The sequence below is a fragment of the Lepeophtheirus salmonis genome, chromosome 5, assembly GCF_016086655.4.
Source record: "Lepeophtheirus salmonis chromosome 5, UVic_Lsal_1.4, whole genome shotgun sequence".
NCBI lineage: Eukaryota > Metazoa > Arthropoda > Copepoda > Siphonostomatoida > Caligidae > Lepeophtheirus > Lepeophtheirus salmonis.
In genome coordinates, this window is record NC_052135.2 from 41,350,514 (window position 1) to 41,422,602 (window position 72,089).

General features: G+C 28.5%; 1 protein-coding gene and 1 long non-coding RNA gene across 2 annotated transcripts; both read left to right on the forward strand.

Annotated features, from left to right (window-relative positions):
- The first annotated feature begins 8,399 nt into the window (after positions 1 to 8,399).
- Positions 8,400 to 11,337, forward strand: LOC121118090 (uncharacterized). Its single transcript, XM_040712633.2, has 2 exons — positions 8,400 to 9,396; positions 9,722 to 11,337. Exons 1-2 carry the CDS (start codon positions 8,595 to 8,597, stop codon positions 10,225 to 10,227), a joined length of 1,308 nt encoding a protein of 435 aa, XP_040568567.1. The 5' UTR covers positions 8,400 to 8,594; the 3' UTR covers positions 10,228 to 11,337.
- Positions 11,338 to 14,232: 2,895 nt separating this feature from the next.
- LOC139905581 (uncharacterized) lies at positions 14,233 to 49,837 on the forward strand. The gene is made up of 2 exons (XR_011780457.1): positions 14,233 to 16,367; positions 49,606 to 49,837. It is a non-coding gene; the product is annotated as an uncharacterized lncRNA (long non-coding RNA).
- Positions 49,838 to 72,089: the final 22,252 nt, after the last annotated feature.

Sequence of the window (72,089 nt, forward strand, 5' to 3'; positions counted from 1 at the left end):
TGACAAAATTTTAGCATATTTTTCAATCAGGCACCTTTGGAAGGCACTGGAAGGTCATAAGTGAAAAAATGATATTTTTTCGTTTAATGATGAGTTGATTATATATTTTCCTGGAGCTTTTAATTCAAAACTATCAAACTGATGAAATAGAGGACTCCAAAACTCATGGATCAAATAATATATATAGGACGTTAAAGGATTAAGAGTTACAAATAATAACCTATGATTGAAATTTCGTTAGATATTCTGAGACTTCCGTTTTTATTTGTAAAATAACTGTGCAACAAAACCCATGAGCTCAACAACTAGTTGTGGTCTATCCTTGACGCCAAGAAGGCGGCTCACTTATAATGTCAATGGAAGCTGAAAATTGAGTGCATGTAGTGTAGACTAGACTCTTACTGATATTTAAAAGATTTAGACTTAAATTAGAAACACACATGTTTATTTCCTCAAAACTATTATTTAAATTATATCCTTTTACATGATTGATTTTTAAATATTTCCTGTGTCATAATCATGAGGGGGGCACGAACCCCAATAGTTTTTCTGATAGCAGTTTCCATAGTCATTCACAAATAACCCCCCTTCCCTTTCCTCTAATACTAAAACTGTAATAACGGCACTGATTGTCAATAAATGGATCATATCTGAGTCACATATGAGTCACACTTAAATTCATTAAATTTCTCACAGTTCTTTTCAAGCAGAAATAGGTTCTGCAAAATATCCATACAATCTGTTGTCTATATTCAATTCGAATGGTTTCAGGGTTACATATTTAAACAAATCAAAATTTTATTATTATAAATTCTAAAAATAATCTTTTTTAGAAGGTTAATATAAGTTTGAATGTGCATTTATTCTACACAGAGTATATTCTCTAATTATTTTAGTAATTTAATAATAAGATGTATGTATAGTGGTCTAATTTTTTAAAGACAATGTGACCTTTACTTAACAACACCAGCCAAAAAGAAAAATCCAATTGTTGTTGCTGTCTTCTACCTAGAAGTTTCCAAAAGGTAGCAAATTATCTCATTTTCTTGTTCTGAATTTAGACCAACTCAAACCCCTTACATACCCAACCCTAATTATATTGGGATTTGCAGCCCATTTATATGCATCATTTTTAATTTGAGCAAGATTTATTCTCAGGTAAACTTGATTAATCCCTCCTAACGTCAAATGCAGCTCAGGAGGAGAAATGAGGATAAAAAGCAGTTTATCAAAGTTTCCAATTAAAAGAGGACGACAAATACAATTAAATAAATTTTTTGCTTTGTTCATGCAACTTTCGGCATTTTGGAATGTGTTAAAGCATTCATAAACTCTGCCAATAGTATTCAATCTTGCAGACTTCCACAACACAACTATCTCCATTGGATATACAACTCTCACAATACAAACAGCTGTAGGTAATGATATGAACGCCAATACTAGCAGAAATATTAACAAACTTAATGACCGTTGTAGAAGTTAATTGAAACTTTTTCTTTGTCTACGACATCCAAGATTTTCCTGGTGTTCTTATAATTTTAAAGTATGTCCTTGACAATGCCAACAATCATCATTTTTTTAACTTGACTTGCATAATATTTATCTACCTCTAATTTTTTTTTAAAGGTGATATTTTAAAACTTGTAAACTTTTACTTTAAATTTTACAGGATTTCAAAAATCAACAACAACCTAAACTTAGCTTAAATATGTGATCACCAGTATTTTTATCTAGCTCTCCATCCATTTAATTTAGTCAAAAGTATTGTTTGAGCAAATATTTCTAATCTCGTACAGAGTTTAGTGTTGCTAAACACAAAAAATATGTTTTAAGTAGAAATTAGAAATTAAAAGTACTTCCAAAATTAAATTGGTTTTTTTTCCAAATTGTTGAAATGTTTTGAAATAAAGAAGCTTACTGTAAATTCAGAATAAGCAAATGAGAGGACTTGATTTCGATCGGAAGCACTGCTGGAGTAAAAACACCAACAAAAAGCTTTAATTTTTTCTTTACTAGAGCTGTTAAGTATATTTCACTTCATCTTTAAAAATCTAGAATACAAATATCTTATTATTGCATTTTTTAGAAAATTAGATAATAAAATAGGCAGACATGAAATGAATACACTTTTTTTCTATTATAAATTTTCCAAAAAATATTACAAATTTTGCTTACATTACATCCCATTTTCCCGGCTCCTTTTCCATTATTTCCTACTGGTATCACCACCCCCTCCCATCTCTCGTCAAAACAAACCTGTATGTTGGGTCTTCATAAAAATTCACAACAAACACTAATATCCTAGAAAAATAAAAATCCTGAATTTAATTTATATTTGTGTGTAGATTGAATGCCTTGTGACTGGTGAGAGTTTTATTTTTGTACGCCCTCATAATAGTATTTACTATCAACGTTTCTGAGAAATATTCTGATTTTAGTCACATGCTCTTATCAATGAATTACTGACTTATTGAGGAAATATAATATTAATGCTTGCCAAATACAATAATGGATGAAAAAGACTCATGTATGTAGTATAACTTGGAGATTGGAGCTCTAGCTTGTCTTTAAGAGCAAACAAAGAAACGAAGAAGAAGCAAAAATGAAGCAAAAACACCATAAAGACAAATAAGGAATATGAGAATGGATTTATGTGAGTGAGACAATAAAAAAAAAACAATCTCATTTCAAACCCTTATCCCCACGCATTAATTGCTCCTCTCTCAATATACCTCATTGTTAGAGCGCATTTTATCTTCATTTTATATTCATACCCCCAGATATGCAAACACTCCAATAAAACCAATACCTTTCATATAATTTGAAAGGGTTGGAAATCATGAATATTTGAACTATTTAAATAATTTATTTTCATTCCTTCAAACTATGAATGAAGGAAAAGCAAAGTTAAAAAAATATTTAAATATATACATAAGTACATTTATTTTTCCCATGTGAGCTCAAATTTTGAAATAGAAGTAATTTACCCTGCAGTTCAAATTAATTTACGAAGAGAACAAAATATTCAGAATTTTGTCCTTCTGAAATGTTAAGGAATTAATATTTTGTATATTTTATATTAGAATCATTGAAATTGATTATTCAAATCTATCAGGGAATTTATATAAATATGGATGAGTCGTGTATTGAATATCATTAAATGCAGTTATGCACATCTGCAAACAAAAATATCTAAAATGTAAATAATCGGTCAATACGAATGTGAACATTCGATACATCATTGTTCAAATAAGCGTCATTGTGATTTGTCTTGATGGGGGACAAAAGACAGTGGTGGGAGTTCTATTTGGTCTTTACCAATGACGTAAAGTGGCGTTCCCGTCAACAAAGGGTGGAATGCTAGTTAAGCTTTAAGCATGGGGCTCCCCAACCATAAAAACAAAATGATTTTTTTTATTTCTGAGGATCCTATGGTTAATCTTGTGTAAGTGCCCCAGATTTTCAACTACACCATTGACTAGGGTAGTGGTCAAGGCCACATTCAGAGGCACCTGCTGGATTTTTGTCTGGGAGAGGAGCTAGTTTTTAAAATTAGATAAAATATATTTTTGGGGGAGGAAGGCTAGAGCTCTTTAGTCTCTCTCTGTGGACGCCTCTGATATCTGAAACCTAGTCAAAATCAAGCCTTTGGGAAGCCAAGACAAGGAGAAGAAAAGACATTGAGGGATAGGGACTATCAACTTGAGAAATAAAAAATCAACTTTATATTCCTTTAGATAAAGTATGTTTTGATCAAATTGCTATAATTTTCGTTTCAACTGCAATATCGAAGAATTTCATGGATCGACACCTAGACTTGAGGAGTCCAGATGTGTTCAACCTTTAAAAATTGCTCTCGAGAGTGACTAAAGCCAATCTTTAGAAGCATTTTCATTGATACCACTAACCTTCACAACCCTTTCTGTAACTCTCTCTGATGTCTCAGTAATTGTTGAATGTGGAATCAGATAAGGGAAAGTAATATTCACAATTTTAGAATGCAAATGGGAATGATGACATTTTTGTCTTAACGTGTGGGATCAAAAATTTCTAAAAATGCAGATAGTTCATATACAGATCTTCTAACTGCTCGCTAGCGTAATTATCAATGTGGGACCTTGGATCCAGACTTGCAATTCGACATGGACTTAAGTTCATATTTTGAAGGCTTGCCATTCCAGTGGATCTCACAATCAAAAATACGGGACTTGACTTGCACTCAAAAATTATTTTATACTGAACTAAAGTCAACCCTAAACACTTTGGACCCTATATCATAATTATGGACTTTAAGTGAGGTCAAAAGAAATATGAAGACTCGATGAAAATATTCAATTACTTAGACTGGACTTAGGAACAAAGACTTAAGACTCGACTTGGACTCATTCCACCCACGTGTAATTCAATACAAATGTTAATTTGTATTGGATATATAAGTAATACCTTTTTTGTTTTGTTTTTAAGGAGTTCACAATGTGGCATGACATCGAATTATAAATTAAAACCATATATACATAACATGTTATAAATCCCCCCTTTAACCGTTTTTCAAAATTTAGTGAGTGAGGAATGTCTCATCCTCCATATTCGTCCCCTTTTATTGTTGTCAAAGGCCTTTCCAATTTTATATTTTTTTCCATGTATGTGTGTATACGTATATCTATAACCTATTTTCTATATCTTTTTTGTACATACGTGGGATTATTATACACATGACAATTAAACTCCTCATCAAAGGAAGAAAGGCGAAGTAGCCATCCCAAATTGACGATAAGAATCGTTATTACAAGAAGATTTATTGAAGGTTTTACCATGAATTATTTTTATTATTATTAGAACTTGTCATAATCCCATGGGTGATAGGATATAGAAAATGAGAATGAATTAGAGAGAGACGTAGCAAAAAATAAAGTTTTGTGTCTATATTAATATGTATGACGTAGATTATAAAATACAAATATATTCTGGAATGTGTTTCATATTGCTTTTATGGGTCATTCATTTTTACAATACGTATGTGCAACTGCAAATGCCCAGTGAATTAGCTTATGCGTCATCAAAAATGAATGTTGTTGTTGTGAAACCAATATGCATGTACCCGTTTTGATACCAATATAGGTAACAGTACTTTAAATAATTTTTCAACTGAAAATATAATACGAAAATGCCGGTATAGGCAATTGACATTGACTTAAATGGGCAGGTTTTTTTTTTTTTTTTTTTTTGTAAAAGACAACTTTGTTAGGAGTGGGCTCAGAAATTTGAGGTGTTACACCATCGGTAGTGGGGCCGATATTAAATATTGGGGTCCCTATGCAAAACGGATTGTAATCCCAATTTCGGTAAAGATGAAGAATATTAACTGAACCGAGTACCAGTTTTAATGTGAGCTGCCATGATTCAATCTTAAGTGTGTGGGCTCTTTTCTTTCTTTCTTTTAAAAAATTTGAATTCAAATCGAATCTAATATTCTTTGAAAATAAAATTGATTTTAGTTGTTTTTTTATAACTTTTGCTTAGAAAATAAAATGCAGAGTCCTTTAAAATATTTCTTCATTTGCCAATATAATATTTATTAATGAAAATATACCTTCCACCCCCCCCCATGGAGCCTAATGGAAGTGCAGGCCTACTGCGACCACATATGTTGTACTGGTGTATACTCATTTCTAATGGGTAGACAACTTTTTATGACGGTATGGAGCTGCAAGTTTCCTGTTCTAATATAAGCTTAGTATAGCAATGTTTTAAATGCAAATTGTCAGTACTCCGGTAGCATTATTATAGTACCGGGATAGTGAATAACACTATCATACAACACATTTTTCAAATGTAGTGCTTGTATGGTTATTGGGTATTTGCATAATTTATGGGAATAAATTTACCTCTTTATATTATCGTCGTATTTAATGAATTTGTATGTAGCTATATACAATTTTTGGATAGAGCGAGACCATCAGTGTTGTCATTATATATGTATGTATGTACTAATTGCTGGTTGCTTATTTGAATTTTTGTATATCCTCAGTCCCTATGTGTCATATATATTTTTAATAATATAAGTCACGTTCGTTCGTTTCTATACATATACAATACGCCATGAAAGCAATGGACGTTTATATAATAAAATATCCCTCGGTCTTTGCTTCGTCTATATATAATAATGATATATATGTATAATGTACATGGATATACATAATATATAATATTTGAACCTACCTACCAATTTGATAGTCATCAAACAACAATGGGAAGGAATCTTCCCCATACCAAAGTACGTCTACGTAGATTTTTTTTAAAAAAGGAAAAAAAAACTCACGAATTTTTTTACCCATTACTAAAAGAATTCAACATTATTTTACAAAGGTATGTATTTTATACCTAATTCAAATGGAATTGATTCCACGTTGGCTATAATACCTATGGCTAACCTCCCCAAAATATATATTAAATATGTAGTGTACAAGCTGCAAATTGTATAAATAAATTGTACAAGTTGCAACTTCTTCGAATTATTAACTTTTTCGAAAAATAAACATCCAAATATTGGATGGACATTCCGGTAAGTTATCAACTACATATATACGTTTCTGGGATTGTTTGAGATATCTTAGACGTTTATTTTATTGATGCCTTTATTTGTGTCCAATATGGAATTTCAATCAAATAATTTGATTTTTTTTTTTGCAAAGATTATGTGCAATTCGGTATAGATTCGAAGGATCAATAAAAATTGGCAGGTTATTGATATGTTGGTTCCGGCACCCCTGGTTGTGGTCAAACCCAGCGTACCTGAGGTAATGAGGAAAAAAATAATCGCTTTTCTTTTTAATGAAAAGTGAATCTAGTTGTTTTTCTCTATAGACCAAGATCGATCTCAAGTACCATATAACTAGAAATGTTTTTATCCCATCATTAGTTTAAAAAAACAAATCCATCTATTATGTAGACTCATTTTTGAGAAAAATCATCTTTGGTTACTATTCATGTGTTCACGGGCCATATGGGTTGATGTAATTTTTCGTGACTTGGTTTGAAAGACTTTCAATACAAAGATGATATTATTGAAGGCGTCTTCTAATAATTATATAATTGTATATATTTCTGGATGATTCGGTTATTTGAAAAAAAAAATCGTTATAATTAAGTTTCTGTGTGGGCAAAAACATTTGTATATAATTATAGATTGCCAGCAAATATCCTTATTTTTTTTTTTTTCTTAAAAAATATTAATTACATTCTGTCAAATGTTGTCATAGAGAAGGGAAATTAATTTTTTATCCATTGAAAAGGGACATGCATGCTTAATTATAGATGAATGATGCAGTTTTTGCCCCTTTCCCCTCCTCCCCTTGCCTTCTGCTTCTTCAAAAACAACACATTTCAAAAAAGAACCTCCATTCGTCACGCCAAAAATACTTTTATTATTAGATATAGCTATACATATTATATTAATTAGACATGGACGTTTATTTCTTGTAGTATGGAAATACATATGCCATCTATGGAAGGAGGACAAATGCTTTAAATCTGACAATTTATTTTTTTATAAGAAAATATTAATTTATCCCTTTTTTCCAACGTCTAGATAATGGCTCTAGAGTAGCTCAGATAAGGTAACTACTATTATTAGTAATAATCATAATATTAAATAATACATTCGAAAAAATGTTAAATTACACACACATTGCCCTCTCAATTTACAAAATTATAACATAAGTATTCAAGGGCGTCCGCAGGCTGTAGCTCCCTCAAAATGGAGAAAATTTAAAAAAAATAACTTCTATGGGTAAAAAAGCCCCTCCAAACAAAAAAAAATCTTGCGGACGCCACTGATATTACTATTATATATTGGTACTCGAATCTATTATTCCATTAAATATAATAATTTTTAGACTCTACGGAGTGTTTATATTTTTTCTGCCTAGGTTGTGTGAGTTCATTTAATTATCCCATTGGTCATATGAAATTTCCCTTAAATGAGATGAATTGTTATGAATATTCCTTTTCTTTATTTAAAATTAATGAAAGGATTTTTTTTCTTCAATTTATTATATGACTATTGAGAGACTCTGCCTAAGAACTGTGTACTACCCATATCCCCGATCTAATGAATTAAAATTCCAGAAAGGATCACTTGAAGGTAAACCACGGGAGATGCTCAATTAACATAAATGAAACCCTATGATGTAGTAGAAAATTGGTTGGAGTGTTACTGCTGTAATTAAAATAATAATAAAAAAGGAGAAGAAAGAATTTCGTACTTGCACTTGAAAAAAAATGGAGTAAGTTGTACTGACTACAACTACCTCGTAAAGCGCAAGTCGTACGTACGCCGGGGACGATCCCTCCTTCCTTTTTTGATTAAAGAGGATGATAAAACAACAAGAAGAAATATTGCAGTCGCCGTCAGTCTAATTGCATCAATTCATGAGTGAACACAGAGAACACAATTTTTTTATTGAGAAGTTACTAAAAAAATTGTTTAAGTGAATTTATATTTTTTTTATAAAAAACTGTTATTCCCGTTTTTCATACGCTTATTTCTACAGTCATCGTAGAGTTAAAAAAGTAAATAAATCATCATATTGAAGATGTTGTCTGTGATCCATCCTAGTTCTACGCAGCACATTGGAGGGACCTTTCGTTCCATGAACTCCTCATATCCTTCTAGTGAGTCGGTTTTTGGATTTCCATCCTCATCAAATCCTAGTGTTATTAGCAGTAGTAGTTGTAATAAATATAACAACCCTTTAAAATGGGCAACCCCTGCTGTTGGCCATCACTCCCAGCAGCTTCAATGGCCTGGTGTTGTTGCCTCCACTACTTCATCCTCTTCACCATATTTATTTCAACAAACTCCTCAGTATAGCAACAGTTCAACAGTTTTTGGTGGGGAGAGTGCACATCATCCGAGCTTTAAGTTCTACAATTATATGTCCCCATGTCGATCCACTTCCAACTCCATCGTAGCACCCTCAAATCACCAGAGTACGACAACGACTGCTGCAAATAACAACTCCAGTAGTCTGAGTAGTAGTAGAAACCGAGGAGAATCTCGCTGTTCACCTGGAATGATCAGCACACAATCTCCCAAAGATTACTCTAAGCCTCTATTTGTGGACTGTTCCATTGAGTATGAGTTACCCAATGCACCCAAAATTCCTAAAAACAGTGAACCAATCCTAATGATTCATCCCGCCTACAAACAACCACAGCAGTCGGTTCGATCATCTTCAAAGCGAGCTTCCACATCTACTACTTCCTCGGGTTCCTCTGGTACGAGTATTAGTAAATCATCTTCTGGGAGAGGAGGAATAAGTAACGCTAAATCCAAAGGAGTTAAGAGAACACATAGTCAGTGTACATCAACGGATGCCATCATGTCTAATCAAGGTGTGTACTGTCTTTTGAGGTTTCTAAAATACTCTTCTATGCAGAATCCCTCCTTATAAAAGTTATCTAGCTATTTCTCTTCCTCCTATTTACTTCCGTCTTTTTATTAAAATGGTATTAACTCTAGAGAAAGGAAATGAGATATTATTATGTATATTTTATTTATAAATAACATAGTTCTAGATTTGGAGAGGAAAAATCCCTTTCTTGAATAATTTTCTCTTCAAATTTATTTCCCCTTAGATATTATTCCCTTAAATATGTACATCAATAAAACTTATTTATAAAATGACTTCAATCTAATCAATTATATTTTTCATTACAGCTGCTGCGTTATTACAACATCAATTACATTTTAGTAGTAACAACCATGGCCCTGCTTGTTGTCCAGCCCCAGCACTTCCTCCTCGCTATGAGCAAATTCCTCCAGCCAAGAGATGTTGTCCTGGACTCCTCAACTCAGAAGTAGTCAAACAGCAACAACAAGAACAACAGTTGAGACAACAACAACAGCACTATTATTGGCAAACCATGAACAACTATTCACAACAACAGCATCAACAGTTGAGACAGCAACAACAGCGTGTAAGCAACAACTACTGCTGTTGGCTTCCAAATACCTCCAACGCTGCTGCCGCTGCGACCATGGCCTATTACAAGGCACAGATCCGAATGAGACAACAGGAATCATTTATCAAGTCATTTTCTCAACAAGCAGCGCCTCCACAAGGACAACAACAGCAGAATACCTTTTGTTTGGATTGTGTCCAAGGGAAATGCTCTCAAGTGGCTTGGAATAAGGAGAATCTTGGGTTCATGCGATCCCTTTAAAGGATCCTTTCCTCCCCTAAATCTCTCCCAAAAAAGAAGTGTGTTTCTTTTTCTAAATCTTTCTGTTTAATTTATTATATATTTTTTATTAAGTCTTTCATAACTTTTTTCAAAGGGTTAAGAATTGTTGTGATTATGTCAAGTCGCTTTATTATACAAACAATTTTGTTTATGGTTTTTTTTTGGGTTTTTTTCCTGAAAATTTTTTACAGGACAAATTTAATACAATTATTTATTCATGTTTTTTTTTTTATATATATAAAAAAATCAATATTATGTTATATAATACATAATTAAATAATTAATATCAAATTCAACAAAAAGTAGTTCTCACAGAGAGTAAAACTTCTTCTATATATATATATATATGAAAGCCAATCCCACCAAATAAAATATATAGTCATAATCATTTCATTTTACGGGTTAAAAATTTTAATTTTTTCTCTTCTAATAAAAAACAACTTATAGAACGCTTCTTTTGGTGTACATTAATTTTTTAACAAAAAAAAATAATACAATATTTTTTATATCAAGGACCTACATTATTATAATTATTGAAGACCTCGCCGTTGCATTCAATTCCATTTTTATGTCATCGTTTTTTATTATTTTTACCCGTATTTATTTCATTAATTTTTTTTTCAAACACATAATTTGGCTTCTTCAACCCCTTTATAAAAAAAAATACAATCTTTCACCCTCAATGTTATTTCCCCCTTCCCTTTGGTAAAATATAGATATAATAAATGTCTTTTATATTCATATTTTTATAATTGTGATATTGACTGATTTTTCGTCGATGTATATCTGCTGTGCTTATGAAAAAAGAAAAAAATATTAAAAAAAAAAAAAAAAGGAATAAATATGTCCTTTTTGTTAGTAAAACTCCAAATATATACTTACAAATATATCTTTTGTTTCATATATTAATTTTAATATTATTATTCTATTAATTACTTATTCCTGTACCACTGTGATATATACTTATATATTATAATATATTATTAAATTATTTTTTTTTCTATATGAAGGAAAAAAAATACAAGAACCTGACGTGTTTTAGAAATTGAAATATACGTGAAATATACAATCACAAAATATTCATACTAATTAATTTATTATTATTTAAAATAGTGTTCTTTCGATTGAGTCAAATCGCTAAGGATTGACTTGAGTCGATCAATTAGAAAAACAAATAGGGTGAGAGGAAGATTAAAATGCTACGCATGTCCATTGTCTAGAACTGTAAACATATAACCTTGATGGACTCAAAGTAGAACTGATGATCGACATCTGAATAATTCCTGTCTGTCTATGCTTGATATGGAGTGCGATTTGAGTTATTTTTCCTTTCTGAAGGTTGTAATACTCTAAGTATTTTTTCGTGTGCGAACTTCTTTGTTGTTATTTTGGTAACCTCAACAGTATTTTCTAAAGCTGTTATATATTCTCTTCTAAATAATAAAAGAATGGTGATACGTAAAAAATGTAGCCACGAGTGTATGTGATCATGAATGACTGAGAGTAACGCGGAGGATATATAAGTCATTGATAGGGTCGGGCTAGAATGGATAATCGACATCGGAGAAATTCTTGTCTATGTCCTTGATTAATACGGAGTGTGATTTGCGTTCATTTCCATTCATATCATGGTTACTTGCAGCAAATCTAAAATAACTTCATAAGTAGAGTTGTATAAATTATTAAATGGCAGTATTTAAAAATAAAAGAAACCAAAAATTATGTTGTTAACCCAGACAATTGGAAAACTGTTTAGGAGCAATGCAGCTTATATTTCATGATGGGTTATTAGATTAGGTGTAAGCAACTATGAGAGTCAGAGTCCCGAATAATTCCGTATATAGCAAGGACATAGGCAGAAATTTCTCCGATCTCGATCCTCAATTCTACACTATTAAATTATAATAATTTTCAATACTTTATTGACTGTTTTATTCTTGTAATGTTGTTTTAGTTTTAAATGATGAGAAATAACTATTAATAGACTGAGGATAGGTAGATATTACAAAAAAGTATGGATAAATATTATTGTTTATTTGTTGCTAAGGTTAATTTCTATGGTTAGGGAGGGGGTATAAAATGAATTGAATTTTGGTCCTGGCTGGGGAAAAAGTTGTAGAATCCCTGTAATATTATTAAAATGTCTTATAAATTGCATCTTATAACGAGTGAGAGAACCATGTTTTACAGACAATTTTTACTAAAATTAACTAATAATAGCTACCACGCATAATAATAGTTGGAATGCTTAAAATTTCTATAAAAATGTCTTATAACTCCTTCGCAAAAATTCATAAAATCTAATTTGAGTCCATAAGTAGGCTAAATTAGGATTGATTATAAATTCACTTAAGTACAGCAACGCCCAAAACTAAAATATTTAGTGAGTTTAGAAACCAAATTCAAGCCAACTAAAAGAGAGAAAAACTTAGCTTTTTTCGAATTTGAAAAACGTACCATGATTTGATTCAAAAAATTGTGTCAATAATTGTTCTACTCGACACAATAATATTTAAAATTAACACACTGATGATATTATGTGTATGTAGATCAAATAATATTTCCTATACATTAATATTTGAACAAATGAAGTAGATAACAATACTTTTCTTTTTCTTCTCCCCCGAAAGTCGGTAACAATAACAACAATATCGTCAAAATGATAATTGCTTAATGATCCATAACGGCAATGTTTGTAATATGAAGATATTATATAATATTAAACTTATCGTTAATTCTTTTATTAGGAAACACGTCATAGCAATCACAAAAACTCTTTCTTTCAGGATTGCAAAAGGTGGTATTCAGTTGTATGGTCTATATGGCTCTCAACGTTACTTGACTAACATAAAATTTAATACCAGTATTTATCAGAGGTGCTAAAATAGTCCTTATACTGCAAGTCCAAGTCGAGTCTTAGATCTTTGCTCAAAAGTTCAAGTCGTGGAATATTTTCAACGAGTTCAGTTCCAAGTCTTCAGAAAATAAAAGGTGCTTTATTGACTACATTATATCCAGTGAAAAAATTGAACTAACTTTCATTTTTTGATTATGCAATTAAACTGAGTTGCAATTATCGAGTCCAAGTCAAGGTGACTATATATAACTTATAAGGTATGTCGTTAAGAAACTCGCAACGCAGTCTGGTTGACGCAGAGCCCTATAAAAATATGGGGCTCTAGGTTGACGTTACCTCAAAACTTTTTCATGACGTCACAACGGATCCAAGTTCAATGTTACTCACTAATGATAGTATAAGAACTCATTGACCAATGAGTTCGATGGTATAAGAACTCATTGACTGAGTGATAAGTATGAATTTATAATTATAGATACAGACTAGATGCCGAAGGAGGATAAAAAGTTGTGAAAAGTTTCGACTGCGTGGAAATATATTTAATTCATAGTGATTTGGATAGATCTTTCGTACGAAGGATTCGGATATATTTATACACATCCATCTATCCTTTCCGTTCCTAGGAATTCATATTTTTTCCATTTGGATACCCAATACGTCTTCTGATCCTCTCATCAACTTTGTATTAAAGGGATATTGCCTCTTAGTATTTGTGCCTCACTCGGTGGATATGATCTTATTTAATGAATCCTGCATTGAGCAAACATCCAGGTCTATGATAGTGACTTCTAACCACGTCAATCATTGCCTCTATGCTCAAGAATACATAAATTATTCCAGATGTTATAGAAGATCATCGTATACTTCTTTCTTCTAATAAGAACTATGGAGTGTTGTGTCTTGACGAGGTTGATAATACACAAACTATTAATACAGGGAATCCAGGAACGACCTAGAGAAACAAAAAGAAGCCGTAGTGAAATAATAGGTAATACTACGATAGATCTAATAGGAACACATGACGTATATTATCTTAGTACATCATATAAACTACTCTACATACATAAGTGATGTCACTGTCAGGCTATTTATACCATAAGAATATAACAGTGGTACTTTACATATAATCATATGATATATATCATATTAAATAATAATAATAAGAAGAACATAAGGAGAAGGGGAGAGGAAGATAAAGTGTACATACACTATATGGAAGTTCATAAAACGACAGAATAATCGACTGAAAGATTCAGTGAGGAACATGCATGGTTCTCATTCTCTACCCACTGCTTCTTAATGGAAGTTCTTGAGTCCTTTTCTCCTTAAGCCAACTCTGCTTCGTCTTCTACTCTAAGAAAACTATTTCCTTCATAAGAGTATTTTATGCATATAATGCAGAAATGTATGGTCTACATGGATAATTTAAGCCTCACACCTGAATATTGATTTCTGTATTACGTGTTAGTCCCTTTTGTGATTGGAAAACAAGTGGAAAATTATTCTAGACTTTAAAAATAATGTGCTTTTTTTTTTGTCTACAAAGCATATTATATTCTGCTAATGCTTATAAATAGTTATTGGAAACTATTAAGTGATTATGTGTTAAATATACAAGTGACTTCTTAGCCTTTGTAGATTTTATTAGAACATTTGAATATCGTTGCGATTTTTAAACTTATTGACTTATGAATCCTCTTCTCAGCAGCTAAATTGCTTGTTATTTTATTAGAATATTACTCTCTCGAAAATATGGAACCATATAAAAATAAATAAATTACTAAGTGTGTGCAATACGAGCTAATTATAATTTGTTTGATTGAAGACAATATAATGTATCAAAATCATGTCACGATTATTTGATTCATTCGGTTTTATTTTGGACTTGTAAATGCTATTTCGTTATTGAGATTCTTGTTAGGCGAGTAGATACTTCAAAATTATTCCTATTATTAGTTAAATAACAATTATTAGTCTGTATTACTAACTATTCTATGCTACATAAAAGAGGTGATGCTTAAGAAAACTTGATTTCCCTAATATCATTAAAATATATATGGTAAGAAGAATAGATACAATCGTATGGCAAAAGAGGCTTATTCAAGCCCTCATAATAGGTTATGTTCTCAAGATAATTACATTAAACTCTATTTTTATTACATTCAAGATAAATGACAATTTTTTATCTTATTGTTAGTTTATGTTTTTCAAATTAGCATTTAATTTCTACTGCATGATATCCACTTATTTTTATTATATTATTGATTTCTTCGCTATACTATATTTATTTCAAAATGTATGTTCTGTATTTTTTTAAATTTTTTTCATTCAAAACAACTTTTAATTTTTTTTTTGAATTTCGTCGAATGGTAAAAATTTACATTAATAGAATTGTTTGATAACAAAATAAAATACTATTATACGATGCATTAATACAATTAGTTATATAAATTTGAATTTCTTACTCAATTGACTCATTATGACGTCATCAAAATAGCCAGTACAATTGTAAACAAAAGCAAAGAAATCTCTGATCGGCACACCTTATGTATTATATTATGCACTATGATTTAACTAAAATATTTTGCTCATTGATTTGCTGTTTGTTGATGTGTTATAATTGATGACTGAAGAATAAAACAAACCAAAAAGCAAAGTATGAATATTTTTTCTTTCTTATCATGGATATACCTATTTCTGGAAAGAATTTTTTTTTTTCTACCAGAAAGAAAAGAAAGTAAAATTTCAATTTTACTTAATTCTATGACAAATTTTAAATTTTGTTATATGGCAATGATGATTTCAGTCGTATCGTCACTTTTTCTCCCCTAACTGATCTTTAATAAGACATACCTTATTATTTAATTAATGAATTATATTAATGATTATTATATGAAACTTGATCCAGTTAATAACAATAGTCTTTGGGATCTGTCGATATTATTTGAGTTATCCCTGATTTAATTAATATTCATTGGGTTGTTCTATAAAATTATTTAGAATAGTTAAATATTCGTTTTACAAAAAGAAACTTGTTAAATTCAGTTATTCAATATCAAATAAAAAGAGATATTTTTAAAAAAACACAATAATTTTCTTTAAGTCTGTTCAATCAATCATATTACACTGGATCGAATTAATTTCTTCAAATCGTATATAAATTAATAAATTATAGTTAATTAGGGTCCATAGTCTTACTCATGGATCTATATTGGTTATTCTTTAATTGGTCTATATTCATCTTTATTTTTGCTCAAATGAGGTAATACCTTTACTTTTTCAAAACGTTACTTTATTATGTGTCATTATATTCATTAAAAATTGAGGTGTGTTTGGTGTTAACATGTGGCTCGTCTACACAAAAGCAAGTTAGAGGAGGATTTTGTAAAAAAAAAAAAGAATCTGAATATATTTTATATTCTTGAATTATATCTAATCATACTCAATTACTATTAATAAATTGATCTAATCAGTCCTTCTGAGGGATTACAAATTGAACTTAAATGTTGAAAAATTATTTGTCTTAATTAAAGAAATATCAAAGGATATGTTCTACCTTGTTTGAAAGGTCAATTGTTGGTCAAATGAAGTCTCATAAATCCGAGAAATTCTCTAAAATTTAGATTTGCAATATAGACATATCAATTTATTCAAGAAAATGGAATGATTAATTCCGTAATCGACCTTAATATCACTTCAATATGGGGTAGTTAGTATAGTTATTTATTAAAAAGATGAAGCAGTAATTTCTCTTTTCTTGACTTTTTTCAAAACTGCTATTGTGTTTACTAACCATATATAAAAATATTAATGTTGTGTACAAGTTGCAATTCTTGTACAAGCTGTTATTTGTACCAAAGATTGTACAATTTCCACGTCTCGTTACACTTTATATATTTGCATCAGTCAATTCTATTAGAAAATATCAAATGATACTATAATTTCATTTTGATCTATTGAAATTAACGAGTAATATAACTGTGGGCATAGAAACTTAAAAATATCTCACAAACTACATATCAATTTGTAATTTTCAATAAAAAAAGTCAAAAGTTACATAATTATTATATCGACCATCCATAGAATATTCAATTATTGTATTATCTTCAATCAAAAATAATTCCCTAAATTCTTAATTTCATATTTGTTTTGTAACATGTATACATGTCCTTATGCAAGTTCCAAGTTGTATATAAATCTCATCTTGTACACAATAAATACATATATATTACATTTATGGAAACACCATTTGAAGATTATATTATTTAATTTAAAGCTCAATTTTATCCTCAATTTCCTCTTTTAGTATGATTTATTTACATAAATATTTTGAACAAATACGATAAGACATGAAACTTTTTTAAATTTGATTAGTTGTGCTACTAACAATAAGCTTAAACACATATTTTGCCGTTATTACTATATATAACAAAACGTTCTTAGTTGTAGTGAATAAACAAAAAACAAACTTTTTTTATTAATAAGAAACACAATTCCCTTTTTAATCTTGTATCCGGTCTTAATTAAATTTTATTGTCTGTGGATGATCGTAAGTATGATGGTTAAGAAGTCCAGGTGGTAATCCATCATTTTATCATCTGATTAACTAAAACTAAAATCCTTTTATTCTTATTATTGTTGAAAAAGAATGAACAATCATGACGAAGATAAATTTTGATTTCATCTACTAATAATCTGATTTTCTCCCTCCCTATTTTTTTCATTTGACGCCTTTGAGATTTTCCTCGAAATTAAAACTTTCTTTAACCCCTCTCACAAAATCTATTTACATTATTATATATACAAAATGGAGTCTTCTTGATATTTTAGACAAGGATATAATATAAACGTGAATTCCTTCTCTGTTCATCCAAAAATAATCTCAATGATGAAGCAACAAAATGTAGAGAGTAATTAAAATGTTAAATTTTGGATTTAAAGAGATGAATTTATTTCTCTTGATGAAATGATAATAACATTCTTTCAGATAATATTCTTCTAATGATAATCTTTCATTATTGTCTTTGATCGATTAAAAAACTATATTGTAATTCTACAATGGTAATTATGAATTCCTTATAAGAGTTGCGTTGAGTTGCCCGTAATCCTTTCCCATGCATCTAATTGTATTTATGAGGCAAGGGGTTTGAAGGCTGAGATTCTGAGAAAAATTAACAATATTTATTATATGTTCAGACATGTTCTATAGTATATTTGGGCAATGCTATACTTATTTTTATTACATCATCAATAACTGTATCTTATAAAAACACGTAATTGGGAAATGTGTTTCTAAAAAAGGTTATCAAGAAATATCATTAAACAAATTTAAATTCTTAAATTTACCATGTACATTTAACAACCAAAATTAAACAATATACTTGCAACCTTTTTATGTGTGCTTTTACTTATGTACTTCTTCTTCTTTTTTACAATCACCACAGACAAAAAAGAAATGAAGAAAAGTTAATTAATCAACTATGGATATATTCTATAAATTATAGCTTTTTGATAAGATAGTAATAACTATAGCCAAATGTGTATCCCTAATAGCATACGATGGCTATAATACTTTAATTTATAGTTAAAAATAATCTTCTTTGATGGTAGATTATCTATTCGGTATTTTTTCTTTTCTTCGTTATTATTTATTAGTAAACTATTATCTCTTTTGACTAATTCCAGTCCTGGACTTCTAACTTCTTTCTCATCGTGGTTATAGGCATTCATTCTCTTTATAGGTATAAGTAGGCAGACAGGTAGGCATGTCTACAGTTATAAATCTAAAATTTTTAGGTACATTACATATTTTTCCAATTCCTTCATGAGACATTGTCTTTGATATACATATGCACATGGGGCCTTTAAGATTTCAAATTCGATATGAGCCTGTTTCGGCCTCACTAATTCTTATTTTATCTGGTAACACATATAATTATTCTATTTGAATATGTATATATTGAAAATACCAATTATTTCAAAAAATTAACGAACTGTATGGCCTACATTGTTATTGACTATTTTTCTGCTCTATTCAAGCTCTTCGGATAATTAAAACATCCCTCCCTCACTCTTGGTAAATACAAACATGTGATTACATTTCTCTGCAGGTGTTGACACATACTTTGATTAAAAAGTAACTCCTTCCGTGTATATATATACATATAACGTGTAATCAATATGATCGATATTGTGTTGTGTTCTGATATTCCACATGAGTATCTACTCTACGAAAAGCATTTGTTGTCGATACATGTGTGTAGGTTGTTGAAAGCAATAAATCCATTTATTGTTTATTTGAAAAAGATAATTGATTATGTGGGTTATAGTTATTTAATTGAATGCTGATTGATGATATATAATAATAAATTCTAGGTTATTGAATAAAGGTCTCGGTTATAGAACATCATGTTAATTGACTCTTTATGGACTTATTATTATAATGTTCTAAGTAAAAATCATCAATATAAGCAAGGTCATATTATATGCCTATAATTAACTATACTTATTACGTAACAACATCTTGTATACACCCATACTTCATACCCATATTTTTGTGTATGTTGATTTCTTAATTTGTGGCTACCCTTTATATAAACAATATTAGTTATTACTATTTATTGTACTTTTGAGCAATTATTTCAAAGTAAATTTGATGCATGCTCAATATTTTTTTTATATTGAAATACAATTTAGTTATAATAGTTAAAGTTTATATCTAGACTAATATGCTCCACAACATTATGAATTCAATGAGAGGGGGGCGGAGGGGGATAGGAAACTGCTTAACATTTGAAATGGATAACTATATTTAGATGGGCCGTCTGCAGGATTGTATTTTCCTTTGACGAGACGGCAGGTCCCTAATTAGAATTTTTATTTGTTTGTGTGTGTGGGGGGGGAGGATAATTGACTAAATTCGAAAAGAAAATTATTAAAGCCATCCTTGCATACGCCCCTGTAAAATGCTGTTAAATTATTTTTGAAAAATTTCAAAAATCCATGTTTATATTATCTTCCTTTTCTCCAATACTTTGTCGATTGTGACTCGTTTCTATAAATAAAAACTTTTTGAAACTTTTTTAGAGATATAATTTGAAAAAAGCTTAAACGTGAAGAACAATTTATTAAAAAAAATTGTAATAAAAATATTACCATATTTTGATAGTTTAATTAAGAAACTGTCGACCCCAAGGTTAATAGAAATACAAGGTTATACAAAAACACGTGTAAGACTGATGTTTGACTTTAACCACACTTTGTATATTGACATCATTGTAAATGAGTGGTTGTGTGTTTTGTCAAAATCTGTGTTTTTTGCCCAGTAGTCGGTACGATACATTAAATTGAAAATTCTAGTTAGACCGATTACATGATGGTCTAACCTTGTATTTCTATTAACCTTGGTCGACCCTTATTTTTTCTACTTGACACCATCATACTACAAGTCGTCCATTTTGGAGGCAACAATAACCAAATTTTATAAGAATATAAATTTTTACTGTTATACCACATCAAAACAAGATAAATTTTTTAATCTATTAGAGCAAGGTACTGTATTATAAAGGTGTGTCGCTTACGACTTATAATTTGACAGAAGTAAGCATCCCATTTTAATGACGTCACATATGTGTGGAAAACGCTAGGCCGCACTTGTATTTTGCTCTAAGATTGCAAGAAATCTAACTCAAAATGTAAGATTTTCTACTTGCAAACTGGGCTTGGTACTATATAAAGAATTAAATTTTATTTCATACTATACCCTTGTAGGTATGAAAAATAAAATAAAAAGTTAAACATCTATCTACGTTTATGAATAGAATATGGTAAACGACTATTTCTATATCTTGCATTGTACTTATAAGTTTGAACAACTGTATCTAATCATTTGTGAATATTTTTCAATTTTCTTTGGATATGGAATATAAACCATTATCTTAATATTAGGAATAGTTTTATAATAAAGAAGCAGTCATTATATCGAATAAATCAATTATATATTAAAAATAAGTGGATATTATTTTTTATTAACATGAAACACTCATTTGAAAAAAATAAACTTACAACTAGATCTTAATTTGTTATTTATGTTGAAACCGAGTTTATCTTGCAAACAGAACTGAAGATGATTAATTGAATAAGCCTCTGTTGCCTTGTGATTTTTACTTAACTCCCCAGAAAGAGATATATATTTAATTTTACTAAAAATTTGAATAATACTGGGGAAATCAAATTTTCTACAGATTTCCTACTTTTATATTGCTTGCCATAGTTTGTAATACAGACCAATAATATTTCTACAACTAATAATAGGAAGGATTTTGAAATTTCTAATCAACTGACAACAATCACAATAAAAAAATAGCATTTCCATGTCCAAAATAAAACAGAATTAATAAATAAGATAAAAAAATAAAATAACAGAGAATTCATAAATATGGTATGTAAATTTTAAAGAATATCATTGAAAATTTATTCTGTAAAAACAAATCACTTAACAGCTCCGAATAACTATTTATATGTAATAGATGAGTAGAATATGCATTGCAGACCAAAATATCGAGAAACGAGAAGCTCATTCATTATCTTTACCAGTCTAGAATAATTTTCCACTTAATTTCCAATGCTAAGTGACACAGTAGTACTAAAATAATCAGGCGTGAGCTCGAAGTGTCCAGCTTATATAATTATTAACGAAATCAGAAGTCACTAGTCACAAGTCACCTTGATATGAAGAGGTACCTCCACAATGTACGATCTTTCCAGAGTTATATCATCCACCACCTTGATAAATTCTTAATTCACGTTGTTATAATAATATTATTGTTTTAATTTTTGAGTTAACACAACATATGTGACGTCACCCAGCTCAACTAATGAGAATGCAGACGCTAACCGACATACCTATATTATCCAGTAACTTGCATTAGAGGCAGTTTTGCTTCAGATTTTTTATGGAAATTTAATCATTTACAGTTTAATGACCATACCATCAGCTATGCCTATAATATAACATCGTTTTTAGTTCAGTATGCAATCTGTAGCGTGTGTGATAACACTTGATTTTTGCAAAAAATTATTATGTATCAAGACGACTATTCAGCTATTTTGGAGAGGGGTTTCTGTCATTAAAACGCTCCTAATTTTATTATTTTATACTTACATATGTAACAAATGAACATTCGGATTTTGTAAGAATCTAAAATGTTTATATATTGTAGGAAGCATTGTAAAAAATATGTGTCCCACCCTATAATGGTTATTGATGCCCTGATCCTCAAGGCATATTTGTATATCACAAAGGGACACAACCATTAAAAAAGGAGGGATTAATGAAAAATTGGAATCAAATAGTAGCAGTACTCTTATGTCTTTCCGTCACACCATTATCCATCCCCCTTTGAATTCATTATGAACAGCAGTTGTTCAAAACAGTATATATGTATGGACGGTGTATGGTTGAATTTTACATCGTCACTTAAATGAACGTACATATGTACATAATAGCTATAAATAAAAATAAAAATTTCTCATACGCCTACCCCCCTCACACCTTGGATGATGATCTCCTCCTTCTTGTCACGTTTCATGAAACTATTCATTGAAATTTATACATTAGTTTCAGCCATACGTTCTTCTATTATTATTAATAATGTCATTCTGCAGCAATTTAGACGGAAGAAAAGAGTAGGGAGCTGCTGTTTCTTAGGCGTTTTTATACATAATTGTACAAACTTTAATAATAATTTTTGAAAGGGACTTTTAACACCTACCAGGAACCCACCCTTATAATAATAACAATAGAAATAATATGATTTGTTGAATGAGAGTGTCGGCCTTTTATATAAATGTATGTACATTCTACGCGTTTATCTTCCACAAAGATTGAAATAACACACATAATCGTCTATTCAAGGGATAAATGTAATGATAATTATTATCTGTTAAAAAAGATTTGCCGACACTTTTCAAATTATTACTTTTTTTTTTTTTTTTGAAATTAACATTATCTCTATCTCTTTAAAAGTCACATTTTTCACAAAAAGAATAAAAATACTAATACAATTCATAATTATATACTCTGTTGTCTATCTTTATTTAATTGGCGTAGCCATACATATATCTTTTAAATGGTGAAGTGAGCTTTACAAAATAAGATATTTTTATCTACATGTTAGCTAAGTAGGATATAGGTTGTGTATAATTAGAGATTTTGTACAAGTTGTAACTTGTACAACCAGATTATAAAGGTTGCAATTTGTACGTCTCATGCACAACTTTTATAATATCATTCAGTTAATTCAATTTATGTCTAAATATTGATGCTATGTACATTGTATACAATTCAATTTTATATATTAAAATGATTAATTGATTATTTATCAATATGTGTCACCCATATGTGAGTATTTGAACATTATGTGCCACAGAGCCTACATATCAATTATTAATTTTCGTTGCAAAAGGCATAAACTACCTATATACTCTATTATTATAATTTAAATTTGATAAAATCTTAATTTTGCATTACTCATCTTATGTTGCATTTCATTTTGAGTAAAGAAAAAAATATAATGTGCTACAAGTTCCTATTTTTAAATTCATAATGAATTATAGATCTTATTGGCATATTATTAGCTATCCAAGAATGAAATCACAATACTTGGACCCAGGGCCGTTCCTATGACATTTGTTTGGTCTATTTTATAAATTTTTAGTAATATTTGTCGAAAATAAAATAATGTTTTATTTTATTTTTAGAATGACCTTTTTCAGAAAAGACCAATCTTTTATTTTTATTTTAGAAAAAATCCATATTCATGAATCCAAATTTTCTTACATAAATCCCAATTATCCTACTCTAATAATCCTTGGTTCAATAGTCCTGCGTGGTCTATACATAAATAATTAAGATGTTAGAAAATGTCTGAGAAAGGTCAATTTTGAGTTATATATGACAATTTTTTCATATTTAGAGTAATCATGCTAAAAAAACTGTATGATGGACCGGAAACTGTATAAAAATTTTGCCCTTCAACATAAAAATATAGTACATTAAATAAAAGGATTACATCAAAAAATGAGACATTTTATTGTATAAAACATAATATATACTAGTACAAGTGTAAATATGTACCAAAGTGACGATCTACATGTAAACACGAAACATTGTAGGAATAAATAAATGTTGGATATAAAAGTTAATTAAAAAGCTTTTCAATGATGTATATAGCTGGTCTTGCATGTCTAAGGGTCATACACAATGTGGTCCTTTGTTGCAGCAATCTCAATAATTGGTTGATAATTAATATGAAAGAAAGTATATTTATGTATGTAAGTATATTTTGTTGTCTTCATACAGTGTATTTTGAGCCTATCTACTTGTATGTACCTAGAAATATATATATTATATAGTTTGTATTTTTCCTTGATGTAAAATACAGATGTAATCTTTTTTGAAACATTTTTTTATGGTTTCCAATTTTCTATACAAATGACTACTGATTTTTATTGATGTGTTCTTCATATGGTAACTATTGTATAATGTAGAAAGTAGATAATATGTATATATTCACATGAAACAACTCAAGATGTACTTCAGTTTGAAGAATCTCGTAAAAAACAACAACAACATTGTCATATACTCTATGAGTACCTACATGTTATGTATACAGATTAAAATGTTTCTTAATCACTTGTTTTTTCGAAATATATAGGGGACATGGTCCAAGAATGTTCCTCTAGATAAAAATGAATAAGCAATACTTAATTTTTTTTTTTTAGTTTTCCCCTAAAAGGATTATATTTTATAAAAATAGTGCGTTTATGTTGTACATTTTTTTGTCCCTTTTTTTTGCTTAAATTATATTCCACCCACATTAAGAAAAGTAAATTTAAGATCCAGTCTAGTGTAGATATTCATAAGACTTTGATGGTATTTGTAGATTTTCTTTCGGTATTAAAGTGAAAGGAAGGGGAAGGAAGATGGGTTTAGGGTGATGGTATCTTCTCTCCCAACCATGTTCCACATAAATCCACTCTTATTGTATTGGGAATAATAACAATAACAATAAAAATTTAGATAGTTCCAACTGGGAGGTTTTTATTTTTATTTTTTGTCTACATACATATATATATATTTAAGAGCTTTGACGGGCTTTTGAAATGTGGAAATGACAGAATCATCAATAACAACAACAAAACGTACGTCGAATTATTTCATTGTTTAATAATATGAATTAATCCTCCTGTCCCACAGCCAGAGCCAACATATTCGTCACCATTTTTTTATTTTGGAAAAATATTAGAATTATTATAACTATTAATCAAATTGGCAAATAAAGTTTTTTTTCACGTTATCCCAGGATGGTTGATGTTGGTCATGTTGATGGGGGAGGCCTGAAAAAAATATTTTTATAAAAATGAAACCTCTTTTTTTAAATTAATAAGACAGAAAATGATGAGCTATTACTTTGTATTTGGGTGTCAAAAAGAAATCACAAATAAAAGAACTAAAATATTACCGTCTATCAAAAATCAATTTTTTAGGGTCTAGCTTTATTATATTTCAGCCCCTAATGTATGTATTAAAAGTATGTTATTACATCTTGTTACAATAAATTAATTATTACAATTATCAGATATTTTCCTCCACTTATCCTAATTTTCCGTCTCTCATCGATCCAAAAAAAAAAAAAAAAATTGTACAAATATATCAACTTAAATATAATTTTACAAATATTTAATTAAAGTATTACTATATTTCTTTGGCATTCTAGGAGTATACTATACAGCTATTAAGTCTTTTTTTTCCCTTAAAAGTATGAAAAAAAATTTAATCAATGTATTTTGGAAAATTGGTCGATTTTATTTTTCAAATATATCAACTATGAGCTTCCAAGATGGCATTTTCTTCAAAATTATAAATTTCATCATATTGAAGGAGATGTCATCCTGAGGGTGCAAAGTTAATTAATTATTACATGAAATGGACAAATTTCCATTAAATCTTGATTAAACTCCATAAAATGGCATTATGAATAAATAAAACTTTATACTTGCATTGAATATTACTTGATGCTGATGATTGACATTGATATTTGAATTTAAAAAAAGTAATACATATTGGAAATATCTATAAAATAGCTTCCATGTTACTTTTTTTTTTGGTCGGTGACGAGAAAAGTAGGATAATTAAAAAACATCTGGTTTTTTTTCCATTATTATAGTTAATTTATTGTTCACACTATAGAAATAAGATTGCATATTGCTGTATTAACATATTTTGAATGCATTTTCAGGTAAGATATATTTTAATAACTAGTATTTTTTTCATTTTTTTGTTTCTCTTTAAATAAATTTTCATAAGGAAGTTTAAGAGTTATAATTATTTTATAAAAAATACCACATTCAATAAACAACATGTCTTATTTTATACAAGGGATTGGTTAGTTGATTAAATAATAAGTTTTTCGGCATTTTGAAAAAGTAATAGAAATGCTGAGGTTTCCGGAATAAATCCGGTTCCGATAAAAAGGTTTAAACAAATTGCACCAAATGAGAATTTTCACATGCCATCAAATCAAATAACTTGCATCATTATTCGTGTAGTTATTGGGTTTCAAAGAATTTTAAAAATTTCAAATTATGAAAATGAATTGAAAAAATGGTGTTTTGTTTAATAGAAATTGATTTTCATAAATCACACTAAGAAAAAGTCAGGAGGTAAATACCAATTAGTTTCATTATATAAAAATTTCCTTTTAAATCGTTTTTTGGAAATATTTATTTTCGACGACAAACGCTCGTTTCTCACTACTCCACGCAACTGACTGTATTTCCAAAAACTTTAAAATCTTGGTTCTAGAATTAAAACTCAGCCCCTCCCCCCTTGCTACAGTTTCTACAGTTTGATTGCCACACTATAAAAAAGGAAGTTATGATGCTGCACAGTGCACCCAGTATATTTATTCAATAAAATGGACAAATTTAAAGAAAAAATTATTCATATAGTTGCACTCTTGATGTTGCATATTATTATACTTATATATGTATTTTTGTATGCTATACCTCTTCTAAAATGACAGACTTCCATTATAGCCAAATATGTGAAAATACTTTATCTATAGAATATTTTTGCATTCACTTTTGTGATCTTTTTCCTACATAAAAAATACGCAAAATGGTGCACCATTTACATTCTATATACATTGTTCATGTTTCATGTGTATGCTTATCGTGAGAGATTCATGCCTGGAAGGTTTTGAACAAACGTTAAGGAAAATATAGCTATGTAATGTTAGTATGTTTTATTTATCATAGTCCATTGAGTATCCGGTGTTTTAAGAAGTAGTTATGTACATTGTATATATGTATATCCATGTCATGGAAGTGAAAGTATAGAGGATTGATAAACAATGAAGTTGCAAATATGGGAATATCATGGGTCTTGTTTTGTTTGGAACTCATATTACTAATTACATAAAAGGTCAAAAAGTAAATATTAATTTATTTGGTCAAATAAATACTATTTAGAAATTTATTGTTTATTTAAAGAATGTTGATTATAATACCACCTACCTCGTTTGTTTCTATTCATTAAAGATGTAAATAAAAACTCATCAGATAAAGATTTTTTCCTTCTTTCTCTCTCTCTCTGTCAATAGGCAATCAAAAACTTAGAGTAAATAAAAATTATATAAATTCATCAAGTGAAACAATTATCATGGAGACTTATAACTCATGCTGTATCTATCTATCTATGTTCATATATCATATTTACTCAGATTTTTAGGTGTTCCACTTTTTTGGCATTCCGTTTAATTAATTTTTCTAGAGTTCAGCCGTTTTTAGGGCTCCGTTCACCTTTCAATTAATGAATTTGTAAAAATAAATTGGGGTTACAAGCTATATATCAGGGTGAATTGGTAGATTGAGCTATACTCTCTTATAAAAGCTTAGTGAAATATAATTATACAGCTGAGCATACTTTTTATTTGAGGAACAGTCATAGTTTAGAACGAATTTGGAGCTATTCAAATAAATCCTTGTTTCTAAAATTTTATCAAGTGAACTTATAAATTAGCTTTTATTTATTAGTTTAAAAAAGAAGTATGTTAGGAATCATGCTTCTAGTTGTAAGGTTGATTAATAATAAAGATTTTAACATAAGTTAATTAAATATGCTACGATTTAGACCAAACTCCACCCAATAAAATTTTTGACAACACTTTAATGCATTCGTTCCAGTTAAGAATCCAACTACTTTGCTGAAATAACTATATAAACGGACCAGATATAGTCCTGCTTTTTAAGATGTGAAGTCGGAGAATACTTTAACGGTTCAAAATTTAATTTTTAAAATTTTAATAACTCGATTCAAATCACTTAAAATTATTTATTTACGACTCAACAATTCAATGCCCACTCCATACCTTTTAAATTAAACTATATCAGATAATCAGGTATCTGTGGAGTAATTTGTTCAGACATATGCTTGTATATTAATGATGCAGAGGTTAGTAATTTTGACAATCCGTCCAATCCACTCTAAAAAAGTCAAAATACGACCAGAACCGCTGTCAATTATATTTTTTAGATATTGACAAACTTTTTGGATTAAAAAAATATGATTTTGATAATACATCATCACAAATCCAGTATTTTTCTTCCCGATTGCACAAAAAATATGTCAAAAAGGCTTGTGTTCTGAAGGTATCCTTGAAAGACGTTACTTTTTTATATTGTGGAATCGTTCATGTAATTTCAATTTTAAGTGTTAAATGCCGTAAGAATTAGTGAAACAGAAAGTTAAAATTCAATTTTTAGTGTTCAAAGTTTAGCGTTAATTAAAATGCGTATTCCTGTTCACAAGCCTTTTTACAACCTAATAAGAATGTAAAACTTCAGATACGTAACATAGATTTGTCGTGTAAAAGTTACAACGATAATATGAGGTGAATAATTTACACCACTTTTTATGAGGATAATGCAAATATTGTATTTTCCTTAGTTGTTCGATATATTTATCGTCTAATTTTTGATTCCTTTTACAAATATTACTGATTGATAAGTATTCAGTGGTACATTATAATGTCCAAATGCCAACAGTATATTGATCTAACATATAGTCAATATAGTACTGGAAATAAGTATTTGACCCCTTGCCGATTTTATAAGTTTGTCCACTGATAAATATTTTCTATGGAATTGAGGTACGGAGACTGGCTTGACCACTGCAAGATCTCAATATGTTTCTTCTAGAGTCTCGCATTTGTTGTCATGACTGTAAGTTTTGGTTCAATATCGTCCTGGATGACTCATTACACTACCCCTTTTCTGTGCCTACCCTGGTAGAAGAAGATGGACGACAAAGATTTTCCAGATGATATACTTGTACACAACATATATGTATACAGCTATTAAGGGCAATTTTTTTAGAGATAATTATTTTTCTTATCAATTTAGTTGTTTAAAACATCTCTATTTTTCCCCAACTATTCATTGTATTGTGCTTTTACTTAATATTATAATTTTCTCTAGGTGACCTGATGTCCAGTATACATTATTATAAGCATATACATCATGAAAAAACTCACCTTGAGGCTTGAACAAAATATCATCATTCTAAATGAAAATCATAAAATTTTTAATTAATTTTTCAATTAAAAGTACATTCCTCTAATAATATTTCCTATTTTAATTTTCTCCTTGATTTAGTTTACATCTGAAGAAGGACTATAATGATACATATTGGTATTTAAAAAAAACCTACATGCCTACATATAGATAAAACTTTGTTTTTAAATGTCTACCTTGTACATAAATATATGTAAGTTGTAATTACTATGCATATGAATGTTAATGAGTAATGTTCAATGGAACATCACGTGTTCAGGGAAGAATGGGAACTCTATTGAAGATAAGTTTACGACGCGTTGTAAACGCAAATGGGTGTTTATTGCTGGACAATTAAACCATTAGCAAAATACTTGCAGTAAAATATTTGTATAAATATTTATAATAACTTCTTATTTTGACTTTTTACCGTGGCATCATCTGTTCTGAAAGTATGTTGTTATCGGATATACGAGTATAATGTACAATGTACATAAACCAACCAACAACCCCAAAAAAACAACAACAGATGATACTCGTATAATTAATTCTAACAATGCTCTGCCTATTAGCTATATTTAGCTTATGAAATTTTGACAAACTTGGATTCAATAAATAACTGCATCATATTGATCATGGTTAGAGATGTAAAAAATATGAGTCCGGAACGTCTAAGTATTAAGTGTTTGTGCTCATGAATTACACAAAGTAACACTGATGGTTTGTTGGAGAGTTATCGTTCTAAGTCCATGTTGGACTTGGGGTAGGATCTATATCGACATCTTGTACTCACTAGATACAGAGTGGGATTTGTGTTTTATTTCCTTCTTTGCTCTCTTAAAGCAGCATGTAAATAATCTACTAAAACTTTTTACAGCTAAGATGTTATTCTCTCACGTATTTTTCAAAATATCAAGGTTACCACGTTAATTTTCGTTTAAAAATTTCTTAAATACTGACAAGTCATATTTTTTACAATTATAACCATGATTCTAATAAGATACTTCTAAAATTTTCAGTGGCAGAGACTAAGCATTGAATATCTGGTCCTTCTAAGTATTTTATTGTATGCGAGTCTTTATTGCATATACTATATATGTATGTCGCTTGGCAAAATCATTAAATCTTTATTTTCAAGCAGTTATCAGTTTGTAGTTTATGACCCCTTATAAACGGAGTTTCGTTCCATGCTCTAAACACCAGCAGAGTATATTTAATGTATATACATTATACATATATTTACATTGTACACATATGCCTTTTGTTTCTTATCTATACACATACATATTTGAATGAAATGCACTTAAAATATATTATTTTAATTTACAAAATACTAAATTTAAAAAAATATACTATTATTATTTTAAAAGCTATATTGTACAAAAATATATATTTTTTAATACAAATATATTTGTATTTTATATAAGAAATAAAATATTTGAACTTTTTTTCTTCATATTATTCATATACACATTGCTATGATTTAAGTCAAAAACAACTAGGAATAATATTTTTCAATCATATTTTTTTTAAATACGTTATAAACAAGCATATTTCATAAATACTCAACTGAAATACAAACATACTTTCTCAAAAAACAAGTTAGATATAATTTTTGACATTAATATTTTACTAGCATCTTTGTATAATGTACAAATGTCGTCTACATGTGGATATATTGTACAGTTTGTAACTTGTATCGAACGCCTTCCTCAATTAAAAAAACCATTTTTAACTTCACAAAATGATTTTAAACTAAAACGTCTAAAATGTTTTTTTATTATTATGGTGATATACATGCACACAAGTTTTTTCCTGACCGATAAAATAATGAGACACACTTTTTTGTATGCTCTACTACTTTCTACTATGTAAACAATGGAAAGAAAGAAAATAATTTAGAGTTAAGTTCTTTAAAGTATTTTGAAAGATTGTTTATTCTTCAAAATTTACCATTTTGTAAAGAATAGCCATTTAAAATGATTTTGTCCAAAATTTATTTTTCTTTCCATTTTTTTCGCCAGAAAGACCAGAAATTCGCAGAGCACACCAAAAGACGTCTAACTTTTTTATCAGTCAAAAATAAATTAACATAGTAAAATAACTGATATTGCCAACATACGTTGTAGACATGCGTACCAGCATAGAGAATTATTATATTATTATAATGTAATTTGAGATGAGAAAACACCGGGTTCTTATTGATCAGAGTAGTATATAATATATACATGTGCACTTCACTGAGTAAGAAAAAATATTTTATGAAGAAGTCATGTGAAACAGGGAAAAATTATATTTTTGACTTAATATTTTCTTTGTGTAGTCATTATTAAAAAATAAGTTTGCTGAAATTACTCTAAACAGACTAGATAATCTAGTCCTCACTAGAAACTAACTAATATTTTTTATTTAATTTTGCAGTTAATATGCATTTTATAAAATGGAATAAAACCCTGTACTTTAACAAAACCTAGAATGTTCCAATCTATACTAAACAAGCAATTACTGCTCTCTCTTTCAAGGGTTGGACATAGTTAGTGTGGATTTCTAATATTATAACTTTAATTTGATTTGCAGAAGTTTATGTAATCTAATAATGCTTATGTTAACTTTATTATAATATAATATAAGAAAGCCTTTTCTTCAGTTTATGATGCAATAAAAATTATTTAATCTAACACACAACAAGGAACATACTTTTATAGTACTTATTAAAATTTACCCTAAATGCTATTTAAAATTTCTCTGTTACCCAGGTCTAACGAACTTTATTAAAGGACATTAAACTTTATTAATTTCACTTCTCCTAGAAGTTGTTTCCATTCAAATGGAGAAGAGGGGGGAAGGGGATTTTCAACAATTCTTAAAGTTATAAATGAAAAAAGTAGTGCAACACTATAATTAATAAACCATTATGGTTGTTAGGAAAATCACATTCATAATAATCTTAATAATTAAACCATGTAGGTTTTTGTTTATTTATATTTCTTGTGATATTTGGTCGATTAATTAACATTTCCATTAAAATTATAAAAAATTAAATTTGTATTGTATATGTATTGTATCTGTGTATTTAATCCTTCTTCCTTTAAATTCTTCGGAGTGCTAAGATTCATAAAGAAGAAGGACTTCTTAACCTTGCCTCGGATTACATCCAAAATAAAATCTTTATTGAATAAAGGAACATCTTACCAAATAAGTTGAGCTGCAGCCCATACCAGGGAGTCAGTAGCAATTTTCTTGTTAGTGAGGTTAGTACCAATCATGAGCCTATAGTCGAAATAACTTGATGAAACCTGTTTCCTCCATTCAACGTCTGGTTTCTTGGACATATCGATAAAAATCTTGATATGAACTTTTGGTATTATATTCACAAGAAGTGCAATTCCAACTCCAATGAGTGATTTAGGCCTTTTTATGGGGGCCAAATAGCAATTGTGTAATTGATTTTAAGCCACTCTTGTTCCTCTTTCATCATTCTCATAGAAAATTGAGGGGAAGCAACAGCTTTGTTTATAACTAGGGGAACTACTAGTGTGTTATATAGTTCATTAGCTAAGGATTATCCAGCGTTGCTCGGGCTAAGGAGGGGAAGGAAAATCACATTGTGAATGGTCAAATTAGTAGAGAAAATAAAAATCATGCAGAAAATACTTCTATATACTAATATAATAATTAGTATATGAATGTTTCGTTCATGCCCAAAAATATCCTGATAATTCTAATTTTCTTGGATTTTTCTCACTATATCAATCCGGCGAAGTAAAGCAATCTAATTTGTCTCATCATAGCAGATTCCCCCCACCGAGAAACCAAATACTCTTATTAATGCCTCTTGTTACCTTAGTGGTATTATTATTAACATTAAAAAATAAAGTTGTCTTTTGATTTTTTTGGGTATAAAGCATCGTTTTGTGGCATTTAAAAAAAAGAAACTGAAAATTGACACTTGATGAAAAAATGGAAAAAGAAAAAAATATACAAAAAGGACAGATCTTTCAGTTAAACATCAATTTTTTGTTGGTAAATTTATTTGCAAACCAATCTCCAGACAAATTACTACAAACTTTATTCTGTTTACTAATCACATATTCTAGTGGAAGTTCATTTTTTTGCACCTGAAATAAACGAAATTGCAATTTTCACCGATTTCTTTTTAAGCCAATAACTTTTTGATTTTGAATAAATTTAGAAAACGTAGTTCGTATAACTCAACCCCCTATCTAGTCTTCTTGAGCTATAAAAATGATTTTTGGGTTTTGGGTATAGCATGAGCCACCCTTATATGACCTCCCCAAAAATCGACACCCCCGTCTTAGTCTGTGTAAGCTCAAAAGAGGGACCCAGCACAAATTTCAGCCTCCTAGATTCAATGGTCTGGGAACGTATAAAGGACATATACACACACAATCTCTCTTTTATATGTATAGATCCATTCTCTTCTGAATATTCAAATTTTTCCACATAGGCAAATTTCGGTAAATAGCACAATTTATAGAATGCCAATTAAAATATGAGTCCCTTGACACTTCCAAATCATGTTCAAGATTTCAATTTTATTTTTGACTTCACAACTTCTTACTTTTTTATCCTCACTTGGATTCCAAGCACCTACAGGTAGAATGGATGTCTTTTGCCTGTTGGGCCTTAAAATTGATCTTTTATAATAATTTTTGAAGAAGTCTGGCAAGATATTGATTCTTTTGAGAAGCTGCTGCGACTCTGGATTAGCTTCTACGGTTAAAGTGAGCTCATCCACATGAACATCGATTAGATAAGTCTTGTCACTAAAATAAACGCCAAACCCGCCGTACTTTTTTTAAATAACATGGTAACATGGTAAAAAGCTCTCCAAAAACTCCATCTGGGCCTGCCACATTGTTAGCTTTAATTTTTTTCATGATAAAATACTTAACCTTTTAGATTGAATAAATGTTATCATTCTATTCATATCTACTTCTTTTAGGGAAATAATATTATCTTAATTTGGACTACTGGTTTGGAAATCCGAATGAAAATATTATACAATATCTTTTGTGCTAGTAATTCCTTTGCCAATAGCCAATTTTTTTATTCTAGAAGCTGAGTATTTTTTTTTTGTCTGTACAAATTTTTAAGTCTTCTATTTGAATCACTCTTAACCATAACTTTGTTATTCATCTCTTTCTCGGCTATTTCTGCTATTCTAAATGAATTAACAGTAATGGACATAAAGGTTAGAGTAAATAAATAGCTAGAATTTAACAATTTTAAAACTTCGTTTTGATATATTCGTTTTTTCCATCTCCTTTTCTGCAAGAATTCCGGAGCCGAAGTTTGAAGAGCTCGAGATAGAACATGCATTGCTTGCATTGCATTGAATTTGGACTTATAACATTGAATGATATTTTTCAAATTTTTACTTAAAACTTTCTTCGCCCAGAATCGATCTTTTTCAATAGCAATGGAAGTTGATCTCTATTAGTTTATGATCTGATGCTGACTTAGGCCTATATATTACTTAGTCTATAGTTTTGTTTAGGTTGTAGGACATCAATGCCAAGTCAATCCCAGAAGACTGTTTGTTTCTTTGCCAAGGTACTTTCTTCGTTGGCCAGTGCTTTTTTAAGATGAATCTAACCCAAAGCTCATCCAATACTTTTGAATTTAGATATCAATTTTTAAACCCGTCAACATTCAAGTTTCCAATCAATATGAAGGAAAACGGCCTTTCTTTTGAATATTGATGATAGATTAGAAAAAGGAGTAAACATCACATTTGGATATATATTTTAATCCAGTCACTCTTACCGGAGAAACCCTTTATAAAAATAATATCATTAACTTTTTTAGTGACTAGTGTCAGAAGACCTCTACTGTCGTTATCTCCAGTAAAAAAGGCATGATTTTTTCAGAAGGGAGAACGCACAATTTGGATTTTAAGAGGATGAAACTTTTGATTTTATGTCCTGAAGACACATGATCGATGGATCCATAGGCAGAAGATGGCTGGTTAATGCATGCCTCGATTTCCTATCTTTTCCATCTCTGGTGTTTAAAGAAAGTATATTATTCAATGCCCATGTTCGATTTAAAATCATTGGATAAGGGTTCCAAATAAAAATCCGTGATTCAAGTCAGTTTACAATTCAGAGAATATAATAATGGTTCTAGATCTTTATTCATAATGATAGATTTAGAAATAAAGCAAAAACAAAGACTTCAATGCCTGAAGTGGGGAATTGGAATCCTTTAATTGCTTTCCACTCCTTCTAGAAGAATGGCCCGTGTCATCCTAATTTCTTTGAATCAGTTCAGCTTTCTGTTTTTTTTCACTGACTGTTCCAATACCTTTGACAAATCTACATGTGATTTGTACGGTTTTTAGGACTAACCTACTTCGCCTTTTGCAATACCTCATCCAAAAGGACTCCTTTAGATTGTGAGGTTAGGCTATTATTGGGATGATACACTCAGGGAGACATTCCTTGGTGTAATTTAAATTAGAGGACTACTAATATTACGCTCATTGATGATAATAGAATCAAGATTAGGATCATCATGTGAGACTTGTGACAGAGTAACAGTGCGTTTCAATCCAGTCATATTATCATCCAACACTCCCTCCTCCTCATGCACTGAATTGGATTCGTTTGAAGTGATAATAGCATTAACATTGGAACTCATGTTATTAGGGTATTTTTATACTTTGGATGAAAGACGTTCTTATATTGTTTTTTTGAGTACTTTTTCGTATTCAAAGGTTCTCATTCTTTTTTCAAAAAATTATTGCGTAATATGGGTTCTGACGTTTCTTTCAATTTAAGTCCTTAATTTTAATATAGCTTAAGAAATATTATTTTATATTGTTGAACATAATGCGTATACTATATGTAACCAGTGCTAGAATGCAAGTCAAAATTTTCTAGTTTGTTCGAGTTCCAGTTTTTGAGTTCTGCGTGAAGTCGAGTTCCTGTTATGACAATATACCTATTTTCGAGTTTGAGTTTTAAATAATCTCTACATATTTATGTACATAATATGACTTTTCCTTTTTTATACATTAACTCTACTTTAAAAAAGAAAAGAGAAGCATTGGAAGTTTTCACTGTCCTTTTGAGTGATACTACAAGAAATTTTACTAATTATTATACAAATGTTTCGAGTTTTGATGATTATTTGAGTAAATTCAACTTTCCAAAAAAATTATTTATAAATTGGTATTATTTCTGAAAATTGTCGGCTTTTGTAATGTCTAGTTTTTTTAGTTTGTGTAATTCTCGAATCCAATATCAATTTTAAATAACCCTTGTATATATATATCATCACTCTAACAAACTGATATTTAAATTAACATTGTATTTTCTTGTCAGCTGCTGATTTTTCTACTATTCTCCCACTTATCAGTAGTTTTTAACTCTTGATTGGTGAACATTCGTTAAGCTATTGTGAAAAATTTCCTACCATTAAATGAATAATTTTCCAAAATTTAGGTCGAACTGGCTTACTACTAAGTGATTTTTTCTCTCTTTTTAAAAAGAAAATTTGCAATATTTGCGTAATGAAAATATCATCACAAATATATAGAATCATCAGTTCTCTTACACTCATACTAAAATATACTTCATAATATTAAAATTAATATGGTAAATATATACCTAAAAATTATCAATATTCGTTATACATGAATGAATTATATGATAATGGCATTATCAGATACTCTGTATTAGATTCTATTTAAGGTTATTTTTGGAGGTATATAATAATCATTAGCTTCAATCTACATAAGTTATTTGTAGTGGCATCATTTCTGCACATATATATATGTATGTAGGTGATAGTTATGAACGTTTTTCTTTCTTTTTTGAAATATGCAACCCGCTACCAACATTTAATCTACTTTGACTATTATAATTTTTTTAACAAAAACATGATATTTTATTGTATTGTGCCTTAAATATTTATCAAATACCTCTATATGAATTTTTTTAATTGACAGTTTGCTTAGAAAATTGCCATAAACTTTGGAACTCACAATTTAACATATTTCATGATGAAATTAGCTGCTAAATTCATTTTTGAGATAAACAGAAAACTTATGAATAGAGCCTTCTACCCCCAAAAAAAAAAAAAATAATAATAATTATAAAACAACTTGTCACAGAAATGACAGACCCTGCTAAATCTTATTCCCCTCAGGTATTATCAGTACCTAGGGTTTGTTACGTGAAATAAAAGAAACCTAATGCATTTATTAGTTGTGAAGTTAACTTTTCAAGTAAATACATATACATATGTACATGTATTTATAAATTATTTGAAAAATAAACTCCTAAATACCATTCATATGAATGAAAAATCAGTAGAAATATTAATTTGAGGCATTTCATCGGCCTGTTTATATTAATTATTGGTCCTTAAAAAGTCTCAATAAAAGTCTCTTCTAAAATGCATTATTTTTATGTAATCTGTAACTAAACTATATTAATTCAATGATTGAATTAGTTGAATATAATATTCTCAATTAAAACATTATAATATAATAATTAAATGTCTGTATCTCCAATATAAAATTGAGAATAAATTTTAATTTTTAGTATTATTAGAAAAAAAATTTGTTTATCTCCACGAAAATATATTTTCATTTAAGAAATTCATTATCAATATTCAGCACAATTTTATTCAAAAAGTAGTCTCAACTATATATACAAGTGGCGTCATTATATTTACTGTTATCTTTTCATTATTATATACACCTTGGGGAGAAGTAGAAAATCAACAACAGACAAAAATAGGTTCATAAAGGCTCATAAGTATGATTGTAAGATATATATATATATATATGAACGAAATATATATGTACCAAGTGCTCTATTAAAATGTGAACACTTTGAATTTTAAACTTCAACAATATATAATTTATTAGTTAGCAATATAAATTCAAAAAAATTAATACTATAAATAGATGTGTGTCTGAGCTATCTTTATAATTAATGTAAACGCCCTTAGCAGCAATGATGGCTTTCAGGTGGCGGGCAACCACTGCGGATGTTGTCATCTGTCATGTCGTCCCAGTTCTGGCTGACAGCGGCTTTGAGGGCCTCAGTGCTTGGATGACGGACACTACAGGGCTGTCCCTCAACATGTACCCAAGAGATGTAGTCAAGGGGTTGACATCAGACCAAAAGTGTAAAAAAAGAGTTCAAAAGAACTCGAAGGACTGAAACAAAAGAGTCTAACAACGAAGGAGATGGGGTTCTTTCATTGGTAGTTGCCTCTCCCCTCTCAAGGTTATTTCCAGACACTTTTTTATAGCTCTCTGGACACTTTGGTATGAAACCCTGAAATCTCTAGAGCTTATTTTTAAATTTGAAAAATGTGGAGTTTCGACGGTTGCAAGTTATTCCTTTCAAGCGAAAGACTTCGTATATAAATTTTGAACGACTTTGAAAAATATTTAGAGATAGCTCAACCGCTCGAATGTTTTCAAATTTTACTATTTAAAAAAAATCTTTTTTACCTGAATATCAAATTACCTTTTGTGTTACAACAAACTTGATAACACAATAAATTTATTTAAATAAATTTACAATCTAAAAAATTTTGTAATTTTTTTTTGGTTTTAATTGTTCAAAAGAGCAAATATTTTCATAACTTGCATTTTTTGCTATATGTCTATTTGTCTCCTCGTAAAAGAAATATTATCCATATTTATAATTTATGTTTTCAAAATTGACAATAGTCAATTTTTTACTTGAAGTAGATAGAGCAGTTTAAATTACCATAAATTTGACCTTTTTCGATAAAAAAAGCCTTCAAAACTTAAATTCATCTTATTTATTCAAAACCTTTGTAGTATTCGTAATTAAGAACAACTATGGGAGTAGTTTTAGTTAAAATTATCTTTTTAAAACAAGATTGTTATGGGGTAAGCTGAAGAAAAAATCACAACGTAAAGAAAATATAATTTTTTTTTGTCAATGATAAAACTTTCATATATTTTTCTAATTTATTGCTAATCTAAATTTGAATATAACGTAATAAAGTTCTAGTAATATCTAGTGCAAATATCTTTGTAGATGAAAATCTTTAAAGAGTATTTTTCTTTGGAACAAGGACAAATTAGCTTGGATGATCTTCGACCACTTGGAGGAGGAATTGGAGCTGCGATTCATCAGATGTTAATAGACCACAGTATTCTTTAATGAAACCCACTTCACGCTCAGCAAGAGAATTAACAACTTTTAAATGAATTATAGTATGAAGAGCTTGTCGGTATTCATCTTGATCATTCCATAATTCTGGATCGCCTCAAAGAAATTTCTCTGGGCGGTGCAGACTTTGAAACAGTTTCTTTGATTTTTCTGTAGCGAAATCTTGCAAGTTTTTGTATTTTAATTTCTTTGAGAGTAAAGCACGGCCTTTATTGAGTTGCATTATTCAAATTTTAGATTACCTTTATTAATTGTATTTTTGATTCTGAACCTAATGAACTATCAAATAGAGATAATCCAAGAAATTTCTCAGACAAGTACCATAAGTGCATAAATATTTTTTTTTATGTTGAGATTGGATATGTCTCAATTAATGGAAGAATATTTATGGAGGGATTTTTTCAAATTCAGGTTATTATTACTTGTACTCAATGCTTGAGGAGCAGACAACTAGACTCAAAAATACACTATCACTATAAGCACACAAATATTCAGTAATCCTCGCTCCTCTATGTGGGTCAATTAGAATTGTGATCAAAACAACTAAATTTTTAAGCAGTATAAAACTCTTGATAGCCATTGGGCGTGGTGTATAGCAACCAGGTGTCATAAATTTGACCTGTTGTGGCTGAACATCACCAATGAGTATAATCACTAGGTTAAGGAATTCTTTTTAGTCGTGTCAAGGATGATTTTTTTCTATACATTTCTTCGCATAATCAAGGGTCTTTTGTCCCCCATCTTCTACGAGACTAGCTATTTCACGATCTTCCACTCAAATATCATACTTAGCTATATCAATATATGGCCATTTTTCTTGAAATCTTTTGAACATTTGAAAATCAGGAGAAAACGTAGGTCCAAAATATGACTGGAATGCTGTGCTTATTATTAATTTCATAATGTGGTGTCCACATACGAGAGGTAAAAGGTTTTTTCCTATTTTTTTTTCTTCTGAAAAACACAAGTTCTAGCAGTCCTACCCGTATTTGAATTTTTCGTATCAAAGCACATAGCTTGAATTTAATACAGTATTTTCTGTTATGAAAAATTAGAACTAAATAGAAGTGCTCAGAAATTTTATCTCAGTTTAAAATAAAATAAGGTTTCGTTACTTTAATTGAAAATTAAAATCTGACTATTAAGATTTTTTGGATCGCGGAAAGGAAAGAAAAAGTTCAACTTATTTGCAATGTGTATTTCTTACTACTCAATTAAGAATTATTAAACGGATTTAGGTTATAAAGTCTTTTTATAAAAAAAAGATAAGTAAAATATCGGAAAGGGTTAAATTTATCCTAGCCTAACCTGATTTTGTTACTTCGAGTGATATATTAATTATCGCTTATAATATGGGACACATAAATTGTTAATATGGATTATTTAACAAAATTTAGTTTCTTTTAAGGTTTATTGTAACACTAATTGTTTAAACGATATTTAGGTCAAAGCATTGATTTTTGAAAAAATTGTAAAATTTCAAAACTTTAAAGCCGCTGTTCTACCTCTAAATATTTTTCAAAGCCGTGCAAAATTTTTATACAATGTCTATTGTCTAAAAGAAAAAAAAATTATAGCCCTGCAAATTCACATTATTCGAATTTAGAAAATAAGCTCCACCCTAATGGACCCTCATGGTCGTGAGGGAGTTAGCCTGGGCTGTTTTTTTTAACTCCTCTGTGTCCAGTTTGGTATTTTTGACGGACCCTTTCTTCCTCTTTAACGTTTCAGACTTGTTGATAGTGTAGACGGTAGCCCTGGATATGCCAAACTGCTTGGAGTACATAAGCTAGAGAGCTAATGTATATGTTCCTGGTTTATAATTACGTCATTTGTTAATTTTTACAAAGACATCATTTAGCAAAACTGTTTCATGATTAATTATCTTTTCTACCCGGCTTGAATGCGTCTTTATGAATCAGAACGTAGTCAGTGGAGCGTCAAAATATTGGTCCTGATACTAAGTTGAGAGTTATTTCTCAATATATGTAATAATGAAGAAGACATTATTAAAGTTGGATCCCCTAATAAAAGCTACATACAAATTCTCATAATTATGGCTATATAAATACAATTGTACATGTAAAATAAAACCTTAATTGAAAGAAATATAACCACAAAAATATATTAGAGTCATTTTCCTTTTTTTTTCTCTTGAAAACAACCATAAGCCCAAACCATTATTTCCCAAATACAATTACCTTCAAAATAATACTCTCCAATTTTGTACAATACTAAAATATGTATTTTTTAACGATTGTTTCAAACAAAAAAACAAAAAACCTACTCCAATTAAATAATTATGATAAAATTTTTTTTTCTTTCCTCAAATAAAATTGGAAATTTTATTTCTTTGTTCCATTACATGTGGTTTTTTTCGAAAATGAATGTACAACAAGTATTAATTTTTAATGACATATGTATATGCAAACCTTCATGAATAAAAGGAAAATAAATATTTATATTTCAGCATATTTTGAGAACTTGGAATATATATATTAGATAGGGGAAGATGAATGCATGTAGTAAAACACACATTATATGAATGAGTATTATATAGAAAAATGGGAGGAAAGAGGGTGGAATAATTAGATAAATTAGAGGGAAGGAAGGCTCGAATTCAACTTTTTTCAACTCTCTAATTAGACACACAAAATAAGATTTTTAAACCATGAAGTGTAATTAAAAGAGAAAAAAAAATAATGGGGATGAAACATTTTGGAACACTTCAATTTTTGTTAAAACCAATAAAAACTGCAAAAAAAAAATTTTCTACTATCTTGTTAAAACAATTATCAACAACATTTCATATTTCAAAAATATTATTTTTAATTTTTTAAATACAAAATTGCCTGGATAAAATGAGAGTGACATTTCTAATACAAAAGCAAAACCTTGGGCACTCCTACTTGCAACTCGGCTTCAAACTTCCTTTTATTCTAATTAAACAAAGACTACAGAATCAACTCGGACTGCTATTACAAACATTATTCGTGGGCTAGTAAGATATTTGCACGCACTTTCCTCTTCAAATAAAATGATAATTTCTATCTTATTTTTCCTTCAAGGCCAAAACGTTAAAGCATGTGTTTCGTAATTTTTTGCCTTCTTTAAAACATTTATAGGGTAGGGCAGCAAAAAGTGGAGGCAAAAGATGGATTTGGAAATACATCAATAATTTTATATATTCAATAATAGGGAAAAAATTATGTTAACAAAATATGTAGACAAGGTTCTTGCAAAAAATTTAACTCAATATGGCCTTCATTATCAATCACATCCTTTACACATCGCTTGAAGCCCATGCAGGCGTTGATGACAATCTCCTCTGACAAATTGTTCCATGCAGCCACTATGGAGGACTTTAGTGAGTCCACATTTAAGTGTGAGGTCCTGTTGGCTTCCATTTCTAAAGTGTTGTATATAGAAAAGTCAAGTGGGTTCAAATCTGGTGAGGAATGGGCCATATCTTTTTGAACTAGAATCGATCCATGTTATTTGCGCTAAACTTTTGGCACTTGACGGACGTGTTAGAGGCACCATCCTGAGTCCACACGTAATTACCCTCCACATAGTTGGTCTTCAGCAATGGAAAGATGGTGTACCTTAGCACTTTATAGTAGGCTCCTGGCTGATTTTCTATCCAGCCAAGGAAAATAAATTAGGCGTCTTCTTTCCATCTGAAGCTGCAACGCCGAGGACCATTGTTTGAGGTGGTATTTGGCTTGGTAACCCCTTTGTATACCATCCTTTGTTTTTTGCAAACCAGCGGTTGTTCTGGCATTTCTGGAATTGATCAACAGTGAAATTTTTTTGTCCAAGAAAATTTTCACAGTTAATCCCTTTGCCTTAATCTTTGTGAGGATTTTCTTGCACCTTTGGAGCCTCCTGGCGTTCATGCTATCTTTCAGAAGGTGGCATGGGGCTTCTTGTGAAGGACAATAATGTGCTTTATAGCCCTCCTGATGGTCTTAGGAGCCACAGAGAAGTAGTTGGGGAGGTGATTCATCGACTTAGTAGGATCCTGCTTTATATTCTTCTCCAAACTTAACAAGAAATTTACTAAAAAACTAATTTCCGTAATCTTAATTAAAGTAATTCCAGCATTTAGGAGATTGGAGATGCGCTGCCAATTTGCTTGGTTCTCCCCTCATTATTATGAAATAGCTAAACTATTAGTATAGTTTAGTTATGTAAAAAGGACAGGGAAAACAGAATATCAAAAAATAATCAATAACCCTTTGCATAATGATGAGAACAGTCCACATTTTGCTCTTCTACTTTTATAATACTATAAAATGATTTATATTGGAAAAAAGGAACTTTTACTGAATAAACAACAAATTTTGTATATTTTTATGAGCCTTAAAGACATCAATTTTGATTTTTGTATAGCTTAAGTTACTATAAGGATACGAAAAGTTATTTCAACATTTCGGAACTAGTCGTAACAACATAGATTTCTACGTTCCAAATGTGTATTTCTATATATATCAATAATGATGAATGTATGAGATATACGAGTATGTGAACATACACTTAAGTAACACACAAGTTTAATTCGACTGCAGTAACTTCAGATTCTATTTTGATTGCATAATGATGAGTAAAGTATTACGACTATAAAGACTGGAAATATATATATATATATATATATTCTAAATCTTAAGAAACATTCGTCTTTTGTAGGGTTATAAATAAGACCAAGTAAAATTTAGCTTATATATAAATGTTATGAACATCGTGTGGACTATTTATCAAAAAAAGCTTTCAACCACAGTTGATATGGATATGTATGTAACATATATTAGCACTTGAAATGAAAGAAAAATCACTACTTATGTCAATTTGCCTGTCTTTACTTCTTGTTCAAGGATTGAGATTAAAATTCCAAATCATTATAATCCTTTTTTCCCTCTTACTTATTCTAATGTCATAGGATTTACTTTTTTTTTTTAATCTCAAGTAATTGTCAAAAGCATATGCGAAAGACACACAAAAAGAAAAAAAACCAAAGTTTCAACATCATGAAACCTGACTCTTATAGAATATAAATGACTGTTTCCATGCCATGTTCTTATTACTTACTATAGTACTACTATAATGATCCTCTTAATATAAAATAAACTATACATACTAAAGAGAACAGAAGGTTTTTATACTTTGCAAAGGAGCCCATTTCTCAAGTTTAATTACTCTTTATAGTATAAATGAATGCACACAAAGGTAAAATTCAGAGTTTATACTTTATTTGAGTTTCGGTTACTTTTGTAACCAATTAATATTGAAAGAATATGCTAGTACTGTAAAGTTTTATTCACTGAATGGTGCAAAAAAATTACGCAGGACTACCATAAGGAATAAAACTAATAACAAAAGTTAATTTAGCTACTTGATTAATCCAAGTACTCAAATTAAATTAATTTGTTATCTTGAAGAAAAAAAAAATGTCATCCAAATTTAAAAAAATACTAATTTCAAATAAAATTCTTCAAGTTTAAAAGGTTCATTAAGTGGTTCACATCTACGTAAATTGATGTTGAAATATGATTAGGATATTTATTAATCAATTTTTGGTATCTTTGAGATTTTTTTAGAAATAAAAGTTGCTTTATTTTATTACAAAAACTTATTTTCTGAAAGAGTAACAACATTAAGAGTTAAATTATTTTTAAAGAAATTTAGGAACTACATTCATACAAATAGCTAAGACTTGTATCAATTAAATTTTAAAGTTACTTTTTGATAATTTAGTTCTTATTAAACTTTTTTTCAACAGTACAAAAAAGTTTCCAAACACAGAACGTTGTATGGCGAATATAACAATGGTTGCAAAAGTTATAGAACCTCAAGACAAAAAAGGCAATAAAAATATCGGCTCCTATGTCAATTGAGTATAGTACCGATTTAAATGCGTCAGTACTTCAGTATCACAAAAGTATCGGTATAAAAAATAACATTACCATTTGTAAACAATTTTTTTTTACATAGTAAAAAGTAGATAAAAAATTTCGGCTATTCAAACACTAAAGAAGGAGAAAACAAGAAGCAAAAATAATTACACCCACAATACACAAAAGTTTAAAATAGTCTAAAATCAATCAAAACATTAAATAAAATATTTGACATGACTTTTTATTCTATAACTTTTTTCTTTTTCGTAACTTTGTTAATGTGTCACATTTTAAAAAATGGGAACACTACAAATCTTATTGACTACTGCTTAGCAATAAATGTAATTAGATATTTTTAATATGGAAGTACAATATTTTTTAAGTCAGAAAGGATTATTTAATATGCCCTATTAAAGAAACAGCACCACCCACTTTTTAAATACATAAATAAAGAGGCGTTGATACTTCCCCCATTGTGCTTTGCCTTAAGTTATTTTATACTCTATAGGACATATAACTATAAATAAGGCATTATGACAAGTCCATCAATATTTCAAAAATACATATAATTTAAATACAATGAACATTCTAGGTATAGCAATTGCACTTTTTGTAGTTTAATAAAAGTGACTCCTTAAACCCTTAAAAAGTGGGAGTTTACATTCATTAATAATAAAAAAAACAAATTAACATAAAAATCTATATAATTCATTATTGTCGTATATTTATAACAGGTGATCCAAAAACTATCTACATCATTTATCATTGAAATAGGATTCTTAGATGTGGTTGTTTATTACTTTAATTACGCTATTACTTTTTGGTTATAGCGGGAATTATTTATGACTACTTAATTAATGTACAATCTTGAATTAGACAGGGTAAGATAGTTCACTCCATACGTGCTTCATTCTAATCTTAGTTAACAAAAATAAACCTTATCTCATTAATCAGAATAAATTCGTTCTATTTTTTCCTTACAATCAATGATTATAATCCACTATACGCTCGTGGTTATTACCACACAAAATATACATTAATTTTATGAGTCCATGAGATTTTGATGTATTTTTTTTTAAATATTATGGACGGGTCGGAATTAGACACAAAAATCATCCAATAAATCCATAGTGAAGTTCCATAGACAGATTAAACAAGGATTTATCAAATACTAACTTTAAAAAATAACAATACTTTAAAAAAAATCTTTTAGCCATTAAGTGGTGTTCCACATTTCCCAAAAGCAAATTTGTAAAGCTCTGCCATTTATTATTCTTGATAAAAATTGTTCATCATAAGCAAACACTGTGAAAATGAATGGTTGTATAAAACCGTTATGTTCTATCATTAGCCATACCAATAAAAGTATAAATAACTATTATGGATGACTTTGGTGAAATGGAAAGAAAAAAAATCCAATATAATGATAAAAAACTACATAATATGACTATCTAGGTCACTCCTTTATTTAATTTTAAGTAGAGCTTTAAAAGAATTAAAGGAGTAGAACATTGTAAACAAATATAATATGGATGTATTTTAGAAAAAAATGTTAAGACTCATTCAAAGAAACTCCCTCCTCTTCTTTTTTAAAGGATCTATCTAGTAAATAATTATTACTTACAATTCTCTAAGGAAGATGAGAATGAAGTAGGATGATGATGTTTGAAAGAAGGAAAGTATAATAAATTATAAGTCTTCTTCAGCTCCTGACGAAAATATAATATTAAATACTACAATTAAGAACGTATTTTTTATGGGCATTATCAAAAAAAAAAAAATTTTTTTTTTTCATAAACTCAGTTAGCTGGATGAATCCCACAATTTACAAAAACCAGAATATCTTTCTTTTGGATGAGTTGTTATCCATAAATTTTTATGTCAATCCCTAAATTATCATTCCAAAAATATATTATACTAGCTAAGGATTACCCCGCGTTGCTCGGGCTAAGGAAGGAGAGGGAAATTACATTGAAAATGGTCAAATTAATTAAGAAAATTTAATAAAATACTTCTATATACTAGTCATCATAATATGAATGTTTTGTTGTTGTCGAAAAAGATCCGGATAACTCTAATTCTATTTCTCTTGGATTCTTCATGCTATATCAATACGGTTGAGTAAGACAATTTACAAGGTCTCATCATAGCAAATTCTCCCCCCCCCTCTCCCCCCCGAAAAAACACAAACTCTTATTATTGCCTCTTGTAACCTTAGTATTATTATTATGAATATAAAAACAATGTGTTATAAACTTCAAATAATATACCACCATATATATCTAAAAAATTGTCTATATGAGAAGTCCATTTTCTATTTACTTAAAAAAATTCCCTAATCAAAATTCGCGATGTAAATTGCAAAAACTTTTTTTGCACTAATTTTACAAAAAATAGTTAATAGTATTTATTAGAATTGTAAAAGAAACACAAATCTATTAATATTTTTTTCGTACTTGGAAAAACAAAAAAGCTATGAAAAATAATGTTGTGAAAAAATAACCCTCGACAACTGGTTCATTTTTGCAAATATTACAGAAATTATTTAACAAAATGTTCCGGAAATTGAAAATAATTAAATGAACGGCGATAGTCTCAAATCTACCATCCACAATTTGTCGTTTTGTGGCATTTCTTTTAAAAATATTGAAAATTGACATTTGATGAAAAATAGAGGAGAAAAAATGAAAAAATGATTCAGAAAATGACAGATATTTCAGTTCAACATCAATTTTTGTTTGGCAAATTTATATGCAAACCCATCTCCAGACAAATTACTACAAACTTTATTCTATTTACTAATCTCATATTCCATTGGAAGTTATTTTTTTGCACCTGAAATAAAAAAAATTGCAATTTTCACCGATTCATTTCTTTGCCCATAACTTTATTTTGAATAAATTTAAAAAATGTAGTTATTCATATAGTTGTTGTTTGAAATGCCAATCTCTTTTTGATAAAAAACTTTAACCCCTATTTATTCTCCATGAGTTGCATAAAACGGTTCTTGGGGTTTGGGCATTTATGATCCCCAACCCAAAAAAAAATCACTCTTTTATATATATAGATTTTTGCGATATTAGAATATTAGCATCTCGATTTGAAGCCATTTTTCAATTTTTATTCGAGGTTTTGTGAAAAAACAAAGTTATTTTGGTTTCCCATAAAATATTAAGATTATGAAAAATGTTTTACATGAAAAAAGAGTAAAGATAAAAAGAGGATGAAAGGAACAAAAAAAACTTGCATTATGTTAAAATAAATAATGATGTCATGATTTTTCATTTGACTAAAAATGAGCTTTAAATTAAATAATTGACTATTAATTGTGACGTAATTATGTAAATTTTCCTTAACCTTCCGTTAGTCTAACTTAATATTATAGTACGAAATTTATATTGCGAATTTTTCCAACACAATAAGAAAATATTATCGTGTGGTTACAAAACTTAGTATTTTTCAAAATGTTTAAGCTAAAATAAAGTTTAATAAATCAAGGGTGGCATTAAATTTGTTTCCATAACTGTATTTTTTTTATATACTCGAGGATATTTATTATTTATTAGTAATTTGTATGTTACATCTGCGCCATCTATGGTGTAAAATTGTTTATTTTTATTGTTTGCTAATGTCTTATTAACATTTAAATACTCTGAATGCTTATTAATAATTTAGAATTAAGTTTATTTCAATTTAGTTACATATCGGTAATTGAGAAATCATGATGATGTCTTTATTCATTTCAATTTTATTTATACCTTCATCCTTTTTTTTTATCTCTTTCTTTCCAAATAAGTTTTCTGAATGACGTCAGGATTGCTGATGATGACCATTTTGGAGGCCTAAGCAACCAAGTGTTATAATAATAAAAATCATATATTCATTAATATGAGTGGAAATAGTGATCTATTCCATGTCAAAATTTCACCAACAGTTGTTCTTACTTTGAAAATAATAATATATTTTTTGTAATTATTCTACTTTTGTTGTCTCTATTTGATAAAAATAAATCTGAATTTTGAATTTGATTGGAACTTTCATTGTATGTTATTTCATTAAAATATTTATATTTATCATTGTTATATATGTATAAAATTTTGATTTAATTTGAAAGTCATTTGATAGAGTTAAAATCAAGATTCATGGTAAATTAGACAAATTTTCTCGAGGAAACAAATATGACTAACATTTTGTAGGTAGTGCTATTTACAGTAGACTAGTCTAGAAATATAATTTTTTATATGGAGGTAATTCCAATTTTGAGTTCTGAGGCCTTAAAGATAAAGAAATTCTCATTTTGATGAGTGTTATATGGTAAATCAAAGCTTGAAAAGCTTTAAAATAGTAAATTCTAACTTATGGCGACTATTATTTTGCTGTATTATAAAAAAAGTAAGACATGACCTTAAATTTTTCAAAGTATATAGTCCTTGTTTTTTTGAAATTTTAGCATCTAAATTAACTATAAATCTTTAAAAAAAAGTTTAAGGTGGACAAAAATGTACAAAAATATTATATAAATGAACTGAAATTTTTTATAAATCTCACCATTACTCATAATTCAATAGTTTTTCCAATTTATAGTTTTTAAAATTTTTTAAATGTGTTTTAGAAGGTTATAATTAAAAAAAATAAATAAATAACATAAACCTTGAAAAATTGATGTCATAGTTATCATTTGTTTTTCATAACAAAAATAAAAATAAAATTTAACATTATTCTCGTAAAGCTATTAGATAGTGTTTCAATGATGGATTATATTTTCATACCATTGCTTTGGCTTACGAGATGTAAAAAAAAAATATTGCAAAAATTCATCCAAATGCTAAAATCTTCATCTTTAAAACGTTATAACTCAGGTTTGGATTGAGTTACATATACAAATTTCATTTCTGAGATGGGATACTTTGGTATACCACATACTGAATTTGAGTCAAATCTGTTTCATTGTAAAAATTTATCATGGAATTGCCCATATACGTAGAAAAAGTAATCAGTTAGAAGATAATTCTTGGAAAAAGTTGATGTTTTGCATATACAAAAATATCCAGGGTATTTTGTTGTCAGGTGTCGATGTGTCTGCTTCTTTTTCTCTAATCATTGGTCTGAACGTAGATTGGTTGAGTTATAATTAGCTCTTGTTAAATTGAGAACACTTTTAAGCAATTATTGAATAATAATGTCATAGTTTGGAAAAATTGGCTAACGACCACCTGATTTTGGTCCTTTTTTCTCTTTATTTTTTATTAAAAGGTTTCGTGATGCAATAAAGGTAACGACGTGTGTAAGATATAATTTTTATCATCTTGTATTCCCACTGACATGAAATTTGACTACAAATCTTCTTGTCAGCTATCAACTACTACAGAGCTTGCTTTATATTAGTGTTTTGAATCTTGGTAGATTAAATTCCAATTAATAAAATTTTTTGGAAGGACTTGACTAACTATCAATTGATTTTGGGTATTTTTTTTTTTTTGGGTGAAAAGGTTGAGAGGTACAACTAAGGTCATATCCTGTAATTATTTGTCTTCTTCATATCTTAACCCGAGGATAGTTGCAAAAATTACTCGTTTGCCCTTAAATATATTGAAATAACCTGAAAGCATATTGATTTTATGCTAGTATTTTTGAAAAAAGTAACTGGGTCATTCCACATCAAGTGTACACACCCTCACGGCATGACCATCACCGATTCTGATGATTTTTGGTGAGCTAGCTTTGCTATATGAAATAAGAGAGTGTGTGAAATATTAGGTTCTGTAACTTACCTGGGGTGTTCTAGGCCTGCTCAAAGTTGGGCCTAAGGCGTTGAACAGTGTTGTTCAGAAAACCATAATTCCGCTTGTAGTTGATCGATTATAACAAAAGTTATCTCAAAAGATGCACAACAACACAAACTATAATTTATATTCGCCCATAATCTTATTTTAATCGAAAATATAAGTTTGGGTCTTTGGTGCTTCCTTCAAATTGTGCCCCTCCCAAGCAGCAAACCATTTTGAATGCCGCATCAGAGCCCAAAACTTTTATTTTTGATTAAAATAAGATTATGATTGAATATAAATTATAGTTTGTGTTCATCTTTTGACGTAATTTTTGTCGAAATCGAGCCGCTACTAGGGAATTATGGCTTTCTGAACAACACTGGTCCAACGGATTAGGCCTAAAACGGCTCAGGTGAGTCACAGTACTCTAATATTTCACACACTTTCTTATTTTATATAAAAATGGTAGCTCACCAAAAGTCATCAAAATTGGTGATGATCATGTCGTAAATTCCAAAAAAGTGTGTACACTTGACGTGGAATAACCCAACTATGTCAGCTATGTTGAACAATACTTTTTACTAATAGCCATAAAACCACTAATTCCTCATATTTTTCTTTCTTTTTCTTTCTTTCTTCTCAACCATAATCATAAATCTACACAACATAGCTATGTCCATTGTTCATCAACAGTGTTTTTAATAATGGTCCATATAATTAAAACATAAGATGAAGAAACGACCTCGCCAAAAATTCTCATATTCATTTTATGATACTCTTCAAAACGTAAAATAGCGCTTGTATGTATGTATCCTGGCAAGTTACATTAATTGTTTTCTCTAAGGTGTGTGCCCTCGTCATATTATTTTATGACATGAAAAGGTATTTATGGGATTGACAGAAGCTTCTAGAATCGGTTATATATATAAACACTTTGTTGACTAGAGTATACAAACATTTTATGAAATACTTTTAACATTTTTAATATTATGTGGGTACCTACTAGGGGTTCAATGTAATGTTGACTTAAATTCCTTCACGGTTGGTATTTGTGATATTCTTTCTAATACCTATTTGACATCATCGACCTTTATTAATTTATGGACGTCATCTTTTGAATCTTGTAACTTTTCCTCAGAAATTGAAAAATAAATAAAGGGCTGGAATTTATGGTTTATTTATGATTGACTTTTTTTCTAGACTAATGTATTATTTTTCAATAATAATGTGATCTCTTGTTATTTTCAGTTGATACATGACTTAAACCTTTACTATAAGTACTAATAAATAAATTTAAATGTTGTTTAAACTCAATAAGTATATTTAAATGGTTCATTTATAATGTTTCTATATTTTAAAACTCATTGCAATATGAACCAAATATGTATTATAACATTCAATATTCAATAAATATTGTGATCTGTTTAAAAAAATGTTGTTACAAAACTATACAAATTCAATTGTTAATATGTAAGTAATGTAAAAATCCACAAATAATTATTTCGTGAATAATGAGTATTCATCTTCCAAAAATATAGCTGTGAATAATTGAATCCACAAATAACGAACCGAGAATTAGTAAAAACTCACTAGGTTTATAGCTTAAAAACTAAAGTTTAATTCGAGTTCAATCAATAAACGCAAAAAGAATATAAAGATCTACAGCTGCCATTATTACTATTACAATTTCATATTAATGGGTTAAAACTGTTTTCATAGAAAATTAATGTATAGATCTGAAATGTGCATATACATCTGAAATATGGAATTTTCTAATTTTGTACTCTATGGCCAGTAATTTACAAATGTATATACATACTCAACTGGAAATTAATCTTTTTGTCTTATTGGGGATTTTTTTAGATAATTAGTATATTATTAAAACTAATGTAAAAAATAATAATGCATATTATTAATAAAAAAGAGTCTTATCTTGATCCTTAAATCAAGAATACCCAGACTACAGACATGTTCATAGCAGCGGTATTAGTAAAAGGTACATAGTTAACCAGTTAATCTATTAAGTACACTTTTATAATTATATTTTAAAACACTTGTTTTATATTGTGTCGTGAATCTATTACATAATTATGTCGGCATTTCAAATATGTACAGTGACATTAACAAAAATAAAAGATTTAAAAAAATAAACAAATCCATAACTACTTGATAATACAATTCCCCATTGTCCCACAAATCATCTAGAACAAGAACAATTAAAAAGTTTATATACATACAATATAATGTGTAATCTCTTTAGGTAATAATGCTATTTCCAAAGCAGATTGTTCTTAAAAGTAAAAGACTACGAGTACACATACATATAATATGGCATGAATGAAAGCTAATTAAAGCTCTGTATAATATTTCATTCACTATGTATGTATATACATTGTATATATATATATTCACATGCATACAACTATACATTTAGTTATTCTTTAAGAACGTGACTTTTTCATTTTATACAATAATAAACTAGCCTAAGAGCGTAATGAAATACAATTGGTATGCTCAATGCTCATACAAAGTTATGTACATAAAGTTTTAATACGCAATGCAACATGTGTACATGCACTTTTAGTCAAATGAGTTCAACTAACTTTTCTTTGAGTTTGATTTGTAGATCATATTATCGTATTATAACTTTATTTGCTCACAAGCATAGAAGAAACTTTAATATTACATTTAATTGAATACAATCATAAATAAAATAAAAAATACTTAGATAAGTTCTTTATGTCTCAAATGATCTATACAATATACATTTAAAAAAGAAGTTAACTCTCATTGTTTAAGTTCCCAATGGCTTCTTTTATTCTCATATATGTAAGTTGTAATTACTTTGACAAAAAACAAAAAAAAAACTTTATGAACGTATGTAGTTAGATACATATTTAACTTAAGTGCCTTGTTATCTATTAAGAAACTTCTTTTAAAAAAAATCTCTTAAGGGTGAACTCAATAATAACATGGACGTTGTCATTATTTCGTTTCATGCTACTCAGTATTCACTATAGTATTTTAATGAACATTCAAAATAGAACGACGAATGAAAGAGATGAAAAAAATGAAAGTACCTTCTTATGCCTCTATTTGACCAAAAACTTTTTATATTTTTTTTTCTACTTAAGTGGTGTTTTATAAAATTGAAAGGCGAATTACATTAAAGATGATTGCCTTTGTAAAATATGTTATTTTTTCGTTTATTTGATCAAATATACCTTTTATTTTATTTCTTCAAATTTTCTGTTACACATTTATTAGAAAAGCCTTTTCACAACAAAATAAAAAAAAGTGATCTAATTTGATATAAAGAGATGGGAGGGGGGTTGAGTTACATATAAAAAACAACAGCAATATATATTAATGTCGTACCTACATAGATATTTATGATATTAATTCAAGACATCTTATAACTACTTGTATAAGATAAACACATTAATTCAACACATTTGTAATATTTTGAAATATGTACAAGTGATGTGTGTTAAGGCTTTTTTTGAACCTGTGGGTTCTTCATCTTTTGAATTCTATAATCCGACCCGATTTAAAACATTTTATTTATTTTGAGTACTATAAAATTTTTGACAAAATACATAAAACATTATTACAATCCCTACATACTTTTTAAATAGATATAGATTCAATGTATTTAAATAAAATTCAAAATTTTGTTTATAAAACTATCCATAAGTATCTTTACTCATATTCAAAATTCCTTTCCGATATACTTTTTTTGTATAACGTAACTTTTTATATACAACCTTCTATTCCTCCCTAATTTATATAAAAAAATTGTCGCAGAAATGTAAGAACCCGCCATCATCAATGTTTTTTTTAATGTTAGGTAAAAAAAAGTACCTTTTCTATGTTTGCAAAATTCAAGGTGTGGCATAGAAAAGTGAGAAAAGATAAACTTGTACGACTTTGGTGTTTGACTTGAGATCCCTGGAATGGAGACACTTATTTAGTAACAAATATGATATTTAAGGTGTGAAGAAAACTTAACAACTAATGGATGAATGAGTTGATTTTTCTTGGAATTTCGGGTTGAAAATACACAGTCCGACACAATACGTGGCGTTAAAATTATCTCTCTGTATCACTAATATGTACCTAATAGAGGAGTAATATATCGGGATTAAAATTTAGGGATACAAGTATTTTTACAAATTGAATTGTACGAGAGATAAGTGTTATAAGGGTTGTTTGAAAAGAAAAGATAACATCCGTCTTAGGGATGTATTAAATCTCTAAAAATTATTATAAACTAAACGGGATGCAAGTTGATACATAAGGAAGTTGTGCATGGAGAAAGCATTTATCTGAATTAATAAATGCAAAAATAATCCACGAATTTAGATACAAATACATCATTACTATATACAGCCTACAAATAAAATCCATTAAAAAGGAAATGCGCTTACAAACAAAATTAAACGTAAATGGATAAGTAACAATAAGTATCAATGTATGTAGTTTGACATGTGTTTATACAAACTTTCTCACAAATAAATTACATTATCTACATACTCACGAACCAACTTACTAATGTAACCTAAATAATTTGTTCCTTCATTAGTTTTCTATCGCTTTTATATATTTAATATGTATGTTTTAGGTAGATATATTTCACATCGTTAAAATATCGTAAACATAATTGGATGAGTGACTTTGTCCATTGAGTTATTTACATTGATTTATGTCCTTTCATTTAATTTGATGTTATTTAAAGATAGAAAACAACAAGAATCCTATATACCCCCCCCCCCTCTTTTTGTTATTATTATTATCTTAATTACATTGTTAAATATAGAAGAACCATTTAATCTTATTTTTCCTAGTCTGTAAGCTAGAGTGCCGTTTATTGAGATACATATAAGGGATAGAATAATAGTATGTACACTTATGTTAAAATATTCATTCAAATGATTTTTTTTCTAATGCATAATATCTAAAAAAGTTATGCTTTGATTTGGAATCAAGATCATAGAACCGATAAATTAGGATCTAGTTCTATTTAATTTTGATTATTACAATTCCCTTATATATGTAGGCGTATAACTTTTCCCTTTCCTTTTTAATATAAATAAATATATTATGTATTTTTAATTATTATTTTTCCTCAAAACTGGAAATATATACTGTGTTGAATACAAACAATTGTATGTTCAAGCTAGAATTTGAACTTCACATAATATCATAATTATTAATAACATTATATTCATTTTAATGTGTTTTATTAGTAGTATTTTCACTTGACGTCCTCAATATGTAAATTCACCATCTTGAAAGTATTAACAATTAACTAAAGTTGATAAGAATTGTGCCTTTTGTTTCAATTAAATTAAGAAAATTTTATCAATTATTATTAATTGAACACAATCTCCTTATTTTATTTAAACACTAAAAAATCAATATTCTATGGATCATCACCATCTCGTAGTTTGATTTCATTAGATTACGACAGTTTTTTGTCATTAAATTGATCTCTGTATGGAAACTTAATTGAAAATAATAAATAAAAAAATGGTTGGAAATTTGTGCATTTTGGAAATAAAAATAAACAATTTTTTTGATAATAATAACAATTGCTTCTATAAAATAATTTAGTTTTTTCATTTTTAAATTCATCATAAGAAATTTATTTTAGATTTTTTCTGGAAAAATGTCGATTTTATTTAATAACTATGCTTCTAAAATGGTGTTGCTTTTATGTTATTAAATAATATTTAACATAAGTGAGACAACTGCCTTTGAACTTTATAATGAGCCCTTTTTTTGTTAATTTTTACGAGACAATGTATAAATTACACTATTAATATACCCATAATTTAAAGGAATTTCAATAATTGCATTATACATAATGTGTTCTTGATTTACGTTATAATTTTGTTGATTTTGTGACGTTGCATAAACTTTTTTTTTGTTTAAAATAAAACTTTGACTTTTTTTTCGCATCTTATTGCAATTATGTTTTTAAATATACATTTTTTCTTTGCTTATTTTATTCCATGTTGTGTCTGTTTTATTCATTCGGATCGTCAGTTATCTAATAACAAAGTTATACCTGATAACTTAATATAATAAAATTGCATTATACTTATGAATTATTCATACAAAAATGCATTATTGCAATTTTGATTGCAACTTGTAAAATCTGTCTAGAGTAAAAATTACAACTTATCAAAACTTGTACAATGTACATAGCACAGAGTTTGCTAGAAAATACAGTAATTATCTGATTAAAATCTACTATGTGCATCTATGTAGTTCCTAATGTATATATTATATATATATGTACCTAAATATGCATAAATATAAAAAAAATGAAGATTCATTATAAATATATACGCAAAGAAAAAAAATATTTGCCCAAAAATCCCTCGGCATTTATCAAAGATCTTTTGTCATACACATAAATATACTCATATAGATAAAAAGTATTAAGGAAATCTTTATTACTTTTCAACTCATAACTATCAACTGAAAAAATACTCTGAATGGAGTGAATTTTCGTAATTAGATTTGAAATAAAAATACGGGTTTATAAAAACATCGTTTGATAATTTTTCTAAATGTAAACATATATATGTTGTGTACAAGTTACGGTTTGTATAAGCAAATTGTACAAGTTGAGCTTTTGTCGTCTTAAAATGTCTTATCTAATAAAAACATTGATTTTTCTAATTAGCAAGTATTAACCCCTTAATGAATTGATGTATATTTTTTTTCATCCATGAAACAAATTTAAAAAAATAACAACGCCTTAAAAAATAATTAAATGATAGGCCTTATTTCTGAAAAACAACATATTTGCTGTCGATATTTAAATATAAGGAAGGGAGGTGGTAGCTGGCTGGAGTTATCAAGACTTATTGGTAGTATATTAACTGATATTTTATGTTGACCGCAGAAATATAAATTTTGAGCAAATAAGGTTATTTTTATGTTTCTCTAGTTAAAAACAATTTTATTGACTAGTACGTTTTTTATGTATTTATAATACATAAAACTAATATTTTCATTACCCAAACATAAACAACAAATATTAGTGGAATTAAAAGCTTATTGCAATCCATTTCAAACACATATGTGGAATAAGAAAAAGCTTTTTCAGCAGTTTAATAATTTGTTTTGAGAAAGGTAACTCATTCAAGTAATAAGAATGTTGGTTATTTAAGCTTTTTAAAATACCTATTTTAATTCTCAATAGGCTGTGTTATTAACATCGGATATTGTTACATTTTTTTTATAAAAAACAAACTATTATAAAGATATTACGGAATTTCTGGTGTTCTCCCACAACCCCGTGATAAAATTCAAATTTCCCGAAATCTTGGTTCAAAAAAGAACTTGTGAAATAGCAATCTAAAATTATGATTAATCTTACAAATCAATATATTATTATTCTGATTCATCAATGATAATTTCTTAGAACTATTTTCATGTGTGTATGCATGTTAATCCAATTAATGTTGGTTAAACTTTTATTCATATACACAAAGTTATTTACCATTACAAATTATTTATGAAATAATGTGTCAATCTAATTTAATATACAATGTTCATTTACATTTTACATAAAAAAATACAAAAATAACTTATTTCTTTATTTTCTTGGAAGGATGTGTATTTTGTACTTGTAATGTTTTAAATGATAAATGTAAGTATGTAAAGTTGTTTACACTAACTATGACATAGAATTTAATAGGATGAATACAGATGCGGCTTATATAATACAATTCATTCTTAATAAAACCTTGTCATACATATTTTTCTTTGTTATGTAGACAATAATCCATTTGCGAGCAAATTAAATGGAAATTATATTCACAGAGCAATTTACACCTGATCTCTCAACCTTTCTTCGTAGAACTAAAAAAAATGTCTAAGATGTACATCTTATAAAATTTGTTCACTGTTCATAGTGCAACATTTGAATTTAGTAGTAAGAACACTCATTAGTATTCTAAGCAGAGAAAGATTGAGGATTACAATGAAAAATACTATATGCCAACTAATTTGAAAATTAACTATTTCTTTTTGGGTCTGCGGTAAACTTCTTTGCTCTAGTTCATAATTAGTGTTGTGAACGTTGATTTGTTGAACTCAGATTTTAATTTGCCAAGGAGTAAACCCAGAATGATGTAAACTGTTAACTAATTTCGAAACTTTTTTTCTGCTTGTGGGGGGAAAGGTTGATTAAAACATATAAATCACACTGCAAATAATATTTGCAGTTATAAAGATACCATTGTGAAATTATAGTTAAAAGAAAATAAGAGTCAAAAGTTCGAAAGTTCTAGTATAGTGAAATGTACTATGATTGAAAAAAATATACAATGGATTAGAACGTTTGTTGGAGCATCCTTTTGATTTAGTAATATTACAAAATGTCTCTTCAAGGAAAGCAAATTTTTTATCAATAAATAAAATTCAATTGGGTTTGATTTATTGGTTAGAAAAAAAAAGTCATGTTACGATTATTTTATGTTCTAAATAATGGATGGTGTGAAAATGCTATTGTGATCATACATATATTAAGGACATAAATATACGAGTATGTACAATATGAGGACGCAAAAATTAGAAAGTTTTAAAAGTCGTTTCCCTACTACAAATTTTTATGCCAAAATTTTAAAGCAAAAGTTGACAATTCAACAATTTTTTACACTTTTTATCAAATAAGTCAGCCTCAGCCTCCATTCCGAATGATAGCTTCAATACGGGGGGGGACAGAAGCAAAACTGGCCTTGATGAGGTACAAGGACAATTTGTTTCACTCCTCCGTGATCACGGCCTTCAGAGTATTGGCATTCGGCGGAAAAGTCTTCTTCGTCTTGCTTCCCAAGACGCACCAAACAACAATGTCCAGAAGTCTGCCAGCAAAAAGGCAGCCATGTTCTTCATGCAGAAATGCAGCACCTTCTTGAACGTGTGTTCCGGGCGATGTCTTAGGTAAGCACGTAATTGTCCCTTAGGAACGTGCTCTTCAACTATGACACTACATTGTACCTAAGGACCTTGTAGTAGACGTCCGGGTTGTCTTTCTCATTGGCCTTGAAGAAGTAGGGATGCATCTTGATGCCGTCAGACACCACGACGCCGAGGAACATGACCGGAGTTGGTTGTTTGGCCCTGAAAGTTCCCTCGACCAGTTATCTTGATTCAGCCCAGAAGCGATCATTTCTTCTGCTCAGAAGAGCGTCCGCTGTGAAGATATTCTTGTCTTATATAGAGTTGTGGGAAGTGGTGATTGTATACCCTATGCCGTTTTGCTTGTTGTTCGGACATTTTTGATGGCACAAAAAAAAAAAAAAAAAAAAAACATTAATTGTAGCTTTTTGTCAGCTCTTTTAAATGGCGCCAAGTACAAAATTGTCAGACTTTTAGAATTGAAGCTAGACGGTTTCGAAGAGAATTCTATTTTTTGAGTCCTTACCCTGTTTGTACACAAAGATATATTAAAAATAAATTAAACGTACGTTATATTTCACTATTCATTAAAAACAATTGAATCATATACAATATACATACTATCATAATTTCGGGTCAACAATTTTCTGTTTAGGAGAATTCAAAAACTAACTAATTGAGACCTCTCAATTTATTTTTTCTGTTGTACATACTATTTTATTTTTTTTAATTGAATTTTTGAGTCGAAATTGGCCAATTTTTTTAACATCCTAATTATGATGCAATGGGTTGAAAATTGTACTTTCGATACTTATTAGTTAAAAATATGATGCACCTTGCTTTTAATTACTTACAGAGTCTATGATGAACATAATTATATACATTTTGTCTGTTTTATCAAAGATAATATTGTTTTTTGTTGTTCAACAACTATCTCATCTCATTGAAGTTTTTCAATGAAATTTTGCAAAAATCAGTTTTTTGATTTTCTAAATCAGAACATGTCTTTGCGTAGATCAATAAAATAGTACCCCGAAAACGGGACAGTCTAATTTACATAGTTTGTGCAAAAAAAGTTGATATTATAATTAGAAAAAAAAAATTCAATAACTGCATTTACATGAAGGTTAATAAATAAAAAATATTATCTGCCTTCTACCACCTACTAGAGACTTAATGTATGAGTGTGGTACTCAAATATATTATTCATATATTTTATACATCTATGTATTTAAATATATAGATACATATAATATTAATTTGTTATAATTATAGCTTCTTGGTCAAAAAATAAAATCTAAATTCATTCTTTATTTTTTGTTTTTAAGATATGTTAAAAAAATATTATTCATTAGATTGTCTAAAAAAGAAAAAGGAGTGGTGATCATCTTTTGAATGACAAATTAGCTATAGATTCATGATTTTTTTTTATCAAATACAACAATCCTACAAAAATACCAGTCAATCTCTAAATTAGTAAATTATAATGTGTTTACCTACTTATACATATAGTATTTCCTACTGGTCAACCTTTAAATACTGCTGAAAGAGCTTATATATATACATACATACATATAATCATACTATTGATTAGAGTTTTGATTCATTCCAGAATTTTTCCAATATCGTAATAATTTTTTTCTCGAACCAATTTGATTGAGTCTCTGAATTAGTTCTGAGAAAAGATCAATTTCATTTGAAATAAATTATCTGAATCGATATTTAAATGACCTGCAGTTGATGACGTTATTTTTTTAATGGACCAAACATGGCCGTCATAATAAGTTTTATAATGATTCATTTTGATGTAAGCTGACCGATAAAATTGTCAGTCCACAGTCTTGGTAGAAAGTATAAATAACGGTTGGTTGAGATCGACACATTTATTTTTTAACATTGTCTGATACCGATGTGCTCGATCAAAAAATTGGGCATAATGTAATTACTAACGACAAAAACCAAAATTAAACCAATCTCTTCCTGAGTCATAATGCTACTGATAAGGTAAACTAATGCTTTAACAAAACTCGTATTTGTACAAGAACAAATTTATTTGAACCAATTTAATCTGGCTCTAAACCGGTCCTGAGAAAAAGATCGATATTGATTTGTGTAGTCTATCATTCGTTTTTATTAAACTGTTGATGATGTGAATTGTGATTTAAAATACGAAGTCTTACAGATGACCAATAAAGTTTGCGTTCACAGTGAGAGAACAGTTCAATTTCAGTCACGGGCTGGAACCGATTCTTAACTGAAATATCGACTTAGAAAAATCACTTCATCTTGGAATACTTTATTTTAAATTTTGGTTCGAAAAAAGTTTTATCAACTGAAAATAAATGTTTCATAGGGGTAATATAATATAGAATAAATGAGTTTTGAAGAAACAAATTCTGAAACAAAAATTTATCAAGTAAAAGATATAAAAATTTACCTTGACTTGTATTGTTCACATATGCAGTATAAGAAAAAGAGTTATGAAATTTTACATTTACAATAATTTAAATAACCATAATAATATAGATAATTAAATAATATTTTTTTAATACTATTATTATTAAACTTTATTCTCTCGGCTAAGGTAGACGACACATCCTCACTCACCTGTGACGTCTAAGATACAAATTACTTATTTACTAGATGTGATGATGCAACATAATGCTTATTCTTACCAATAAGGTTGTTACCGATGTGAAACAAGCTGCAATATGACACATTTTAATGTCATTTTTGATATAAAAATATGTATTAATTTTATCATATCTAGTATTCACTTTTAACACTGCTTCTAATTTCAAAATATGCGAAACATCACTTGTTCTTACATAGTTATAATGTATAATCTAAGTATGATTGAGTAAAAAAGGTATATTTAGATGTACAATCAGGTCCTTAATGTGGTGTATACATAAATACAACATAAGTGCACTTGGACCTATTGATGATGAACTATTTTTCATCATACATCATCCAAAAATGTAGGTATTATTATATACGGATATTTCAAAAGGCTCAATTATAACTTGAGAGAGAATAACTTCTTCAAGTAATTGTTGATGTTAGCAACATCATAAACCCTATATTTTTTAGAATAGAAAAAATCCTGACTCATGCATCTCTATAATTCAACAACATAACACTCCCTGTAATTACTGCTCCTTTTCTCCTCAAAGACGTATGTACTATGTATATAATAAGAAAAAACTATGATATTTTCATATAATACATTTATACTAGGTACAATTATGTAAATATATATAGAGAGAGAAAGAGCCCTTCACCCACCTCCTACAAGCATTCTCTTAATTATAATTCTATTCATCTAACATTGATTCAAGCCAAGAGTTGATGCTGCTGATGTTCTGAATGGATTTTAATGTAAAATTTATATGAGGAGATCTTTTTCTCACTGTGTGTGAGCCGAATTACAACAACAACTACAGCCGTTAAAGAACTAGGGAGACGATGAATCAGATAAATCTCTGATTACCTAGACAAAGAAGAGGAGGAGGGCGAATGAAATAGGTAATAATAATAAAATATTTCGGGGAGATGAAGATGATTATAAAACCATTATTATTACTACTATTATTGTATACTATGTATACTAAGGACTTCACAAGAAGACCTCCTTCGATATATACGTAGGTAAATAGTAAATACGTAACCAGTAAGTCAACCTACCAATAATCTACGATCATTTTAATTGCCTATGCGTTTCTTTTTATTTTACTACATAAAATGTAGGAATTGATCCAAAAGTTGACATCCCGCCCAGTTCTGTAGTAAATCTTAAGGATGCGTCCAAATTGGACGTAAAAGCTGTCTCATAGAAATGGACTTTTCTAAATAACAAGACATAATCATAGATATCTGCCAGTGATGTCATCATCAATCAATTTTGACAATCAATGCTATAATATTTAAAAGAATAATAAATAATTGTTCAATTTAGTCTAAATTAAGAATAATAGCACACTATTCTTGTGGATGAATGATACTTAAAGTTTTAATAAAATAACTAAATTGGTAAACTCCTATGCTTTATTGTAATATTAGTGAAAATTTAGCCAAGTAGAGGGCGTTTTAAATTTTTTATTCTTTTTTGAAAACTGATAACAGGGATTAGATAAGACAGGACGTGATTAGAGTGATTTTAAGTCTCCCATTAATTACCTTTACAACCATAGTATAATAAAGTTATTGAGCTTTCCAATTGCGAGTGATACATAGTAAAATAGATTAACAAATTATTGTAGTAAAATACTACTCAAAATAATTCCCAACTATTTATCAGTTTTGTTAACAAAACATTGATGGTATTTATCATAGTTTATTTGCTTTCATTGACGCCCGTTTTGCTTATCTTCGGAAACTTTTTTTTTTCTTTGAAAGTAGACTGCTTACTGAAGACTTAATTAATTTAATAAATACAATTTCCTTCATCAAAGACCTAGAAAACCATATCTTTATTTCATTTTTGTTCATTTTTTAATCAATATATAGGACGAGCTTTTTGTCCCCATGAAGCCTCGAATTTTAAAATAAATGGAAAATTGGTCAATAATTTTTTGTAGCTTAATAAAGTTTTGCTATGCCATATTACCATCGAACAACCGTAAACAGTATTAATATTATTTAACTGTCAGTTTTTTTAAATTAGAAATAATAAACTGAGAAAAACAGTATTTTAGTTTTGTTAATCTCATTAAGCAAGTCACAATGCGTAAAATATCAAATAGATGTAAAAAAAAAAAAAAATAGATTTCTGAGGTGTGTAAAGATATTTTTTTATTATGTAAAAAAGAACTTGTACGATAATTTTTGGGAAAAGAATGTCCGCCGATTATATTCAATAATTTCGTAAATTTGGGCAAAATGCAAATTCCAGGGACGTAGTTAAATGACATTTATAATATTTTTATCAATTTCACTTATTAATATGTTTTTTTGGAGAAAACGACTGAACCTTGCTGAAATAAACAATTAACGATACATGTCTTAAGCTTTTATGACAAGTGACAATAAATTAATCGTGTCTTCAAGTATATACAAAATTATATTTGACTATTCGAAGTTTTCAGGAAAACACTCTTGATATCATGAATGATTGGTCAAAAGTTGAAATTATATTATTTACCTAAACAGAGCATGAGTTTGATTAGCTACTTTAATTAAAAAAACTTCGTTGTAGTATTGGTTACATTAATATTTTGTACACTAACACTATGAATAGAAAATTTGTTTATTTTTTTCCACCTATTTGACAAAATATTGCTTTAAATCGAGAAACAATGGATAGATACATCGCTTTTTGCTTTTATTTACAAAGTAATACAATAGTTTTAGAAAAGAGTCAGTCTATCACACATTCAGAAAAAATTGTCGCACAAAGGATTAATTAAAGAAGCGTGCATCTCTAATAACATATAATTCCTTGCATATGGAGTATAAATTATTGTTAATTTTTGAAACGACGGTTTCGAGGATGAAAGATCTCTCTTGACTTCACCCTCCTTCTTTTTGTAGAAAATCCCTCTAAAAGAATTTCTAATTATAAACTATTTATAAGTAAAAATTACTTTAATGAATTTTTTGAATAAAAATAATACATGAACATGATGAGGCTTATAAGTAATAAGTAGAATCCCGTGTAAGCTACATGCTTACAATGAAACACACTTGAGTCGTATTTTTATCTATCCTTTCATTAATTAACTTAATCTAAAACTCTTTTATATAACTATGCATTAAGCTAGAAGTACCCTTGAATTAAATTTATTTCTTATTTATAAATCAAATCAAAAACTTGATAAAGAGGATTCAATTTCATTGGCTCAAACAGAAATTGCACGTTCAATCCACGTTTGTCCATGGGTAAAATATATAATAATGGGATGTAAAAAGGTCAAACTAAAGGTAAATATAAAATTAAATGCTGTATATCATTAATTCCATTGCTCCAGCTCTTAAAAGTCAATTTATAAAATTTTACAAATTATGTATTGTAACCTGGTATTTGTATTGCTTGTATCTGTTTTTTTATAGGTCATTAAATAGCACAAATAATGAATAATTGGGTCAGTTAGGTAATTAGTATTATACTATATGTATTTGTAGAGTTCCATTTGTCTGTCAGTGACGTAAAGTCTCCAAAACTTATTAATGGATTTATCTGATTTTTAGCATTTAACACTTTCAGGACAATGACCAAGACATAGGTCTTTTTTTTTGTTCAAAGTGCATTGACATCTTTGGGGTGTCTATAAATTCAGCTTAGTTACACTTTATTCTATACTCTTGATGATTTTCTGAAAACGTCTTTTATACAAAAACCTGGCCATATAGTTATAGAATATGTTCTAAGCTATGAGGTGCCTTGCTTAATAAATAAGGTCATTATGCTTTAATAAATAATGACTGGAATCATCTTTCATATATGAATGAAATTTCTTAGACGAATAAAGAGCAAGCTAGAGGTGTTCACTATAAAGTAATCAATCTTTAATCTGTTATAGCTGAGTCTAATTAAATTTTTTAACGGAGTTGTAAAAAAGTATATAACTACAATTCAAACTTAAGTCTCAAGTCTTTGCTCGCAAGTCCAAGTTCTTTAATATTTTCATCCAATGCTGTCCTTTTAAATCCTTTGGATCTCATTTTAAAAGTATCTATTTATAATGTAGAGTGTATAGCATTAAAGCTTTACTTGATTTAAGTATAAAATAGCTTTCGAGTCACTTTTTTTGGATTGCATTTCACTGTTTGAGAAGTACTGCACCATAGGTAAATGTAGGGTAAATATGTAAAACTAAACATTATGCCATTTTTATTTAATTATTATTTACTTCATTTATGAAAATAAACCTAATGTGACATTCATACAGATAACTATTACACACACAAAAAAAAGATTAACAAAAATATATATTTAATTTTTTATTCTTTAATTTTTAAAGGTTCAGTTAAAGCTCATTGTTGGTATTTTTATTTTATTTTTAGAAAAAAAAATTATGAAGAAAAGCTACGCATCTGGAATAATGAGTCTTATTGTTGTCGATAATGAAAGTCTTATTCCCCAAGCTTAGATTCTAATTGAGAACAAAGAATAATGAAGGAAGGAAGGAAGAAAGAATAGGCATTGTACCATTCATAAAAACATTTTTTTTTTGCAATAGTATTAAGATATAGGGATGTTCTAAAAGAACAATGATATCACACATAATAGGATCTCAAAATTACGTATTCATACATAAATTGAAAGAAAGATTCAGATGTCTTTGTTGTTTATAGATAGAACTCTTTATGGCAAGAAACTATCTCTCTCTCCCTTAGATAATATTACATTCTACCTCCTTCTCTTTATTTTTAAGTTCCCTGGGGAGATATTACATAGATATTTTTATAGAAAACAATTTCAAACATACGAAAGAAAAGAAAAGATTCTTATCGTCAAATAAAAATATTTCTAATTCATGGGGAGTAAAACAAAGCCGAAACAGACTTTAATGATAAAAATATCTAATAATAATAGTAACTACATTATATGTATATATTTTTTAAAATTTAAATGGACATTTTTTAATTGCATTTTGCAGAGAAACATGGAAGGAAATAATAAATTACTTTAAAAATTACAATTAAGAAATGCATAAAAGATAAGTTGTAGGGGGTGCCGTTGCAACACTTTTTGTTTTTGGCTCACCTACTCCAAGCTGGTTTGACAGAAATTTGCTATATTTGACAACAACATACCAATATTTGTTTGCTATTTTTTGAATCTATTTAATTATTTAACGAGGAAGGTGCAAAGAATAAAGATCTCAAGATGAATTATTTGCATAGGTATTTTTAATTGAATATATAAGAATTTTAATCTATTATTGAATTTGTATCCTTGATTTTCAGATATTTCAGGCATTTTAATGGTTATACATCTTGGTTAAAACGTATAATAGGGACTATAGATTATTCTCAAGAGTCTAGTATAGCTTTTCTAAAAGTGGGTAGAGACACATGGGGTCCCCCTGACTGCGTCAGAGGCACAATCTAAAAAAATACTTATTTTGACATCAAATTTAAAAAATCTGACATTTTATATATCAATAGATTATTTTTCATATGAAATGATTACATTTATACTCATTTTATATATATAAATATATAAAATTAACCGTAAAATTCTGAATCATGTACTAATTGTTAAAAATGTGTCATATCTATAGGCCACTGGAGTCAGTGTGACTGCAGTGTGTATCATATTGTTTTATCATTCAACTGCAAAATTCCATTTTATTTCACAGAGTACAAGGAACAAGCTGTACAATCATAGATTGTTTTCTAAGAACAAAAGCTCCACAAAGACTGGACATGATTGACTGTGAAATAGAGCCACATCCCACTTTATGTAAATCATTTGAGTTTTCTGTTGTTGTATAACTTTGGCGGTTCAGGAAATTTGTAAAACAGTATTTTAATGGATAAAGTTATTATTAATTTCATTTCATATTGTAGTCTGTCGTTACTGTCTCATCTAAGTAATCAGTACGTTTGCATTTAGGCTACGTATAGTAACTTTTTATCATATCCGTTAGGGTGCTTTGAGATTTTATGCACTTTTGAAAGGTGCCCTAACTAAAAATTTTGAGAAACACTGGTGTAGTAAAGAATAGATATGAGTTTAAAATATTATTAAAAATATTTTAAATTAAATATGCAATCATATAATAAAAAATAACCATTCCATTATATCTCCATGTTTCAAAGAATACGGAAAATAGGCAAGCACAATGAAGTGTTTCAAAATTGAAACAAAGGATTACTAGAACATATAAAGTAACAACAATTTAAAAACTGACAGAAAATAAAGTATGCAAAGGATAAGTATAATTTATGACGATGCCACATATGTGACAAATGGTCATTAAAGAGTTAAAACTTATAATTGTTAGTAGTTTTTCAACAAGTTGAACTGAAATGGGCCTTGCCCATTGCTGCAACTGTCTCAAAAGCTCCGTCCCGGTTTCAACATTCAAGATATGTCTAGTATTGATTAAATTTTTAAAGTTTTAATTATGTGCAATAATTAAATTCCAATGCGTTATATAAATTATATCATTGTAACTTATTTTATATTTAAAAAGATAGTGACTGTTGCAACTGTACCCGATCTTGCATACACATAATTAATTTAAAATGTCTGTTTTTGAGAATAGTGAACAATAATGAAGTCAGTAGCTAGAGAGATATGAAAAGTGCAACTATATGAACTTCAGATGTTAGGTTTTTTAAAGCCATTACTTTTTGTTGAATTATGACAGTTCAGTTATATTTGTACATACTCATACATGAGTACAATGAGCTCCCACTTAACTTTTAAAAAATGAAGAATAAAAAATTATATTTATATTATTATTAATCTATTTTTGTGTGTGTAATAGTTATCTTTATGAATGTCGCATTAGTTTTTTTTCATAAATGAAGTAAATAATAATTAAATAAAAATGACATAATGTTTAGTTTAACATATTTACCCTTCATTTAACTTTGGTTCAGTACTTCTCAAACAATGAAATGAAATCCAAAGAAAGTGAATGCGGGTAAAAAAAATCAATATCTAAATATCTTTATTGGAGAAATATAAATCAGAAACGTGTTGTCATCCAACAATGTACTATGTACTAGTGTTGTGATGGTACCTAAACTTTTGTACGCATTCTGGCACCAAAATTGATATTAATGTTTTGATATTTTTTTCGGATAAAAATATAAAACAATAATTTCGTCTAGTGCGTCTGCAGTATTTTTGTTTGGGGCTAGCTCAAAAATGTGTTGATGTTTATATAAAAAAGGAAGACAACTTTCATTTCTGATATTTTCTAAGGAGACATTGAGAGCCCAATTTTTTGAAAAAGTAATGGGCTGGCTTACCAGTTCCAATGCCAATATTAGTATAGTTATAGTATAAAGAAACAATAATACAATGTACCAACTGTTTACCTTTTTATTTGACATATGTCGATTTATATACTTCAAAAATACCTTATTATTAGTGATTTTGAGCCTGGTGAAGCGAATTATATCTTATTAAGTTGTAGATATTCTTAGAAATTACTATTTAATAGTCCAAACATTGTCTAACTATCTCATCATTTCGAGTTTTTTTTCTATCTCTGATTAGAGAAAGGTTTGAAAGATTGAATAAATTCGAAAAAATGGCAAAAAAAATCTTATAAAAAAATGTAAATGAACTATATTTTGAGGAAAACGTGCTGCCATTTTAGATGATATTAAAGTGAGACGTCAGTAAAAAAGTTTGGGAATCATTGGCAAGTTTTATATAAAAACAAAAGGAAAAAATTTGATGTTATCACAATAAAAGATATGTATCCCCCTTGATACTCATTAAAATAGTATTCTTTTGTAATTACCCCTGCTTTATCATTCCAATAGTTAATTAAACAAAAATATTGAAATGAAAGAAGCATATTTTTTATATTTCTAAATCCTTGACCATACAATGCAACATTTTGACTCTCAAAAAAATAAGAAAAAAAAAGAAAAGATTATAATAGTCGAATCATAGTTATTTTATTTTTTTATATAAGAAGTTATTTTTAAGCACTCGTATATTCAATGTTCATAGAAAGTTAATTTTTATTTGGTAAAAAAACAATGGTTGTTAACATAATATCTTAAATGTCAAGTCAAAAAAGAAAAGCGAAATAGATTCAATATAATCATTACTTATAAAATTTTTTTGTTTTGTAATAAGATAATGTTGGATATACATTATATATCAGTAGACAGGTTAACCGATATAAAAATAAAATACATTCTGCTAAATTGACTCTTGCATTAAGAGAAATAATAGTTTTGAAGTATGATTGAGTTTAAAATAAGTGATATAATATTTTTTAAATTGCAACTGTAAATAACAATAGTAATTACAATAAAGGCTAAAAATAAACTCTATACAATGTATGAGTGTTTTATATTTTTATATAAGTAACACCACTAACGAGCGTCGTTTATAGGCCGTATAAGTTACTCTTAGATGAATGATAAACTAGCACATTGATTCTTGACCGAGACACTGCGGAGCACAAGTGCTCTGTGGGATTATCAAGGTCTTTAAGAAAATGTCTTTTTTTTTAATGTAACAAACAAAAAAAAAAATAACCAAATATTTAAATTTCAAATAAAATTAGGCATAGGGGCTTAGCAGTGATATAAAAGGTTGAGAATCACAGATCTAGGAGTTACAATTGGACTTTTTTTTCGAGAAGAAAATATCTAAAAATATATTAATTTAGTTTATATTAATAATTACAAATCATTTATAAATTAATATACATAGTATTTGTATACAAAAAGTATCAATTATTGGATTAAAAAAATAATAAATGAGAATTATATTTTATTCAAAAAATATTAATGCATAAGAATGATGATAAATTTTAATTTGTAATAATATCTTATAAATTTTTGCACTGAATGAATAATTATGATTTTCTACTAATTTCATAAAACTCAAAAAAATAATCAATTTCTTAGCCTTAATCCTTCCAAGTTGTTCCTTGTTTTT

What these genes read in the sequence shown, in the direction of transcription:
- LOC121118090 (XM_040712633.2), top strand. Translation starts at nt 8,595, where the DNA reads ATGTTGTCTGTGATCCATCCTAGTTCTACGCAGCACATTGGAGGGACC. An exon ending in TGCCATCATGTCTAATCAAG is followed by an intron (nt 9,397 to 9,721) that starts GTGTGTACTGTC and finishes TTTTCATTACAG; the next exon opens with CTGCTGCGTTATTACAACAT.